General features: G+C 49.8%; 1 long non-coding RNA gene across 1 annotated transcript; it reads right to left on the bottom strand.

Annotated features, from left to right (window-relative positions):
• Positions 1–15195: 15195 nt before the first annotated feature.
• On the bottom strand, positions 15196–33330 carry LOC119464750 (uncharacterized). Its single transcript, XR_005194564.2, has 4 exons — positions 33255–33330; positions 33070–33138; positions 16020–16082; positions 15196–15358 (listed from the first exon to the last, which is right to left on the bottom strand). It is a non-coding gene; the product is annotated as an uncharacterized LOC119464750 (long non-coding RNA).
• Positions 33331–72089: the final 38759 nt, after the last annotated feature.

Here is a 72089-nt window from a genome sequence, read left to right as displayed (position 1 = left end):
GTAAACAAATATATCTTTTTTTCTACATTGGGATGAATAGATAGCTACTACTGGTCTAGCCATTTACTCATTTGTTATGTAAAAGTTATTGCTGCAATAGCCTTATTTTATTAATCCGTGAATTCTTTCTGAAATTACCAACATGTAACTTCTCAAGATACTATAGTTATTGCTTAACGTGATTTTTTTACGTAAACTAACAAGCATTCATGGCACGTGACGATGTTTGTGCTTGCATTATATTGAGTGGAAAATTGTCTTGAAAATTACTGTCTTTGACGCACTACAAATATCTCTATTGATTGCACATATCCCTAAAATAGTTACCTTCAATAGCATAAGAACATGAAAAGTTTATGTTCTGGTGATTAGTTGCCTGTTTCACTACGTAACTACAATTACGTAATTATTGACTACTAGGTATATTTGCTGTGTACGAGCCAGCGAGCATACACAATAAATATTCCTAAAGCTACTTTCATGTTAAAATTCGCTTACTGTTTGCGGTCTGGCAACCCAAGATGGCGAAAAACGAGTTGCACATCCGTAATTCTTCACGTTCGTTTTCAGACGTTCGTTCGCAATTATGAAATGAGGCACACGTACACAATGTTGCGCTCTTAGCGTTTCATTTATTTTTGTTTGTCTTGTTTTTTGCCGTGTATATTTCTCGCGTACCCTTTACCTACACGCCGTGGTAGCTTAGTGGCTTTGGTAGGTTAGACTGCTAAGCTCGAGGACGCGGGTTTGATTCTCGACCACGGTGGCTTACATTTCGATGGAGGCGAAATGCATAAAACACCTCTGTACATAGATTTAGGTGCACGTTCAAGTACCCTAGATGGTCAAAATTACCGGAGCCCTTCACTACGGCGTCTCTCATAACCATATTGTGATTTTTGGCTGTAGAACCCCAGAAATTATCATTACTATTATTAGCCTTTACCTGTGCTCTCAGTCCTTCATGATATATGGGTAAGTTCGACACGCTGAGATCGAGATTGGCATTCAACACGTTCTTATCGTCACACCCACACCATCAGAGAGATTTCTGGCCAAAAATTGCGGGTTTGCACCACACGTCATATTGTTGCCTGTAATCGCGACGTGAATGCAACTATGTCAAGTTACTAATGCCATGACCCATCAGTCATCTCAGTCACACATTTTTGCCTTTCCACGCAAAGTGAACGAGACGCGAGAGTTACGCGGTTTGTATATATCTTTAGTACCGCGGCCCGCCGACGGACACAATCCGTTTCCCAAGAGCCAGTTAAGGATTTCGCCTTAATACAGAAACAGCAGAGCACGGGGGCAGTCTTGTAAAACAAATCGAATGCATGATATTAAAGAAACGATAGGGTGTAAATGCGTTAGCATGAGCTAACCATATCTGCTACGTTCTCCTGGTTATCATCGCGATCTCCAGCTTATTTTCTTCTGCAGCACGTTCACGTTGCTCATTCCACGCATAACTAAATGAAGTAAGCGCGCGGAATGCGTTACTGAAACAGCCTCGTAAGCGTGGACCAAGCGAGCTAGAAGGATATAGACAAAATACCCCTATTCACAGCCGGCAAACGCGTTCTCTGTGCGGTGAATCTCTGCGGTATTACCTTGCGACGACGTGGTAACGAATATATCCCAAATTATGGTGATGTTGGCTAATAGCAACCAAAATATCAGACACGTAGCAGACGCCCGTCGCGTTGGCGTGGCTTCCGCAGCGGAGAAAGCCCATGGGTCCGGTACAGGAGAGGCACGGCGCGGGAGTTCCCAAGAAAAGGTCCTCGCTCCTCCCATGCATTCGCGCGGCACTTTGGACACTCCCAAGTATTCTAGGTCACTCTATCCTGACCGCTTGTTCAGAAGGACTGACGAAGAAAGACTAGTGCTGTCCAGAAAGCCATCAAGCACCCTGCACAATAGGCGGACTAGGTCAATGTTGCGCTGGTATTGCAGGGTGCGCCACTTGAGGCTTTGAGGCGATCCTCGTAGGCTGGCATGAGCTTGCGATGACCGAAAAGACGCGTGTTATGACTGATAAGCATGGCCCCACTTTTTTCGGTGCATATACAGAGTTTAATTGTGGGCCCAGTCATTAACCTTTACAAAAAGTGTTTATTTCAGGCACATTTCCTGCGTATCGGCATAATGCTGCAGTGCAAGTGTTAACTTTCTAATTAAACACATTCAGCGAAGATGCATTAGGAACTTGGTCTTGAGGTAATCTTTTTCCTGATTACAGTTTGTAGTATCACAGTGAGAAACATTTTAGTGCAAGCTGAAGAAAGTTGGGCTGTTTAAGCATACCAACTGCGCAAAGTACTGATGACACATTTTCCCTTTCCCTGCACTGCACTTACACCATGTGCTCTTTCCATAAAGAAAAAAAAAGATCGAAAGCCAATTAATTTCATTGACTCAGTACGTGCTGCTTCTCAAGCAGGCTTCGCCGCAATCCTTGTGTACGTGATTGCATGCATAGGTCTTGTACGATGCAGGTCCTCCTATACATTGCTCATAGTGCACCCTATTGCTAACAGATCATTTCTTTTTGCAGCGCTCAAGTACCAGAACACATAAAGTCAAACATGACAACGCTGTGTCACGTCTCCTTCAGTGCGTCAACATTCTTGAGTGCTGCACGAGCGACTTATCCCCAACTAGCCCTTAATACGCCTGTACTTGAAAGAAGTGAGTGAAGGAGTACTGTGAACTTGTACTGAAATAGATTTCACACGCCGAATCGAAGAGCGCACTGTCAGCTGAAACGGACGGCATGGCAGAAGATGTACTTCCCATTGTGCGGCTACTAGTGTCTTTCACTTTCGAAAGTTATCTTTGCCGCTGGAAACAGCGCAGGGCTCGCCTGTTCAACTTGAGTCACCTGAGACCACATAATTCACACACGACGCACGTCGCGGATCACCACCCGAAGTTCCTGACGGTTCATTCGCCACACCACACACCAAACGAAGTGAGGAGTGCCATATTTCAAAACGCTGAAGCGCCAAATAGAACTGAACATTCATTTCCTTCGGCAGAGTTTCTCTGCTGGGCTCGCTCACTCGCCGGTTACGAAGTGGACGGACGCGGTAGGCCTGCGCGTAATGTAAACAACATCGGCGGTAGGCGAGTGCTGATTATCCAGACTTCGGACTTGGAAAGCTTGTTTCCATTCGCATTGAGACCGCGTAATGACAGTCGGCGTCGTTCGAGCTCGGCACGAATTCACGTCCCACTGCCACAACCCAGGGTCGTCGCTCGTGCGATGTCGGTCTAGTAACACAACACTGTTTTTCAGAAACACTGTCGCGCGTGTCATGTGTCCAAAGAACTCGGACGATTGTCGATATCGGCGCTTTCGCATCGGCGGCCGCCATCAGGCGTAGCAACCAAAGGCTTCGCGGCCTCGGATTGGTGGACGCCGGTGACGATTTGCAGCCTCTGGCTGGTGGATGCCGTCGTCGCGTCGTCCTGCGTCGCCGATCATCCCGAATCGGCAGCCGCCAAAATCTACACGCGTCGGGACGCGTCACCCTGTGCGCGACTGACGCTTTTTACGTATTTCACGAATTGCGCGTACCGATGCGTGCCGAAGCCTGCCAGTGGTTGGGCCTTAAGGCGAGCGGTGACAGTGTTATCGCCCTTGCACTGTATAGGGAACCTCACAGAAATGACGACGGCTGAAATGCGCCTGGAGTGTCCATATAATTGATATTGCAATAATAATAGACTACGAGGCATGGTTAGATTACCAATAGAGTGGTAGCACAATTGACGAGAAAATGGGCTGATGATGACGATGATATGACGGACACGATTGACATGCAAAGCCAGAACGCAGTTTCGATCTTTTACCGGCTTTTGCAGAAAAAGTAAGCAGCATCAATTTTTTCAGGGAAGTCCGCCAACAAGAGTGGTGAATTTCGAGGAAACATTTGTTCCTGAGGCGACAGTGATACAACGCGAAGTTTTTATTGGGGCGTGACAGAGGAAGCAGCTCGATTTCCAAACGTTTGCCTCGCCTTTGCCACTGAGCCGGCAGTATACAAAATTTTGGCGAATGTGTGCAAAGGCAGGGCCAATAGACTAGCCGGTGCAGCCTCCAGACAACTGCGTCGTCAACATGGGCTTGTGTTTAGGATGATGCAATAATAGTGAAGTGTTTCTGCCGCCTCAATTTTTATTTATTAATCTTTCTTTTACTGTCGCAACACATATTCTGGGCAGCAAAAGTTATGCATGAAAGTTGAAACAATTTATTAGTCTTGTAAAGGCGTTTATTAGGCACCAGCCTTTTGGACCGACCGTTAGTTCAAGGCCTGAGCTCTCAGCACGAGCGGTGTTTCTCGAGGAGAGCGCAGGAGGGATCGACCCACTTAGGGTGCCTACATGCAACGCCGTTTTAGGGTGGTGACAACACCAAAATTTTGACCGCTATTAAAACGGCGTTGCATGTAGGCTCCCTAGACCCACTAGAAAGGGCTGAAGAGCATAAGCTACTATGGCGTTCGTATCCTTCGCTACAATCACCCCCGGGAGCAAAAAGGGAGCCTTCCGGTGACCTAAGAGCTGGTCACTATAAGTGGGTCATAGTAGGTCTTGAGGCGACACGTTGACAATGTCGCGTCCACGACGGCGCATGTCCGTTGAAGGTTCAACTGGTTCGATCACGTAGTTGACGGGAGATGCGCGTTCGACGATACGGTAGGGGCGTTCATACTTGGGCACTAGTTTGGACGAGAGACCAGGTGTAGCGGAAGGAACCGAGAGCCACACAAGCGCTCCAGGAAGGAAGGTGGGTGCAGAAGTGGTGCAGGGGCGGATCCAGGTTTTTTTCTGAGGGGGGGGGGGGGGAGGGGAGGTCAGCTTCTGTCAATGATGATGATGATGATAGTAGCCTTTCTTATTTACCAAAATTCACCGTTTATGCTCACGATAAACCCGCGTTTTATACGGCTAGAGCAACACCTGTAGCCCACCGTGGTGGCTCAGACAGCGTTGCGCTGCTGAGCACGAGATCGCGGGATTCGCTGCGGCCGCATTTCGATGGAGGCGAAATGCAAGAACGCCCGTGTGCTTGCGTTGTAGTGCACTTTAAAGAACCCCAGGTGGTAAAAATTAATCCGGAGCCTTCCACTACGGCGTACCTCATAATCAGAACTGGTTTTGGTACATAAAACCCCAGAAAGAGGAAGAAGCCCTATAGCGAAGCCAGGTATCGGTTTCTCCGAGCTTATAGGAAAAGGACATTACCTAATACAGCCATGTGCTTGGCGGCTGTGCCTGATAATACCGGGTGTTCAAAACTAAGCTTTATGCTTTTCTTAAAATTAGGCACTGGGAGGCACACGAAGACCACCTGTGCAAATAAGTTATGTGGCCAGGGGGGCACAAAGTGAGATGATAATTATCGCTGTGAGCAGCCCAATTAACTAAAATTGAACAATTATTTTTTGTCGACTGCAGTAAGTGGGTATGGTATGTTTGTATTGAAAACTTAGTGGCAGTCGTGTTTATTACTGCAGTCAATAAAAAGTTAATTATTCCGTTTTAGTCAATTCGGCTGCTGGCAGCGATAATTATGATCTCACTTTGCGCCCCCCTGGCCACATGACTTATTTGCGCAGGTGGTCTTCACGTGCCTCCCAGTGCCTAATTTTAAGAAAACCATAAAGCTTAATTTTGAACTCCTGGTATATCTAGCCTGTATTGTTTCTTAAAATAAAATTTGGGATGATCTGTTGCAGGTTCGTTATAAATGCGTAAGCGCGGGCCCGTCTTTGGAGTTCTGTTGGGACACCTTGTTTTCTTTAAGGAGATTCTAAGTGTTTGGCTGAGACACCTTCGTTTGCTTTGGAGCTCCAACACGGCAACCGCTATGCTGGTTGTTTACGATATGCGAATCACCGCGTATGAAGAGTCACGACGCCACCTACAAGAAGAACGATGCGGCGTAGTAGCCGAGAGCGCGAGCCAGCGTCTTCATGTTTTGTTTCCCACGGGACGCCATCCTTTTACACAAGGCGCGCATCTGCTCCCGTTTCTCTAACCACGCGACGCCATCCTAGGCCCGCGCGCTGGCGTTGGCCGTCACGCTCCCCCACTTCGCAGCCGCTGCTCGAGGCTTCGCCCCGCTCCGCAAAAACGCCCACTCAGATAAACGAATCCGGCGGCTTTGAGCCTCCTATGTACGACAATAAAACTGCGAAGTTACAATGAAAAAGTTGTCGCAGTTTCACCTGAAAGGCGAAGCATCAATTGCGATAGCAAATTTGTAGAGAGCTATACGGAGTAATTATAGTAGCTTTATCAGCTGTATAAACTTGGACATGCAGCAGCACCGGCAACACGCAGAACAGTTGACGACGCCGTCGGCGTTTTGCCCGCGTTCGCACAAAATGCGTGCGGCGTTGGTGACTGTTGCCGGAGCCTCTGATATAAATAGGCACTTGGTGCCACAGCTAAACGTCGCCCTTTTCCCTCCCCCTTCCCCCCACGGCCTTTCGTGCGTCAGAAGAAGGCGCGTTTGCTCTACATGTATGGTGATGGTAAAGGAGGAAAGAGACGCCTACTTCTGCAGCCCGGGAGCACGGCACAGAACGCGCGTTTGTTCTCCGCCGTGCGTTCACTCCCCGAGAAAGCGCTCGTCCCTCGCGCCCTTTCACTCGCACATACAGCGTTCGGCGGCGCGCGGCGACGATTTCATCTTCATTGACGTCTTACGGAACCTCACAGCGACGGCGACGGCGACGACGACGGCGACGCCGACGGCAGAAATCTTCTTTGGAGTGTCCATATAATTGCTATCGCAATAACTAAAGTTGCCCATGCGTAGTTCTTAGTTTAGCTGTTAGTTTTTATTATTTATACAGGGTTTGTCCGAAAAGTAATGTCAGTGAGTCGATTAAAAAGAAACTATTGATCAGATCGGTACAACACAATAAAATGTTCAAAATAGGCTCCTCCTGCATCGTTACATTGCTTCTAGCGAGATTTCCAACCATCGAAGGCATCACTGACGGTAGGCCTCCTTAGGAATGTCCTTTATAGCCTTGGTGCAAGCCTCTTCGGCTTTGCCAACTGTCGCGAAATGTTGTCCTTTCATGGGAATTTTCAAGCGCAGAAAGAAGAAGCCTGGGAGAGCCATGTCAGGACTGTAGGGCGGCTGGGGAACCGTTGGCATCTTTCAATCGGCCAGGAAGTGGGTCACGAGGAAGGCGGTGCAGGCTGCATGGTGCGTTGTCATGGTCAAGTTTCCAATCGCCCATCGATATCAGCCCGGGTGCGATGAATCCTTCGTTTTAGTCGCTTCAGCACTTTCACGTAGAATTTGGCGTTCACGGTTGTGCCATGGAGGACAAGGCCACGGATTCAAAGAACACAATCAGCATGGTCTTGACCTTTGACTTGCTAATTCTGGCCTTCTTGGGGCGAGGGGATGCCGAGCTGTGCCACTTGGCACTTAACCTTTTTGTTTCGGTGTCGTATTCAAACACCCAAGTCTTGTAACCTGTGATGATATTGTGCAAAACGTGGGGGTAACTTTCGCACAAGTTCCAAACCTGCTGGCACGTTTCAACTCGGTTCGATTGTTGGTCGTCCATTAACATCTTGCGCAAGATCTTCGCGCACACTTTTCGCATCTGAAAATTATTCGTCAAAATCTTGTGAACGGTACTTTTTGGAATGTTTACTGTCTGTGCCACTAAACGGACACTCAAACGAGGGTCTGAGTACAAAAGATCTCTCGCGCGCGTCACATTTTCGTCGGTGATGGTCGTTGATGGCGGTACAGGGCGGTCTTCATCGCTGACCTCTTCACAACCTTCTAAAAAGACCTTGTGCCCCCGGTAAACTTGACGTTGTGACAAACAATTATCACCAAAACTGTCTTTATAATTGAAAACGTTTCCTCTGCAGACTTGCCGAGTTTCACACAAAACTCGATGGCGGTCCTTTGTTCCAGCGCGAGCTGCATTACGGCTTGCACGGTAAATGAAAATGAGTTGACGAAAAAATGCCAGGCCGGCGCGGCACACGCAGCACAGTCACAGCGTAAGCTAGAGGAGCGTTTCGACAGTACTACCTAGTAGTTTGAGTAAATGCGTCAGGAACGCGCTTGGGACGCCGTCGCGCGTGCAAGCCGACGCGTTCCATCGCCGATGGCTAGCGCCGTTCGGCCCAGCCAAGCGGCGGACAATGCAACTACGGCTGTCACATTCGCTCCCACTGGCAACGCGCCCGACGCGGCCTGCTGGGGACTCCGTCGCGCGCGCAAGCCGACGCGTTCCATCGCCGGCGGCATCATCGCGACCTGAAACGGCTATTGGAATGAGCCCATAACAGCTTACGCTATAAAACCTTGTCCTTACTCTCCAGATGGTCGCAGACGACTGAGCGACCGTGCGTGCGTAAGCTAACTTCCCCCTACACCAATCCCAACTGGTCTTAGCGCACTGCGACGTATAGTCGCTTCACAACATAATCACTGACATTACTTTTCGGACAAACCCTGTATATGAACACTTCAGCAAGTGATCTCTTTCATCAAGCAGGTTGGTCGCGGAACCGATGACAGCCAATGAGGCAACCGATGATACCCCAAGGGGCAACTAAGTTGATCAGGCACGAAGGCACTCGCGCGGACATCGGCGTGCTTGGCAAAAGGGGCGTCCCCTCGTTCATTCGACGCCACCGACGGGACGAGTAACGCACCGCCAGCGCCAGGAGGTCGAGGTGTTCATGAGAAAAAATAACTACGGCAACTTCGCAACACCACACCCCGACGGAATACAACTAAGCTTGTGAAAGAGCTAGCTTTACTTCCACATGGCTGATATCACTGGTACTCGCGAAAAATACTTTTTAAGAATGCTGATGGCCATGTTTTTTTGCGACAGCACCGTCCCCCTGTCAGCGAGGGGGCGATGAGGAATATGAGGGGGGGGGGGGGTCAGGACATCCGGACATCCCCCCTGGATCCGCGCCTGAGTGGTGTCCCCGCGTGTGCTCTTCTGGCGCTCTTGGTCACTGGATGTAAAGACACAAGCGAGATCACGGCACTCTTCAGCATGTCTTGCCATGCCAGAAATGGGCGCACATTCAGATGCATCCGGGCGGTACGGTAGAATTGTGTCGATGATGTGCGACGGGTGCCGACCGTGCAGTAAGAAAAAAGGTGAAATGCCAGTGGTGCTCTGAGTAGCAGTGTTATAGGCGTAAGTGACGAAGGGCAGGATGGCGTCCCAATTAGTGTGGTCGGAGGTGTCGTACATAGCAAGCATGTCCCCGAGGGTACGGTTGAAGCGTTCTGTAAGGCCATTGGTTTGGGGGTGGTAGGCCGCAGTTGTGCGATGAACAACGTGGCACTCCTTGAGAATGGCTTGAACTACTTTAGACAGGAAGACACGTCCGCGATCAATGAGCAGTTCCTGGGGTGGCCTATGTCGCAGGATGAATGGTCGAAGCAAGAAGGAGGTAACATCGCGCTATGTAGCTGCCGGTAGGGTGGCAGTTTCGGCGTATTGCGTCAGGTGGTCGACTGCCACAAGGGCCCAGCGATTGCCAGCCGACGTCAGGGAAGGGGCCCATAGAAATCGATGCCGACGCGTCCTAACGGCCGGGTAGGGCAAGGTAAAGGTTGCAGACCGGCTGGTGAGAGGCGGGGCGAAGATATCCGGCGCTGGCAATCGGGACAAGAGCGAACGAACTTGAGAACCTAGCTGTACATCCCTCGCCAGTAATACCGCTGTTGAAGACGCCTGTAAGTCTTCAAAACGCCGGAGTGCGCACACTGTGGATCAGCGTGGAAAGCTGCGCAAACTTCGGAACGCAGACTGCGGGGTACCACTAACAACCACTGGCGTCCGTCGGGGTTATAATTGCGTCGGTGAAGCAGGTTGTCGCGAATGGCAAAGTGACGTGCTTGGCGACGCAACGTGCGAGTGCTTGGTTGTGCCGACGAACCAGAAAGCACGTCTAGAAGGGAGGCAATGCAATGGTCCTTGCGCTGCTCAGAAGCGATGGTGTTAAGGTCGAGCGAAGAAACAATAATCTCGGATAGGGAGGAGCAGGTATTGTCAGGCAAGGGAGAGCGCGAGAGGGCGTCGGCGGCAGAATGCTGGCGTCCGTTGCGGTACAGCACGTGGATATCGTAGTCCTGCAAGCGAAGTGCCCATCGAGCAAGACGGCCAGAAGGGTCCTTCAAGGACGACAGCCAACATAGTGCATGGTGGTCCGTGACTACGTCAAAAGGACGGCCGTATAAATAAGGCCGGAACTTAGTCAGAGTAGAGCACTGCACGGGCCAAATTTTTCAGCCCAGGCTCGGCCTGGGCACGTTTTGACGTTAGGCTGCCCGCCCGAACCCGCCCGAAAGTTTTATGACCAGACCCGGGCCCGGCTCGGGCCCGGAAATAATTTGCGTTACCCGCCCGGCCCGGCCAGCTACCCCTTCACCTTAGGCCCGAGTCGGGCCCGGCCTGACTGGAAACCAGCCCGAACCCGGCCCGAGACCGAAGACTACCGAGTGGCATTTAAAAAACTAAAATAAAGAAGAGAATGAAAATAATTTATTCTTAAGGCGTAAAGCCATGTTATATGCAATTATGAACACCATTTGAGTGGTCTGAACGCAAATACCAGCGTGCAAAGTGGTAGGAATGACCCTGCCGAGCAGTATCGCCAGCAGTTTCCAACGGCGCGTTCTTGATGCGGCCCAATACACTTCAATCACAGCGCCGCCACAGTATTTTTCCACGTCGGGCGCCTCACTGCAAAGCATGCGCCGCCCCAGCCCCTCGTCCCACCTCAACCGTATTCTAGTACACTATAGCCGAAGCGCAGCCACAACCGGTCTTGAGCTCAGCGCATGGATGGAGTAAATGAAGAAAGAAAGCTTCTCGTTCCTCCATGGTGCAGCGTAATGCGCTGCTGCTAGGCGGCCGGTTGAGAACATGCGTTACAATAATGGATGGTCGCAGTGCCATATTTCAGCCGCGCGACGAATTACGTTATCTTACCAGTCATCGTTTTTACCAATTCGCCTTCGAAGAATCAGCAAGTCTCGAACGCGCTTACACCGCGCTGAGAGCATTAATTACATTGATTTAGGTAAGGAATACAATGGCATCATTTGGGATGAGGCGACTTCGGTCTTTCTGGACTTTTACATTGTGTTCAAACAGCGCAAAATACGACGGAAGAAGAAAAGGGAAGTACACTGGAGTCGCACTGCTAGCTTCCAGCTGCGCCGGGGCAACATGTTTTTCAGAGTTGCGACGCGCGGGGATAACTCGTTGCACGTTACATGTACACCACAAGAAAGTCCGAGCTTGGCCCGGGCCCACGTCAAAATACCCGAGCCCGGCCCTGGCCCGGGTCAAAAACCACATGCCGTGCCCGAGCCCGGCCCGAGCCCGTGAAAAAACTGCTTAACCGAAAGCCCGGGCCAGGACAGGGCTTTCGGTTAAGCCCGAGCGCGTGCAGTACATGATTTAAAAGTAATCGGAATTCCTTAAGTACAAATAAAACGTAATTTGTTATTTATAGATCCCGGTTTAAGAAAGAAGTTTTGAGGAGCGTTACCGCATTAAAACAGTAAAAGTCGATCCGGTGCTCAGCTTAAGGGTAACCCTTAATAAAGCTTCATATCAACAAGCTGTGTGGTAAGTTCTCTTCCGTATACTTCGTACTGACGAAATCGCGGAGTCATTTCAGTTTCGAAACGTTGAGGACCTTCTATTTTGTCTATTTTATTATCACTTAGTGTATTGCACTGAAGCTTGAGGATTTACATAGAAACATAGTTAAAGCTTGTAGTACGGCTTCAGAAGAGAGCTTTGCGGATAATCAATTGCGCGAGATTTAGCACATCATCAAGACGTATTTTTCTTGCGAAGAAAATCATGTCATTATCCCAGGTGGGAGATTACCGCGTTGCTTCATTAGAGGGTTGGATAACCAGGTGTAACACGCCAATTACTCCCACTGTCATAAAAGGATTGACAGGGAACAGTCCTTTCACGAGAAATTTCGGGTTCGGATGTGTCACAACCAGGATACCGAGCAACGCATGCGTTTTATAAGTTTTAAAATTTGGAACTCGCTTCCTAGAATGATTAAGCACTCAGGTAACTTTAATACAACTGTAAAATAGTTATTTCATTATTATCCAAATTAAATAGGTTTGAACGGCAAATATAAGGATTTTAACAACTATAGATATACGCGGCGGCCGCATTTCGATGGGGGCGAAATGCGAAAAACAACTGTGTACTTATATTTAGGTGCACGTTAAAGAACCGCAGGTGGGCCAAATTATTGTGGAGTTCCCTACTACGGCGTGCACGTAGAATCCCATAATTTTTAAGCGAAGCTTTATAAGCTGACAATTGTCGGCGGTGGTGGTGGTGTCACGCTGAAAGGTGGGCCGATCCTGGCGACAGTGCAGAAAGGGTCCAAGCTCAATGGCACATACCAGGGACAAGAAAGAAAGAAAGAAAGAAAGAAGGAAAGGAAGGAAGGAACACAGAAAAAGCATATCCATGATCCCGCATCACGTGACACGCGCGCAGCCAATCAGGTTCATTTGCTGTATCGCGAGGGGGGACATGGAAGGAAAGCGGGTTGGCGCGCGCTCCTCCGGGCTTCCCTCGCCTCAGACCAGTTTCGGCGAACACATGGGAAGGCCACGCGTGGTGCGTTCTGCAAAGGAGCAAGCTGCGTTTGATGAACGCCGGCTTGAACTCGTTTGGGAAAGGACTCGTCGTCGACGTGCCGATTCTAGTGTGAGGGCTTCCGAAGCTGAGGCCCGCCGTCAGCAGCGATCAGAGAATCCCGAGGCGACGGCTTCCGAACGTTACCCTGACGAAGATCAGATACACACAGGACAAGCTTCGTTTAGCCCCATTTTAACCATTTAGGTCCCCGTGTTGCGGAAAGACTGGCGTCGGCATTGGCGCCCGCGGCCGAGAAAAGCATCCCCAACCACGTTTAGGTATGCCACACCATTCTATCATTAATATTGCTCATACCTTGCCTTGCATTCTTGGCAAAGCGATTCCTCAGAATTTTGAGAATGACAATCCACAAACAAATGTCATGAAACAAAACACCCACAGCGCATGCCTTTTATGTTAAATCTTCTCAGACTGAAATAATAAAAGGGTGAAACAAATACGGAAACCTGAAAATGATGTAATTTCTTTGGCGCGTTTGTGCGCATTCTCTGGGATCGGCCCACGCAAGAGGCCACGTTTCCACCAGAAAGCTCGCCTACGTGCATAGTGTTCGCTACCAGTGTTTGCCCGTAATCATTACGGTTGCATAAGCTGCAGTCGTCGGGAACCATGAGTACTGCTACAGAGATCATTGAATGCTATCGCGTTCCACTCCTAAAAGCGAAGCTTAAGCGTCCTCCCAATTTTTCCCTACGGGGGAAGGGCTGGTGATTTTTTTTACAATGCCGCCTTTAGTGTTCCTTTTCTTTATTTCTATTTGGCCATATATATATATATATATATATATATATATATATATTCATATATATATAGCAGTACTGTAATATTTTGTTGATTTTATGTATGTGTACATATCTGTATAGTGTTGGGAGTGCAAAGGCGTGTTTACCCATCTTCTTACTCGATATACTGTGAATCAAATGTACAGTGTATTACAATGTATGTAATTGTTTCAGTATACATTTTGGTTACGTTCTATTGAATATTAGGTAGGTGGTAGTCCTCTTGCAAACAGCAAGAATGGTATCTTTATCGGGTGCTTGAAACGTCACATGTGTGTACAATGAAGCTACATTGACCAGTCGTATTCATGCATTCTTACTGCCAGCATGCACGCACGCAGGTGGCCGCGGGAGGAAGGTCGTGGGTCTTCTCTCGGATGCTGGCTGCCTCACTAACTTTGGGGAGCTCTTGTCGAGGGCGTCACTTAGCAGTTTCGACAGCAACTAAGCCTTTATGATTTCGGTTGCTGATGTGTCGCCAGCGTGCGGGGACTGGCGCGCGTCCCAGTCGTGGCCTTTTCGCTAATGCGGTGCTCTCCAACACTGGTTATTGGTTTTATTGCGATAGAAATTATTTGGTCACTCTGAGTGGACTTCTGCCGTCGGCGTCGTCGCCGCCGTGAGGTTCCGTATAAAGTGCAAGGGCGATTGAATCTTCGCCGCGCGCCATAAGCCGTGTGTGCAAGTGAAAGCGCGGGTCCCGTGCGCGCTTTCACGAAGAGCGAACGCACGGTGGAGAGCAAACGCGACGTCTTCCGTCGTGCGAAAGACCGTAGGGGATGGGAGGGGGGAGGGGAGGCGACGTTTAGCTGCGGCACCAAATGCGTATCTTGCGATCGGGCGCAAGGAGAACTGGTGACTCAATCTCCCATGCAAAAGGAGGAAAGCGGGAAGGCAGCGCGGAAGGGAGGGGGTGGGGTTTCTACTCTGCCAGCAACTGCGTACTTGTACTTTGCGCGGCTTTTGGCTGTCGCGCGCTCCGTATCTTGAAAGCGATCTCCACATGGCTCCTACCTTTGTATGCGCTGTGTCACTGGGTCACTGGCTCTCATCCAGTGACCGAAGCCGGCGTCAAAAAAAGATGGCACTGACAAGCGCCACACACCCAGTATTAAATACCTAGTGATCCACGTTGGCGTGCCAGAGGATGATTGAAGAGCGGCACAAATCCAGTGAAATGGGAGTCTCCAGAGAGTTCGGTACGTGACTCGCTTTCTTCTGAAAGCATGGTCAGAGGAGACAGACCAACGCAAGATATTTGCTGCAGTGGTGTCACACATGTGAAGTACAGCGAATTAAATGTGCACCTACGGTTCACATATGACGAGACCTGTCTGTACAAATTGAAAGCGAAACTTTACGTGTCTTGTGAAGCCCACTTTCAGTTTTCTGCGTGGGGTTCCCAGCCTATTGCTGAAAAAGTTTCAGCCAAAGTATTTTTTATTTTCTTTGGTTATGGTCATTCCCGATGTTCTTTTCACATTTAGATAGAAATTGAGTATTTTTTAGGTATTTATATGTGTCACCATTAAAGGGATAAAATCATCTGATGTGAAGTCACCTACTTAGACAGCGAAGTTTGTGGCCTCGGTCACTTCGAATCTTGTATTGCGCGAAAGTCAATGGTCCTAGTAAGAAACGCCGAAGATACTCCAGGCGGGGGTGTTCAGACCATCTTTATTGTTATGTTGTTAAATATAAACGTGTTCTACATGTTCACGCAGATGCAGAATTGAAATAAACCTGATAGGCAATATCCTGAGCTGTAACCCTCGCTGTTGCAGCTCTTGATGCAGGCCTGACCGTCGGGACAACCGGTAGCACGGCCTGAAAAATGTGGTATCGTTGTCAGAATGTACATGTATTGCCGTTATTCAGCGAATTGTTAGCCATCTGTACAAGAAGCCTAGCTTCTGCTGCACGTTGCTGAGAGAGAAAGAGGTGTAGTACGAAGTAAAGCAATTTCAGGCAAATGAAAATTATCGCAGTTATTTCAAAGCATCGAGTCAATAACTTGAAGCTACTGTAACTGTAACGCCATGTAGCTCTTTACGCGACTACCAAACCACGTCATGCACAAGAAACAACTGTCTACAGAAGCGATGTTCAATGGTGTCATTTATTTAGTTAATCTAGTATTGTACATCTGCAAACAAGCAAGCTCATACATCAAAACACTGTTCAAGGTATAGGTGACATGGTCAAATTGGGTGCGCTCCTAGAAGTCAACGGCATATTCAACAATACCGTCGCAATAAAGTGCGGCGCCCTTTAGTCCAAATATGTGGGACGAATTCTCTTGTCTATGAAAAGTAATTCAGTGGCTAACTTCATTTTGACTATAGAAGTGGTCACACACCAAAGTAGCAAGCTAGCTAGAAGTAACTCTGTGATAAGATGACGTGACAGAAATTGAACTGTGTAATAGCAGCACAGACCTACTTTTATGATTGTCTTTTCGCTCAGGAAAAGAGAACGGTCAACTTACGAATTCGAACTTTCGCCGGTTCTCGTCCCGTCACCTCAGTTCCGCAGGTGATCACTGCAAACACTGCATGAAAGCAACGTACAAGATATCGGTGATCACCATGACTAAGAGGCTAGGTGGTATAACTGGCAATCAGACAATGTGCGCAGAGCGACACCGGATAAAGAAGAGAAAGGAACGGACGAAGACAAGCGCTCACTTCCGACTAATCTTTAATTTCGTGATCACAATGTTAACTGCCAACGCTTGTTGGCCAAAACAAAAAGAACATCTTTATTCTTTGAGAAGCACCAACGTAAAATAACAGAAGGCACGATCTGGTGCGCATCCCAGGTAACAAAGCTCCTTTTTAAACATGGTGACAGAAGCTTTGCTACCACAATTGCCATTATTTTAAATTATTATCCTGGCGCGAGCGCTTGCGTCTTCAGCAATTGCTGCGGCTTCTTCCGACAAAGTAGCCCAGCCACATTGACCACAAACCCCTCTATTCCTTCCTACACTTTTAGATTACGCTCCTGTAATCTAACATTAGGACCTTTACCCAGTTTGCCCCATCTACCGTAATCTACAAGAGAAGGAGATGACATCTAGCAAATCGACTGTGAAATCAGCAGACCTCTTTCTGTGCTTTGTATTACATGTGCGCGAGTCTTTATTACCAGGGAACGTTCTGGCATATAACTGAAATAAATGATTTATACGGAGCCGAAAAACTGCAGAAACATACGCCCGCTGCCCAATCTTTTACTATGGCAAAGTACCATAGATGTGCGGGATAAATGCCACATTCTTTCGAGCTGCACGAACAATGTCACCATTATTTAATTTCTTGGGCAGCGCAACTGACACAGAGACTAGCCGGTGACTCGAAGTGGAGACGAATAAAATTTAGTTCTTAGTAAGCGTTTGTCTCCGTCATGCCTTTCTGTATTTTGTACGCTGTGGCGCTGTGCACATCGTCATGACAAATAGATTTTCTTTCATGTATTCAACCCCTAATACCTGGGTACGATTTCAACGAACACCATTTCCGGTAACGACTGACTGCGCCTGCTAGCGCAGCGTGAGTAGTGAAATCCTTCAGACATCGGCGGTAGCTTCATTTGTGTCGAGTCATAGCTACAAACTGAAACCAAGTCATTCTCAGAGGAGGGGTATCTCTTGACAGGGATAGCTTTTGATTTGAGTGCCCACCACGAAATGTTTGATTTCAGCACCCGCCACAATAAGCCACTGCCCGCACGACGCAACTGCTGCCGCATAGAGTACCAAATTGCCACGTTCCTTCCTCCGTGGTCGCCAGAGGCGAATAAAATTACTCACCTCCATGGGATGGTCGTGTTCTGTGCAACTTAGGAATGGGATTCCGCTAAGTGTAACACAAAACGCGTTTTACAGGTTCCGCGACCACGGTTGAGTCTATTGAGTTTCTTATTTATGTCTCCACGATGTACACAACAAGGCGTTAGAGAAGACAGCATGCATAATAAAGCTTCCATAAAGTTACCTTAACCCACTCTCGATGCAAAGCTACGATGCAGGACCTCGTAACGCCGCAGTTCCGTCGTCCACCGCCGCCGCCGCGAGCACGCCCGCCCGTCGCCCAGCGCAGCTACCAGAGGAAGACGGACATTTGGCGCGCCCCCGACCACCGCCCGCTCTGCTATCACTACGGGGAAGCCGGCCACGTCTACCGCCAATGCCCACACCTACCGCAATGCCCACACCATCTACCGCAATGCCCACACCATCTCGAACCCTTGTAGGCCCGAGATGGGCCTACAAGGGTTCGCCGTGAACGCGCCACGTCCACAGCTTGGCGAGCGACCACGTGACATCGCCGACTACCTCGCCGGAGCTCAGTGGCAACTACGACGACCCTCACGCTCGCCGTCACCAGGCTGCTACATCTCGCCCCATCGCCGTCAGTACACCGGTCCCACTCGGTGCCGATCTCAAAGCCCTTACCCGGGAAACTGAAAGCAGCAACCGATGGAGGTGCGGTTGCTGTACGACGCAATGACGAAGATCCTCCGCCGCCACCGACAACGACGATTCGCGAATCATCATGACGAGATATCAGCACGCCGCCTAGCAACAGCCTTGACAACACTTCACCGCCGAAAGAAGACCTTCTGACGCGACGTAGCAGTAGCCGAGCAAGCCGACGCAGCCGTGATCCGACGCCACGAATTAACCGCATCGTCAGACGCTGGTCTACCGATCTAGACGAGCTAATCGATGGTCATAACGTCACCGCTCTCGTCGACACTGGTGCCGACTATTCCGTCTTCAGTGGCGAGTTCGCCGCCAAGTTGAAGAAGGTGAAGACGGCCTGGCAAGGACCCGATATCCGGACAGCGGGAGGCCACCTAATAACGCCGGCTGGAATCTGCACAGCATGAGTCACGGTCAACAACCGCACTTACCCGGCGGGCTTCGTAATCCTGCAGCACTGCTCCAAGGATGTCATCCTAGGTATGGACTTTCTAAACCAACATGGTGCAGTCATCGACTTACGGTCTAAGTCGATAACGCTTTCAGCGCACAACGCAATACCACCGGCTACGAACATCAGTTACCATGCCTTGAATGTGCTAGAAGAACAAGTCACCGTTCCGCCTCGCTCCAGGGTAATAATTTTCGTCGGTACCGAAGTGCCTGCAGACATGGAGGGCGTCAACGAGGGTGATCATCACTTACTGCTGGATCGTGAAATTTGCGTCGCTAGAGGCAGAGCTGAGCTACATGAAGGGAAAGCAAAAGTGATGCTCACGAACTTCAGCCACGAATACAAGCACATTAACAAAGGCACCACGGTCGCCTACATCGACGAAATAGTACAAGCCAGCAGTGCTTTCGCCTTCACGGATTCTAGTGCACCTGCAACGACGACTGTAGTACCTGAACCGACTTTCGACATCAATCAGAACCTTCCCAGGCATAAGAAAGGACAGCTAAAAGCTCTGCTCCTGCAATACAAGGACTGCTTCTCGTCGTCGTCCAAAGTTCGACAAACCCCTGTCGCCAAGCACCGAATCATAACCGAAGAATACGTCCGCCCACTCCGTCAGAGTCCGTACCGAGTTTCGGTGCGCGAACGCGAAGCCATAAAGCAACAAGTCGACGAAATGGTACGCGACGACATCATCCAGCCGTCAAAGAGGCCGTGGGCATCCTCCGTGGTGTTAGTGCAGAAGAAGGATGGAACCCTACGTTCCTGTGTCGATTATCGTCGCCTCAACAAAATCACGAAGAAGGACCTATACCCTCTCCCTCGGATTGACGACGCCTTGGATCGACTCTACCACGCAAACTATTTCTCGTCGATGGACCTCAAAACTGGCTACTGGCAAATCGAAGTCGACGATAGGGAACGGGAGAAGACTGCGTTTATAACACCAGATGGACTGTTCGAGTTCAAGGTTATGCCGTTTGGTCTTGGCTCGGCACCTGCGACTTTCCAACGTGTCATGGATACAGTACTGGCAGGCTTGAAGTGGCAGTCTTGCCTCGTCTATTTGGGCGACGTTGTTGTGTTTGCCTCAAGCTTCGAGGAACACCTCCGGCGCCTTGAAACAGTTCTTCAAGCAATCAAGACCTCCGGACTCACGTTAAAGCCAGAAAAATGCCGCTTCGCGTTACGAGGAGCTCTTATTTTTGGGCCACGTCATCAATAGGTCTGGAGTGTGCCCTGATCCACAGAAAACTGCGGCCATCGCTGACTTTCCTCCGCCCGCCGAGAAGAAGGCAGTCCGTAGATTTCTTGGACTGTGCGCCTATTACAGGCGCTTTGTCAAGACTTTTCGCGGATCGCTAAGCCACTGACATACCTCACGAAGGCCGACGTCGAGTTCAAGTGGGATACGCGGCAAGTCGAAGCTTTTGAAGAACTTAAGCGACGCCTGCAATCACTGCCAATACTTGCACATTTCGACGAAAACGTCGATACCGAAGTGCACACCGCCGCAAGCAGTGTAAGACTCGGCGCCGTGCTTGTGCAGAGGACTGACGGACTGGAAAGGGTTGTAAGTTACGCTAGCCGGTCGCTGTCGAAGGCGAAAACCAATTATTCCACAACCGAAAAGGAGTGTCTCGCCATCATCTGGGCTAGATCAAAGTTTCGCCCCTACCTCTATTGCAGGCCCTTCAATGTTGCGAGCGACCACCACGCCTTGTGTTGGCTAGCTAACTTGAAGGATACTTCAGGTCGTCTCACACGATGGAGTCTAAGACTTCAAGCATTCGATATTACCGTCGTTTACAAGTCCGGAGAAAAGCACTCTGACTCCGACTGCTTGTCTCGCGCCCCCGTCGAACCGCCACCATAGGACGACCAGGTTGACGACACTTTCTTGGGACCCATAAGTGCCGATCATTTCGCCGAACAACAGCGAGCCGACCCGGAACTAAGGAGCCTTGTAGACTACCTGGAAGGCAAGACCGTCGTTGTGCATAAAGTGTTCAGGCGAGGATTGGCGTCGTTTTTCTTGCAAAACGACATTCTCCTAAAGAAGAACTTTTCGCCTCTCCGAGCCAACTACCTCCTCGTGGTACCCTCAGCATTGCATCCAGAGGTTCTGCAAGCTCTCCATGACGATCCAACGGCAGGACATCTCGGTTTTTCCCGCACGCTCGCGAGGATACAAGAAAAATACTACTGGCCTCGCCTCTCTGCCGACGTCGCCCATTACGTAAGGACATGCCGAGAGTGTCAGCGACGCAAAACACCGCCGACACGACCAGCCGGACTTCCACAGCCAATCGAACCACCTCGCCGACCGTTCCAGCAGATCGGGATGGACTTACTAGGGCCTTTTCCGACGTCGACGTCCGGGAATAAATGAATCGTCGTAGCTACGGACTACCTCACCCGCTACGCCGAAACAAAAGCCTTGCCCAAAGGCAGTGCCGCCGAGGTAGCCGGATTATTCGTTGAGAACATCCTCCTGCGTCACGGTGCCCTTGAAGTCCTCATCACCGACAGAGGTACAGCCTTTACGGCAGAACTAACTCAAGCCATCCTGCGATACAGCCAGACAAGCCATCACCGAACCACCGCCTACCACCCGCAGACGAATGGCCTCACCGAGCGCCTAAATAAGGCCATCGCTGACATGCTGGCAATGTACGTCGACGTCGAACACAAGACGTGGGATGCCATCCTTCCGTAGGTGACCTTCGCATACAACACGGCCATGCAAGAAACGACGCACATGGCGCCGTTCAACCTGGTCTACGGAAGGAATCCGACAACGACGCTTGACGCCATGCTACCGGATGTCACCGACGAAGAAAATCTCGACGTTGCCCCCTATTTGCAGCGTGCCGAAGAAGGTCGACAGCTCGCCCTCATGCGCATCAAGAACCAGCAGAGGACCGACAGCCGACACTACAATCTTCGACGACGCTACGTCGAGCACCAGCCCGGCGACCGTGTTTGGGTCTGGACTCCGATACGCCGGCGAGGACTTAGCGAGAAACTGCTACGACGCTATTTCGGACCCTACAAGATTATCCGACGGATTGGCGCACTGGACTATGAGGTCGTGCCAGACGGCATTTCGCAATCACAGTGGCGCTGCGCACGACCCGAAGTCATCCACGTGGTGCGTCTTAAGCCTTTCCACGCCCGCTGACGAACTTAGGTACTTCGTTGCTTTGTTATTTTTATTGTCTTTATTACACCTGGTTTATGTTTTCAGATTCATGTTCGTTAGTAGCATCGGGACGATGTTTTTTTTAAGGGGAGGGTATTACCACGTGTACTTGTTTGTCTTTCACCGGTGACCGCTCTTCACCGGCTCACAAATTTTAACCGTTATCGCTCCGCGCAGGACGCGCCTGCATGTATCGGAAGTTTCTCGAACGTTATCGATGCTTCTTTCCATTGCCTGTTTTCAGCGACGCTTATGTTATCTGATTATATGACCGACGCGAATTGTCTAGAACTTTCTGGAAGACACGCGGGCACCAGGAAATAATCCAAAACATTCGATGACTCATGAATAAAAGCCGACGAGTTTCGCTGATGATCAGATTTTCGACGATCGCCGACTGTGTTCACCGCTGTCGTTTACCTTGGAGTGCAACTTTCTTTTGTGGGCATAGGTTCGTCCCATAAAGTCCGTTTCGTCATTGACAGTTTTGCGACTGTTTTCTTCACCGTCACTACTACGTGACAATATATAATGACGTTTATTTTTTATTAGACATCGAATCTTTCTGAAAAAAAAAAATTAGGTGCAGCTTCAAACTAAGTGGTGCGAAGACTGGGCAAACAACGAAGCTAGTAGCCCTTCCCTAGCTTTAACTTTGCTTTCCTTTGCTTAACTTGGTTTGGCTTGGCTGGTTCTAAGCCAAACTTAGCCGACCCCGAGTATCGGGTCGACACTCGGGGTCGGCGCTCAGTCTTCTTAAAGGCCACTTTATAGCCCGACGTAGCGTTGACGCGTGAGCGCGCTGGGCACGGCGACGCCACGCCAGCGAAAGCGCAGCACTCTATAGTCCGGCGCAGGGTGGGACGCTTCTTCTTCGGGTGTCCGGATCTGTGGTCGTCCCACGTCAAGGGAACAAGGGCACGGCACAGAGTCGACGAGAGTTCTGCCGCCATCGCGGCGGCTCCGAGCTTTATCTCCTCGGTGACGTTACGAACAAGCTGCGCCTCCGCACTTGCCGGGGCGTGGCTGGTCGAAACCTGCCGTGTCGCAGCCAGAGGTACCGGCTCCAGTCACTGAAACCGCGCGCGTCCGACACGAACGCGGGGAAACGCGGACAGCGTCGGCAGCAGTTCTGCGTGTTGCCTTGTTGGTGCTGCTACAATTTTTTTCTCATCCTCTCTCTCTCACACTCTCATTTTCTCTTACTCTCTCCCGAGAATAGCGCGCGCCGCGCGTATGCTCTCCTTCCCTCTCCTTAACGTCTCAGTGCAACATGTGCCCGGCACAGAGTCTACGCAGCTGCGTACGTGTTTTAAAGACGATAGTCTTTCTTGGCGAACTTAAACGCTGAAAATTTGGTCTGTCTGTCTGTCTGTCTGTCTGTCTGTCCGTCTGTTTGTCTGTCTGTCACCCGATTCAGCCACCCGGCCAAAGTTGGACCACTTGCTTACCGCCCACACTACTTAAACTGGTACGGCTGTTCATACTTGTGAACGTTATCGATCACAAAGTAAACAAATTTTCAGCGTTTACGTTCGCCAAGAAAGACTATCGTCTTTAATATTACGCAGATCTGAGGCGCAACATCACTAGGTCAGTATTAGGAGGTGTGTTCCTTTAATAGAAAATACATAGATACGTAACTCTAAAGACCCTAGTTTCTTAAGCTGCGCTGAAAATGCCATGCTATGCGCACCGACGAACGACGTTCCCCGACTGCGCGCCGACGAGCGCCCTCTGCCATGGAGGAAGGAAACCCTCTGCACAAGCTCATGTTTCCCGATGTATTGCCAGATGGCGTCCATATCTCACGCAGCGCCTCCTCAATTTTATCAATGCCAGCCAGATGCGGCCGATTCAACATAAAGGAAGCGCTGTCAGAGGCAGGGCAAAACATAAATGGTCGCTTGATGAAATAATGCGGTAAAATCAAATCTGTTCAAACAAACCTCCATTGCATTTATCATGCCAGGACGGAAATGGTACGAGAACAGCATCACGGGTGGCCGCGGATCAGACCAGCACTCATGTAGTACGGCCGGCAGAAGACTATCGTCTTTCGACGACATTTGCAGCGAAGCACGCAGATACGCGGTAATTTTTTGTTTCGCGACGATCACCGCACCGACTGGCAGAGCCGCGACAAGCGGCACGATATATAGACCGGCCACACAGTTGCCGCTCCCCTGCAACTGCAGCTTATGCAGCCGTAATCTTTACCGGGAAAGCCTTGCCGCCAACGCTATGCGCAAAGACGAGCTTTCTGGTTGCGTTTTTACAGCGTAAGCTATTATGGGCTTATTCCAATAGCCGTTCCGGGTCGCGATTATGCCGCCATCGGCGGCTCCCGCCACGTAACCGCTATAGGGAGCCTGCATGCAAGCGCTGTTTTAAACAGCGCTTAAACAGCGCTTGCATGTAGGCTCCCTTAACCGCTATCGCCGGAAATGTGAAAAAAGTACCGGATTCCCGCCGAGATCGAGCCCGCGCCCGCTGCGGGGGAGCCGGATACTTTACCACTGAGCCACGCAAGCGCTTGCTATCGGGCCGCGAAAATACGTTTAATGCAAGCACGCAGGAGGAGATGACTCGAGCCTCCGCCAGTATGGTGGCGCCATCTAGGTAAGATGCCCGCAAATGCAGTGTCTGCAGGTGCAGACGATGATATGCGATTCAGACGAGGCACGCGATCAACGTGCTCCCGAGCTACCGAGCTTCCGCCAGTGTGGTGGCGCCATCTAGTTAGGGTGCCTGCAAACGGCGGGCGGACAGTTCAGATCGCTCGCGTGAAAACGGGGCGAACAGATTCCCGTGAAGCCGCGGCTTCACGGCAATTTGGGCGCCACGCTTTGTGCGTGGTGCCCCAATTTGGAGCTATTTTTGAGCCGCTCCACCAGCTTACGCTGTGAATGTGCTGCGCGTGCCGCGCAGGCCTGTGATTTTCTTTTCCCCGAATGGCCGGTGCCGCGATATTTGAGCGCAGCTGGTTAAGTGTTTTGAATTCCAGTTATATTGAGGCACATAATTAGAATCTCAACGGTAGGGTGCTCTCGGCGGCGGCGCTGAGCCTATGCTCGTGCAGATTGTGTAGCAGCAGTGGCAGGCGAAGCGCTTGCAACGGTTGCGTCGTTGATTGTTCAGAAAGAAAGAAAATGGGTGCGCGTGGCTCACGCGGAGCGCATTTTATAGCGGCGGAGGTGCAGGTGAAGTAGCGCATGCGCAGTGGGTCGCCGCCGTGGAACATGTGTCGTGCGGCTCTCCTCCTCGGCTACGTGAGGTCACCACCCAGTTCCGCCTGGCCATGAAAACTAATACGCATGTATGACAGTATTCTATAGACAACGTTGTCAACTAGTTGACGTACGGGGAGCACCAGAATTCCCGTAAACAATTATCTGCTGCCCTATTTCTCGAGGTTAGAGGAGCTTATATAGCGCCACTCACGGAGCGATCTTCAGCACGGCCGAGACAGTACAGCTTGGCCACAATATCAATCTCTGGATATATAGCTGCTTACCATAGAGATAATTTATCAAACTCACCGAGGATGGCCCGAACCGCAAGCATTACTGTAACCACGTGGTACCTCAGGTTGGAGTACTGAGCCTAACATTCATAAATCTAACTCTCATTGTACTCACCGACACCCTTCCAAGCACCGTTTGGTTTTCCAGATACGCAGACGAAATTTGTAACTGAACGTCGGTCGTGACGTGGCTTCCGAAGGCAGCCGCTTCAACATCACCCTACTTCGCGAACAAGGGCTGCCTTATATCAAGAGAAAAGTGCGCGCGGTGGTTGCATTTACCAGAGAACCATTGCCTCCATACTTTATATCTATCAACGGGCAGGTGGTATCGTACAGCACGTCATATTTTTTCGCGGATAGTTATTGAAACAATTTTCTCGTGGACTCTCATGTGAAATACTACAAAAATGTCTGATGGCAATTTCCATAGGTTTAGATTCCCAGCGGAAAACGCTGGGAAGTGTCAATACAATCTATGCTGCAACTGTACAAGGGTCATTTTATGGGAAACCTGCGGAGCAGCCTACCAGTCATCTCCACCACCTATAGAACTAACCATAGTACAATCCAAAATACCCAAGCACAATGCCTTAGGTCTACAGCGCGGCGGGTCAACAACCACAACTATTGCAATCGCTCTAGATTGCCCAATCAGAAGGCACATTACCATTGAGAAAATACGTGTGCACCGAAGACACATCGTCCAGAACCCTATACACCACCTCATCAGTCTCCAAGCAGAAAGGCCCTGCACAACAATCAGTGCAACTGTCTTCGCGCATCGTGCTTCACTTACATCAGGGTACGCACCTTCGGCCAGGCCTCCGATTCCTCCATGAGGTATGAGCCTTCCTCAAGTAAAATTCCAAATCACAGGGCATCAGAAACAAATTGGCACTTGCCGTCATCTGCACTCCAACAGCTCAGTTTACTCCTCTTGCGTGAGGAATACGGAATGCACACACGCAGGCGCGGATCTAGGGGGGATGTCCGGATGTCCTGACCCCCCCCCCTCAGATTTCCGCATCGGCCCCTCGCTGACAGGGGGACGGCCCTGTCGCGAAAAACTGTGGCCACCAGCATTCTTCAAAAGTATTTTTCGCGAGTACCAGTGATATCACCAATGTGGTAGTAAAGCTAGCTCGCTCACAAGCTTAGTTGTATTCCGTCGGGGTGTGGTGTTGCGAAGTTGCCGTCGTTATTTTTTCTCATGAACACCTCGACCTCTTGGCGCCGGCGGTGCCTTACTCGTCCCGTCGGTGGCGTCGAATGAACGAGGAGACGTCCCTTAACTCCCTTTTGCCAAGCACGCCGATGTCCGCGCGAGTGCCTTCGCGCCTGATCAACTTAGTTGCCCCTTGGGGTGTCATCGGTTGCCTCATTGGTTGTCATCGGTTCCGCGACCAACCTGCTTGATGAAAGAGATCACTTGCTGAAGTGTTCATATACAGGGTTTGTCCGAAAAGTAATGCCAGTGAAGCGACTATATTGTGAAGCGACTATAAGTCGCAGCGCGCTAAGACCAGTTGCGATTGGTGTAGGGGGAAGTTAGCTTACGCACGCGCGGTCGCTCAGTCGTCTGCGACCATCTGGAGAGTAAGGACAAGGTTTTACAGCGTAAGCTGTTATGGGCTCATTCCAATAGCTGTTTCGGGTCGCGATGATGCCGCCGGCGATGGAACGCGTCGGCTTGCACGCGCGACGTAGTCCCAAGCAGGCCGCGTCGGGCGCGTTGCAGTGGGAGCGAATGTGACAGCCGTAGTTGCATTGTCCGCCGCTTGGCTGGGCCGAACGGCGCTAGCCATCGGCGATGGAACGCGTCGGCTTGCACGCGCGACGGCGTCCCAAGCGCGTTCCTGACGCATTCACTCAAATTACTAGGCAGTAACGCTCCTCTAGCTTATGCTGTGACTGTGCTGCAGTCGACAAAAAATAATTGTTCAATTTTAGTTAATTGGGCTGCTCACAGCGATAATTATCATCTCATTTTGTGCCCCCCTGACCACATAACTTATTTGCACAGGTGGTCTTCGTGTGCCTCCCAGTGCCTAATTTTAAGAAAAGCATAAAGCTTAGTTTTGAACACCCGGTATTATCAGGCGCAGCCGCCAAGCACATGGCTGTATTGGGTAACGTCCTTTTCCTATAAGCTCGAGAAACCGATACCTGGTTTCGCTACAGGTCTTCTTCCTCTTTCTGGGGTTTTATGTGCCAAAACCAGTTCTGATTATGAGGCACGCCGTAGCGGAAGGCTCCGGATTAATTTTGACCATCTGTGCCGCGCAGGCCTGGCATTTTTTCGTCAACTCATTTTCATTGACCGTGCAAGCCGTAATGTAGCGCTCCTTGGAACAAAGGACCGCCATCGAGTTTTGTGTGAAACTCAGCAAAGTCTGCAGAGGAAACTATTCCTATTATAAAGACAGCTTTTGATGATAATTGTTTGTCACAACATCAAGTTTACCGGGGGCACGGTCTTTTTAGAAGGCTTTGAAGAGGTCAGCGATGAAGCCCGCGCTGTACCGCCATCAACGACCATCACCGACGAAAATGTGACGCCCGCGAGAGATCTTTTGTACTCAGACCCTCGTTTGAGTGTCCGTTTAGTGGCACAGACAGTAAACATTCTAAAAAGTGCCGTTCACAAGATTTTGACGAATAATTTTCAGATGCGAAAGTGTGCACGAAGATCTCGCGCAAAATGTTAATGGACGACCAACAATCGAACCGAGTTGAAACGCGCCAGGAGGTTTGGAACTTGTGCGAATGTGACCCCCACGTTTTGCACAATGTCATCACAGGTGACAAAAGTTGGGTGTTTGAATACGACCGCGAAACAAAAAGGCTAAGTGCCAAGTGGCACAGCTCGGCGCCCCCTCGCCCCAAGAAGACCAGAATTATCAAGTCAAAGGTCAAAAGTGCTCAAGCGACTGAAACGAAGGATTCATCGCACCTGGCCTGATATCGGGGGTGATTCGAAACTTCACCATGACACTGCACCATGCAGCCTGCACCGCCTTCCTCGTGACCCGCTTCCTGGCCAATTGAAAGATGCCAATGGTTCCCCAGCCGCCCTACTGTCCTGACGTGGCTCTCCCATGCTTCTTCTTCTTTCTGCGTTTGAAAATTCCCATGAAAGGACAACATTTCGCGACAGTTGGCAAAGTCGAAGAGGCTTGCAACAAGGCTATAAAGGACATTCCTAAGGAGGCCTACCGTGAATGACGCCTTCGATGGTTGGAAATCTCGCTAGCAGCCATGTAACGACGCAGGAGGAGCCTATTTTGAAACATTTTATTGTGTTGTACCAATCTGATCAATAGTTTCTTTTTAATCGAAATTACTGACATTACTTTTCGGACAAACCCTGTATAAATAATAACAACTAACAGCTAAACTAACAACTACGCATGGGCAACTTTTTTTAACTGTAGCACTCTTGCGATCACAGTTAGACGTTGACAATATCCAGTACGAGCGCAGTACGCTACAAGTTTTTTATTGTAACTTCGCAGTTTTATTGTCATACATTAAGCATAGGAGGCTCAAAGCAGCCGGATCCGTTTATCTGAGTGGGCGTTCTTGCGGAGCGGGGCGAAGCCTCGAGCAGCGGCTGCGAAGTGGCGGAGCGTGACGGCCAACGCCAGCGCGCGGGCCTAGGGTGGCGTCGCGTGGTTAGAGAAACGGGAGCAGATGCGCGCCTTGTGTAAAAGGATGGCGTCGCGTGGGAAGCAAAACATGAAGACGCTGGCTCGAGCTCTCGGCTACTACGCCGCATCTTTCACTTGTAGGTGGCGTCGTGAGTCTTCATACGCGGTGATTCGCATATCGTGAACAACCAGCGTAGTGGTTGCCGCGTTGTAGCTCCAAAGCAAACGAAGGTGTCTCAGCCGAACACATAGCATCTCCTTCAAGAAAACAAGGTGTCCCAACAGAACTCCAAAGACGGACCCGTGCTTACGCATTTATAACGAACCTGCAACAGATCATCCCAAATTTTATTTTAAGAAACATTACAGGCTAGATATACCAGGTGTTCAAAATTAAGCTTTATGGTTTTCTTAAAATTAGGCACTGGGAGGCACGTGAAGACCACCTGCGCAAATAAGTCATGTGGCCAAGGGGGGCACAAAGTGAGATCATAATTATCGCTGTCAGCAGCCGAACTGACTAAAATTGAATAATTAGCTTTTTATTGAGTGCAGTAATAAACACGACTGCCTCTAAGTTTTCAATACAAACATACCCACTTACTGCAGTCGACAAAAAATAATTGTTCAATTTTAGTTAATTGGGCTGCTCACAGCGATAATTATCATCTCACTTTGTGCCCCCCTGGCCACATAACTTATTTGCACAGGTGGTCTTCGTGTGCCTCCCAGTGCCTAATTTTAAGAAAAGCATAAAGCTTAGTTTTGAACACCCGGTATTATCAGGCGCAGCCGCCAAGCACATGGCTGTATTGGGTAACGTCCTTTTCCTATAAGCTCGAGAAACCGATACCTGGTTTCGCTACAGGTCTTCTTCCTCTTTCTGGGGTTTTATGTGCCAAAACCAGTTATGATTATGAGGCACGCCGTAGCGGAAGGCTCCGGATTAATTTTGACCATCTGGGGTTCTTTAACGTGCACTACAACGCAAGCACACGGGCATTTTTGCATTTCGCCTCCATCGAAATGCGGCCGCCACGAATCCCGCGATCTCGTGCTCAGCAGCGCAACGCTGTCTGAGCCATCACGGTGGGCTACAGGTGTTGCTCTAGCCGTACAAAACGCGGTTTTATCGTGAGCAGAAACGGTGAATTTCGGTAAATAAGAAAGGCTACTATGATCATCATCATCATTGACAGAAGCTGACCCCCCCCCCCTCAGAAAAAACCTGGATCCGCCCCTGCACACACGTCTACGCTGATGGCTCAACAATATAGACAAGTTCCGGAGGCGCTGTAGTTATACCTTCACGAGGAAATACCTTACTGTTCAAGACTCCCCACGTCGCTACGTATAAAGCTGTAAGGTCGCACCTCTCCGTGGTGCATTTGATGTGATCAATGCCGAGAGCCTTGCAAAATGAACAGTTTTCTGTCTTATATTGCCGTCATTGCAATTTATGCAGTCGCTGTTTCGGCAGGGAACTTACGACCAATTTGACGTCGGAAATCGTGCAACTTAAGCCCTACTTGAGAGAAAAAGGACACGACATTTCTTTTGAATGGAGACTCGACCATTGCGATATCACTGGAAATGATGACGCCGACAAGGCTGCGTGGATATCCCATGAGGAAGAGCGCTGGTTCCCAATTACACTATCCAGGACAGACGTTGTCAGACACCTTCGCCTTCTCTAGTTACCGGAGTGCTATAACGCACAAATAAGGCTCACCAGACAACATAAACCCTTCAGTGCAACTTGGACATCTGCCCGGGCGTCACCGACTGGAATTGTTTCTCTGTATCAGGGGTGGTTGGACGCTCCCTTTGCGAAAACCTGTTTTACTCATTAATCATACTGGCTGACAGTCTTGTATGTGATAACTGCGGCTGCGAGGAGAACATTTACCACATATTGTGCCACTGTCCTTAACTTGAAATACAATAACAATCTATGTCCAATGCATTAGGGCGACTAGATGAGTTTCCACTAAGCGAACAGACACTACTGGAACATCGCTCCACCGATTATCGATAGATAGATAGATAAACTTTAATTCAAATATAGTTTTGTCTTGCCCCAATGGGGCATCGCTAATGGTCGGGGCCCCTAGTCCAGGGCTCCGCTGGCTCTTGCCATCGTCTCTGCTCTCTGGATCAGCTTGAGCTGGTCGTCGAGGGCCGAGCTGGACAGCAGTGCCTCCCATTGCTCCCTCGTGGTGTTCGTGTCATGGTGTTCTATGTTGTGTAGCGTGCACTCCCACGTAATGTGGTATAGGGTTGGTGTGGCCCCACACCACGGGCATTCGTCCCTGTAGGCTGTGGGGTGCAGGCGATGTAATATGTGTAGGTTCGTGTAAGTGCCTGTCTGGAGCCTACGCCAGGCAGCGGCATCCTCCGTCTTTAGTATTCGATGGGGTGGGGGATATCGCAAGCGACTCCCTCTGTGGTAGTTCAGGATTGCTGAATACTCGGGGTCAACTGGGTCAGGGTCATCTGCAGTCGGCGTGATGAGTGCTCGGTTATATGCAAATTCTCGAGCTGCTCTGTCGGCATACAGGTTACCCGTGATGGCAGCGTGACCCGGTATCCAAATGATGGTTATGATGGTGTTGTCGTCAGTGTCCTCCTTAGGTATTTGGGCTAGGACTTGTGCCGCAGGTCTTGCGATTCTTCCCTGTAGGAAGTTGCGGCAGGCCTGCTGGGAGTCCGTGAGGATCGTCAGTGGTTTTTTTGCGTGTTGACCTTCGCGGATGGCTAACGCGATGGCCAGTTCTTCCGCTTCCGTGATCGTGCAGGGGCGGGTCGATGCACTGGAGGTGACGTGGCCTCGGCGGTCGCATACCACTGCCACTGCGCCCTTTTTATTCGTTCCGTACATAGCGGCGACCGATTATCGACGCTGAAGGCAGTGAAGACACTTCTGTACTTTCTGAAAACGACTGGCTTGTGCTAGTGTTGTGCACTGAGATGTGCTGTCTGCGCACGTCCACACATTCACTGCGTTCCTCTCTCGCTCTCTCCCTCAATCTTCTTTATATTCCGCTGTTCGCTTAACCCATTGCAGTGGAGGCAACCATACACATTTATGGTATCATCCCTACCTTATTTCTCTCTCTCCGGTGAATAATTTGTTGTTTTTTTGCGTAGAGCTTACGGCTTTATTATTCCTTGGTGAATATCTGGTTCACAAATTTAGTTCGCGGTGAAATGTGTCGTATAACTGTAGATCTAGGTTCTGCCCCGCAATGCTGTACTGACATCCAATACACAGAATAACTGACCATCTTCGCCTAAAGCAAAATTAAAAACAATAGTGGGATACTTTAGAACAGAAACGCTCAATCGTAAATGTAGTGCAAATACGCTGAAATTGTTTATAATCCATATTACGCCCAGTAGAGCTACATATTCAAACTTATGCCCTAAGTTAACCAGGCAAAATAAATAAAATATTTCATTTCCGAAGGTGATACATATAAACAGCAGAAAAACGAGTCGTTGGCTTCCCAATGTAAGTTAATTACTCATTCAGAAACTGCACTATCAAATCCGTGAGTTCCTGAATAAGTACGATGGAATAGTGAACTCAGTCAATTTACAAGTAAAATACGACAAACTTAAAGGAGTTTCGGAGGAAATACTGAAGTTAGGACTATGGCTATCTCTAAGTTGTTTTTAGTCGCTTGGGTGCCTCTTTCAGAACTATAAGAACTGGCACAATATTCAGGTATATATTAGAACACAAATATTGTGTTTGAGTTTTTATGCTATTGTAAAACGCTGTTCGATGACTTTACTTCGGTTTTAGGCAGCTATTCGGAGTGGTATGCACTACGTTTACTCTGAATTGGTTTAGAACGTTTCATTTTCATTACTTCGATGAAAGTAACGTTTCATCACTTCTGGTGCACAATAACGCGAGAGTTTTTTTGCGTGTTCCTGTATTGACTAGTTTAAATTAGGCAGTGCACGGACCGTTGTAGGTACCTCTAGCTTTTAGTTTTCTTAGGCAGGACATAGAATAAGGTGAAATAGAATGGAGGAATCGATAAGTTGTTTAAAAAACAAGTCCTACAGGCATTAATCCTACTTTGCTAACACTGCCATAAAGAGTAGCAACATGACACTCGCGTGACGCTTTGCTTAGCAGACAGCTTTGCGCAGCGTTTTCTACAGTGAAAACTTTGAATTTGAGTGTTGCTTACCGGCAAGCATTGCTAGGAATCTGATGACTGAGGTCTTCATTGTGCCGGCAAACAAATGAAACTTGGAACCTGCGTTGATACCAAAGCCGTGAGAATAAATTTCGCTTCATCAGACCAAGGCTGAAAGTTTCCCTACTTTTTAGACTTAGATGAACAGCCGCTCAAAATGAAGAGAGTTCACTTACCAGGCCCTGTGCACCTACTTGGCTGTTCTTCACTATGTGCGGTCGTGGACGCTAATAAGCAGGGCTCCTTTTATGCTATGCCATGTCTATAAATGATATTTTCCAAAAACTACTGCATGGGACTTTAATTACCGCAGGTGGACGTCAGACGTTCTAATTTCCTAAGAATTTATACCAGTCCATCTGCAATGGGGTTGTCAGTTCAAAAGAGATTCGAGATTAAAGTGGATGACATAGATTAGTCAAACGCCGGGAAGCAAGAACGGTGCTATTTCGCCGGAATAAAAACAACTACTTATAAATAATAAGCTGTTTCCAATTACAACTTCTTCATTGGATTTAGTGCGTTGTACTTGAGTGACGGACGGCTCGAGGATAAATTATCCGGAGGCATGTGTTTGTACCACACTGAAAGGACGCTGTAGCACTTTGAGCTTGTATAGAGTGGATATTACATTTTAGTGAGTGCATAAATACTGCGCTTCATTTCAAGACAATTTGGGAACATAACAGAACACAATGTAATACAATAGTAGTTGATTCGGACATTTACAAAAATGACCAGGAGCACCAACTCTAGAGGCACTCAGCTTTGCCTGACGAGGCTCCGAGCCCCCGAGATGCTCTACTACAGACAAAATAAATAGTACAAATTTCACGCACTGGAACGCGTGGCCACTGCCTATCTTTGCAACACTAGCGCCGAAGAATTGTACTGTCAGAAGAATGAATAATGTGACAAGCAGTTCTAGAGTGTAGCTTAATTAAACGTTTGACTTGCTTAATGATTTCCATATCGTTAGACACAAGGCATGCAAAAACAAAACGATTAAAAATTCAGCAGATCGACAGTTTTAGTATAGCGTACGCTGTACGCTTTAGTACAGCGTACGCTAAACAGCGCACGTTTATTACAGTTTTAGTTGGCCGGCGAGATCTTCCGATCTCAGAGGCGATATGCCATCGTCGCGCCTATCTCTCGACTTCACTGACAGGTGGCGCTCACATATCTTGAAGGTTTCCCTCGTTAGGCTTCGTGTTGTTCGAAACAAGAAGCGATCTCGAAAACTCCACAAGGTTATCCATAATACACTGTTGTCGAAGCGTCCTGAGACTAAGCGAAAGCCGTTTACGCAGTCATTTGCTACGAACGAAGCGAATTCTACAAAAGCCACGCCAAATTCAATTCGAAGCGGGCAGCGGGGACCGCCGCCATGTTTTACGTAAACTACGCAAACCACGCAAAGAGTGTAACGCTATATCTGAGAAATAGCGTGCGTACGCTATACGCTATCGGTCAGATAGCGTTCTGCGCATGCGCAGTGATGACCCGCTATTTTATAGCGTACACAATGGCATAGCGTACGGTAAACTAAAACTGTCTACACTCAAGACTGCTCACGTGTGGGAATGGGAAAGCATTGCAATCGCTTAGGTGGAATGTTTTAGATTTATGTTATCAACATGCTTTATAGTTCTTTCTCCTGAATCGGTGTGTTTGTGTGTTTGCGTATACATTGTCTACAGACCGGAAACATTCGGACCATTTTGCTGCAGAACGATGGATTTTTTTTTGTGTGTCCCCTTGCTTCATTTTCTGAGGCGTGCTTCCGTGGGCGACCACGTTTCACAGCTGTCGCTGAGGTAGACGCTTCGCTGAGCATCCCAGTCGACACAGCATTGATGAATGCTGAAGAGCAATTGACGCGCGGGAGGCAGCGACGTGACGTTTGCAATGACGCACGCACTAGTAAACACCTCACTTTGTACACTCGTGATTTGATGTCGAGAGTGCTTCGCAGTAGACACAGCACCGATTAAATTCAAAGAGCAAGTGACACTTGGGAGGCAGTGACGGAAGTAGTGAGGTGGCGTGTGCAATGACGCACGCACTAGGCATAACCTTAGTCAACTATAGCCGATGCCACAGTGGCACCGGGCAAGCGTGCTCGTCTCGCCCCACGGAGGTCCGGGTTTGATTCGCACCCATACCTATATATACCAAATGTTCTCTTCAATTGAATTAATTGACTTTGTTTACGAAAACCTTCCTGAGAAATGTGACGTCAAATGGAGAATTTTTGACGTGTTCTCACTCTTCGCACCGTCGGCCATTTTTGGTACCATCTTTCGGTCACGCTACCGACGACAACACCAGATTTTCGCGTAATGGCGCATATGATACTTTTGCATTAATAAATGCTGCTATCGCTAGTTCAGTTATCTGACAACCATAGTTAGTTCCACAGCGTGGTACAACAGACCTCGTCTCCCTGAATGCAATAACGCCAGCGCGCCGTGCGTTGGGCGCGCGTTACAGATCCCCTGGTGGTTTCTGGTTTCTACTCGTAAAACTACAGAATTCCGTTCCTTCAATCGTCTGTCTGAAGTTGTAGTTACTACACTCCCCGTATTCCTACATAAATGAATGAGGGCGTCCATGAATTTGAGCAATGAACAAGCACAGAAATATTAAGCTGTATTAGGTGTCGAAAAGTAAGCACGTTCGGTCGAATAAATGATGGCGTAGAATGTTCGTATATATGTAAGTGATAAATAGCACGTATTGAGCTTTTTGTAGTATGTGAAGAGCAGGAATAGTTCGCTGTGCTTTAGACAATTCCAGCTAAACGAGTCGCTCGAGTGATGTTGACGTTACTGCGTTTTAGCATTGAAGCGATGTATTGACACACACCATGTTGTAACCCTTGAAACGGGTCATCTATCAGACGTGTATACAGCTAGGCTGCTATCTTGTGCTTCCCTTTCGACATCCTGCTACATCTAGCGTCAGCGCACTGAAATCGCTGCTTGACCAATATGTGAATATATATCCAGACAAGATTGCCTGAATATACCGGGTCGGCTAACAATCATGCAGTGAGATTTAAAAATATGCAAATGACACGCAGCTGCACAGAACCAAAATGATATTGTTTGTAGTCACTTGGAGATACTCAGAATATTTTTTTGCATTCCGCTTAAATGCATAATTAGTCTCAATAATTATTCAACTTCTCAAATATTATAATTAGTTAAAAGTGTCAAGGGGAAAAATTTAGAGCAACTTAAAAACTCCCTATAAAGTTTTCTGTAGCTGAATACCTGCTCCATAAAATTATTTTTCCGAGCGTGAAAGAAGCCTGTGAATACACGCAAAATTTTCGCGCGACTGGCCACTCGAGGCACTTTGAGGCGGTTGTGTTGCAGTTTGTTGTTGTTTTGCTTGTAGTCCCCATTTTGAGCGCCATTTTGAGCCCCATTTTGAGCGACACAACATTATTAAGAAGGCGCTTTCGACATTCCTAAAGATTCCACGGCATCGTTCTTACAACGCGATCATACATTTTAATATTTCGGAATTTGTTAATTAAGCGAGCAATAATACAAATTATATGAACTTCCCAATCCAGCCAGAGCACGGCTTGATAATAACACGTCATTCATGCTCGCCGGACCGTGAGGCATACTGTGTCAATCATGGCCATCTGCTCAGGGCGTGACAGTATGGCTTTTTTCAGTTCAGTTGCATTCTTCTCGGTGCTGTTGGCCTGTACTCATTAAACTGCAGAATTTGAAAACTTTTCCATTAGAGTCAATCGTCTGGCTCTCTCGGTTAAAAGCTTATTAGGTCTAATTCAAATATTTTTTTAATTACAGGCTGATGCCATTTTAAAAACATACCTTTGCGATAAAACGACCCCGGGGAAATGGCTTTCTAATTGCATGTTGCCTGTGTTTAGGAAATTTCCGAACGCGTCTTTTGAAACACTCTGCAGATAATGTTTTTGCTGGAGTTGGGAACTCTAAGCCAAATCACTATATTGTGGTGCATAACCACCTCTTTTGGCTCTTATTCCAGGTAGAACGAATCCATCCCCAGCATTTCAGTACTGTATTCGTCCATCCGATTTGTATTCCCAGCTAATAGGTGGCATAGTTAAGCCCAACGTATGAGAAACATTTGCGATGTGGGTCTCAGATTCAGTTTTTGTTCGCGCAAAAAACTAAATAAAAACACCTTTTATCAAACCTGTAAAAACACGTGTTGTCCTACTGATTCCCACTATTTTCTGGATGTTGACAAGGACTTTTGCAGTGTTCTTTGACGCGTGAACAATTGTTAAAATGTTGTGTTGTCTCAGTTGAACGTGGTTTGCGGGGTTTTTGCGTAGCATTAACGAACAAATAACATTTTGGCAGTGATCAAGTTTTGTTGACACTCGTATGAAAGTATTCTTTTGTCTTTTATATCTAACCATTTTAAGCGTATAGCTTCTAGAAAACGTACATTTTTGACATTATTAGGAGCAAATTAGAGATATAAATGGTGTTTGAACTGCTTCGAATTAAAAAAAAACATGTATGTCAATCGTAATAATGTAAGTTTTTGACAATGAACAAAGCACTCGATATGATCTTTTTCTGCCGCTTGGTTGCACCATTTGAGAAGATTCAAATGTCTGTACATTGCACAAAAGTATTTTTCACCTAATGCATTAGGGGAAGTTATCAATTCAATGGCGGCGCACTTGATGAGATAAAAAATAACATATTAGCACATATGCACACTAGGACAGCTTTTTCCTCTCATAATACTTCTATTTTTTTATACAGTTAGAGATGGTCGAGTGTCAACCCGTGCTACTCTCTATTTTTTTATACAGTTAGAGATGGTCGAGTGCAACCGTCAGGACAGTTGGCTTGAAATAACCAAATTTTTAACCATCAACCATTGAAGACAGCGAATTTTCAATCATTGTACTACATTGCTCAAATATCCTTAAGTTACTGGCGGCAATTAACGGGAATATTTATTGATTTCAAAACTGGAAAGTTAGAAAGTAATTTTTTTGTGGCATACATGGTAACTTCCGAATTGAAGCCAGACAGTTCTCGATGGGCATCAACAATATAAACAAACTTTGATACTAGATAGGAGTTCCAAACATGTGGTAGAAGTCACTCCAGTACGACTTAGTTTCTTTTGACAAAACGCTTTCCTGTTGCTTTGCAAGACAAATTTAAATGAGACTTATTGTATTTATTTGTATTATGTGGGACAGGTATTGCAAAACTGCTGTCATCTTAAGCAATAATCACAAGTTCATTGACTTTGCCAATTCTACGGCTACATTTCATAAATTCCTATATATTTTATGAAGTAGTCTATATAAACGAATCGTAACAAAGAAATTGCGGTCTTTGACCAAGTCAAGGACAAAAACACACAGAGGCGTTTCGGGACCCGTACGGTTTCCTTGATCACACTCAGTAGGCATAGAAATGCTCACGCATTTAAAATTTATACCGCATACTTTATATTGGTGTCGTGAAGAAACGCATTGCTACATATTCTGTAATCCCGTGTAGTCCGGTGCCATTTTACTTACCATTCAAATAAGGCTACGTGTCAATCTGGGATATTTGCTGTTCAAGTTTGTTTGGCATGTGGAGTGAGCATAAACGCACTGACCTCTGGTTTTCTGAATATAGTTTCAAGCAGGAGGCTGTGTTTAAGTGTGATTAAAGAAATAGAACGGGTCCCGAAACGTCTCTGCGCGTTTTTCACTTTGACTTGGTCAGTGACTGCAATTTCGTTGTTATCATGTTACCTGACCAGCCGAATTTTCGTCTAACTCCTGGCTATAAATGAATCGTACTTTGGGGATCAAATAAGCCTACTGCCCGCGTGTTAGAGTATTCCAGCTAAAGATATAAAGTTGGACTATCTCAGACATGCAAGTATTTGAAATTGTGTGAATAATAAATTAAAACGCTTTTTACCTGTAGTTATTCCAATTGTAGTGGAGAAGAGGACGAATAAGCGCTCTTGCATCTGTCACTGTGCGCGCTATCAGCGTTCGTGGACTACCAGCTCGACTTTAGTGCCTTGTAATAAATCGTCGTATCGCATTTAGTGGAAGGTGCTGTAATCCCCGACCTCACCCTGGATTCTACGCAGCCAAACGTTGCCAACTGCTCGAGCCGCTACCATGCTCGCGGATACCGACACTCAGCCTAGCGCATCCGTCGCTCCGATCATTTGCGGCGCCATGAAGTGGCAGCGCGATCCTCCTGTCTTTTTCGGAACAGGTGATACTGACGTGCAAGATGAGCTCGCTACCTACGAGTGGGTCAGTGATCACAAGTAGGATGACCCGACGAAGCTACGTACCGTCATCTTCTACCTTGCTGACGTTGCGAACCTCTGGTTCCACAATCATGAGCGGGAACTACATACCTGGTCCGCTTTCAAGAAAGCATTCGTGGGAGTCGTCGGCCGCTCGGCTTTGCCAAAACTCCGTGCTGAACAGCGTCTACGCCAGCGTACTGAACAGCCCAGCGAGACTTACACTAGTTCCTTAGAGGACGTCGTGGACTATTTGCGCCCGCGTCGGTTCTACCACGAGTGAAGAGGACAAGGTGAAGGACATCCTCAAGCGCATCGAGAACGACGCATTCCAAATGCTTCTAGCACGAAACCCTTCATCTGTGGCTGCTGTTTGCCAGAGCTTCGACGACCTGCGTCGACAAAGGGTAATTGCGCGCAGCGCTGTTGCACCTGGCCACTCTCTCTCGGGCCTTGCGCTTCCCTCCAACTCCCCGCCAGAATCATCGCTCTCCGCTCAAATGAAGGATTTTATTCGTAAGGAGGTGGCGTGCCAACAGTTTATCCTGCCTCTCAGCGATCTACCTCTACAGCCTGACAGCCTTACCGCTAGCAACGGCATCTCCGCGTGGTCAACTTCGTGCGATGAAGCCTTCAAGCACCTACCTCACCTACTTCGCCACCGATTCTTCGACACTACGATCCGATAGCGCTCACAGAGGTATACACGGAGGCCAGCGGCATCGGACTTGATGCAGTCCTAGGGCAACTGAAAGACGGCTACGACGAGTACGTCGTCGCATATGCGAGCCACGCTTTAAAGGCCGAAGCCAACTACTCTGTGACAGAAAAGGAGTGCTTGGCCATTACTTGGGCTCTCGTCAAATTTCGTCTATACCTTTATGGGCGCCCTTTTTACATTGTTACCGACCACCACGCCCTTTGCTGGCTGTCCTCGTTGAAAGATCCGTCAGGTCGCCTCGGCCGATGGGCACTTTGCTTAAAAGAATATGACATTCGCGTTGTCTACAGATCAGGCAGAAAGGCGCGAAGACTAAAGTTCACAACACAAATTCCATTACAGGTTCAGTAATTACACACAGATCATTTGCGGCTTCCTTCAGGGGCAGACGGGAGCATTTGGGTTGGTGCTTGCTGCTAAGTTAGGTGAAAGAATATTGCTATGAGCAGGAACCCCTCATGCGCAATGACGAGCAATATAAACACATCCTTTCTTCATAAGCTTGCGTTAAGCACGGGTAGCGCGAGGGTCTCTGCGTTCACATGACGACTTCGCTGCAGCCGAATTAAGAATAATGCTTATGTGATGACCGCAGCTATATGGGCTTGTTGATATGTCCACGTGTAATTTGTTGCATCGCAGCAAGAAGGACACGGCCATAAAAGGCACACGAGATAGCACACAGCGCTGAACGACCAGCTGCGAACAGCTGTTTACGTCCGCCATGTCTCCTCGTATTGAACTTCATAAACCGCTGTTGCGCACTCCAAGCGTTTTTAAAACACAAACCACGCGTAATATTTTCTCCTATTAAATACTGGTGAATAATTTTGTAAAGCACAGGTGTTTCCATTACATTTGAAAAATGACACGAGTTATGCCACAAAATTTGGCAGCAAGCAACCGTGGGCGTGGCATCCGTCGCATTGTTGCAATCGCGCTCATGTGAACTGAGCCCTCAAAAATCGCATTGCGACGCGTGCGATCGCACCGATTTTTTTTCTCTCCAGTCGCAGCAAGTGATTTTTCTTGGCTTTCGGTGGCTGGGCGAAAACCGCGGCGGCATGCAACGGAAGGATAAGAATGCCGCTAAAACGGATCCTCAGCAAGGAAGAGTTGGCAGAGTGATGTATGCATGCCGAAAGGGTTCGATAATGCTTTCATCATCATCATCATCAGCCTATATTTATGTCCACTGCAGGACGAAGGCCTCTCCCTGCGTTCTCCAATTACCCCTGTCTTGCGCTAGCGTATTCCAACTTGCGCCTGCGAATTTCCTAACCTCATCATCCCACCTGACTTTCTGCCGTCCTCGACTGCGCTTCCCTTCTCTTGGTATCCATTCTGTAACCCTAATGGTCCATCGGTTATCCATCCTACGCGTTACATGGCCTGCCCAGCTCCATTTCTTCCGCTTAATGTCAACTAGAATATCGTTTACCCCCGTTTGTTCTCTGATCCACACCGCTCTCTTCCTGTCTCTTAACGTTACTCCTAAGATCTTTCGTTCCATTGCTCTTTGTGCGGTCCTTAACTTGTTCTCGAGCTTCTTTGTTAACCTCCAAGTTTCTGCCCCGTATGTTAGCACCGGTAGAATGCAATGATTGTACACTTTTCTTTTCAACGACAGTGGTAGGCTCCCAGTCAGGATTTGGCAATGCCTGCCGTATGCACTCCAACCTAATTTTATTCTTCTGTAAATTTCTTTCTCATGATCAGGGTCCCCTGTGAGTAATTGACCTAGATACACATATTCCTTTACAGATTCTAGAGGCTGACTGGCGATCCTGAATTCTTGTTCGCTTGCCAGGCTATTGAACATTATCTTTGTCTTCTGCATATTCATCTTCAACCCAATTCTTGCACTTTCTCGATGAAGGTCCTCAATCATTTGTTGTAATTCCTCTCCATTGTTGCTTAATAGGACAATGTCATCTGCAAACCGAAGGTTGCTGAGATATTCGCCATCGATCCTCACTCCTAATTCTTCCCAGTCTAAGAGCTTGAATACTTCTTCTAAGCATGCAGTGAATAGCATTGGAGAGATTGTGTCTCCTTGCCTGACCCCTTTCCTGATAGGTATCTTTCTACTTTTCTTGTGGAGAACCAAGGTAGCTGTGGAATCCTTGTAGATATTTGCCAAGATATTCACGTATGCCTCCTCCACTCCTTGATTACGCAATGCCTCTATGACTGCTGATATCTCTACTGAATCGAATGCCTTTTCATAATCTATGAAAGCCATATAGAGAGGTTGATTGTACTCCGCAGATTTCTCGATTACCTGATTGATGGCATGGATATGGTCCATCGTAGAATATCCCTTCCTGAAGCCAGCCTGTTCTCTTGGTTGACTGAAGTCAAGTGTTGTCCTGATTCTATTGGAAATTATCTTGGTGAATATTTTATACAATACTGAAAGCAAGCTAATGGGTCTGTAATTCTTCAATTCTTTAACGTCTCCCTTCTTATGGATAAGTATAATGTTGGCGTTCCTCCAGCTCTCTGGTACACTTGAAGTTATGAGGCATTTCGTATAAAGGGCCGCAAGCTTTTCAAGCATGATATCTCCTCCATCTTTGATTAAATCTACTGTTATTCCATCTTCTCCAGGCGCTTTTCCCCTGGTCATGTCTTTCAAGGCCCTTCTAACTTCATCGCTAGTTATAGAAGGAGCTTCTGTATCCGGTTCTGTATCCGATAATGCTTTACTGCCACGCAAAAAGGTTTATCATGCGCAAATAAATACATGCTCACCCGCAGGTGCGAGTATCGCGAGGGCCTGAGTGATCGGCGGGCACTTAGAGCACTGCACGGGCCGACTTTTGCAGCCCGGGCCCGGCCCGGGCCCGTTTTTACGTTGGGCTGCCCGCCCGAGCCCGATCAAAACTTTTATGGCGAGACCCGGGCTCGGCCCGGGCCCCGGAAATATTCTACGTTACCCGCCCGGCCCGGCCCGCCACCCCCTTACCTTAGGCCCGAACCCGGCCGGAGCCCGGCTCGAAACCGGCCCGAAACCGGCCCGAACCCGGCCCGAGACCGAAAAATACATGTTTTTCAGAGTTGAGATGCCCGAGAATAACTCTCTTCACGTTACATGCACACCACCCGAAAGCCCGAGCCCGGCCCGGGCCCGCGTCAAAAAACCCGAGCCCGGACCGGGCCCGGGTCAAAAAGCAGACGCCGTGCCCGAGCCCAGCCCGAGCCCGTGAAAAAACTGCTCTACACGGCCCGGCCCGGGCTTTCGGGTAAGCCCGAGCACGTGCAGTGCTCTAGCGGGCAGCCATCTTCTATTCCTTTTGGAACGGGGCAGTCTGTGGCTATTAAGAAAAATTTTCAGTTTTGTTCGGCATATTAAAACATTTTTTCGCATACACGTCACTTTGAAGTGGTGAGTTTTCGCGGTTTTGTGAGGTCGCGTGACAGACAGGCGAAGTGGGCGTAGCCAGAAAACATTAGACCAATAGCAGAGGGCTAATGGTGAAAAGGCGTCGAGTCAGGAATGATTATTTTTCTTTTGTGTGGTTTAATCATGCATAATCAGTGTGTACACGTTATATCAGATGGGCAGCTGGCCTATCACGGTTTTTGTGACGTCGCGTGACAGACAGGCGAAGTTATGAGTGGCCGGAAAATGTTTTGAACAATCGTGGAGGCCGATTGCACAAATTGAAATCAAAGCAGTTTGGAATCATTTTATGTTATAGCGGCCTTATCTGACTCGGAAATGACTGTGCTTTCTCGAGGATTAAAGTTTTGTTAAAGCCCTGCTACTAGCGGCTTTAAGAAATTTCATCCAGGTAAATATTTAGATGACTTCGCGAGAAATATGAGGCTGAGGGAGTTCTTTCATGAGCGAGCCGCCTCCACTACCATATCTTCTCGCCAGCACTGGACCCCGCCGACTCAACGGGATAAATTTCTCGATTTGTATATTTCTGCCGTGCAACGTGGCATTCTGCAGGCCTATGGCAGACGCATTTCATTCGTACAAAACCTTCTCCTCCCCGAACGAAAAGCAATTGAAGGATTGCAGAAACGCTCAGACATTGTTATAAAGCCCACCGATAAAGCAGGAGATATAGTAGTAAATAACATGACTGACTACGTCAAGGAAGCTCAGAGGCAATTAACTGATGACACATTCTACAAGCGGCTTGATGACGGCCCAACTGACAATTTTAAGTGTATTGTCTCTAACACCATCACGGATCTAATAAGAGATGGTAAACTCGCCGACAAAGCAAAGCACTTGTTAGTGCCTCCCAGTCCAGTACCAGGAAGGTTCTATTTACTAGCCAATATACACAAGACTAATAACCCTGGTCGCCCTATTGTGTCACGTGTTGTAACTGTCACCGAGCCACTTTCAAGCTATTTCGATAGCCTAACTAATGGGATTCCTTGCCTTGTTGAAGAAGCATGAAGGTTCATTTGACGCCCATTCTTCGACATTGGGACAGACGACCGTAACAGCGCATCGGATTCAGACAGACGGCAGATCCATCGCGCGTCGCCGGCCGTATCGCGTGTCTCTAGCTGAACACAAAATATTGAGGAAAACGTCGCGGACATGCTGCAACGTGAGATAATTCGCCCCTCTGCTAGCCCTTGGTCGTCTCCCATTGTTTTGGTGCGAAAACAAGATCGCTCCGTGCGTTTCTGTGTCGATTACCGAGCGCTCAACAAGATCACGCACAAGGATGTCTACCCCCTGCCTCGCTTTGACGATGCCCTCGATTCCCTGCAAGGTGCCGAGTACTTCTCCAGTCTTGATCTGCGTTCAGGTTACTGGCAAATTCCGATGCACGAAGCCGACAAAGAAAAAAAAAACAGCCTTTGCAAGCCCAGATGGTCTTTACGAATTCAACGTCATGCCCTTCGGCCTCTGCAATGCTCCCGCAGGTTTTAAGCACATGATTGACACCATTATGCGTGGACTGAAGTGGAAGACCTGTTTTTGCTGTCACGATGATACAGTTATTTTCTCGTCGACATTTGCCCAGCAGTTGCAACGTCTCCACGAGGTTCTCACGTGCATAGCCAGCGCTGGTCGTCAGATCAACACCAAAAAGTGTCATTTTGCAAGCAAGATGATTAAGGTCTTAGGTAATATTGTTAGCAAGGATGATATCCGACCTTATCCTGAGAAGATCTCGGCGGTGCTTCAATTCCCTTGTCCAAAAAAGACCAAGGACCTACACAGTTTCCTCGGCATCGCTTCCTATTTTCGCCAGTTTATTCGCGATTTCGCCTCTATAGGCGCACCTTTGCACCACTTACTTCGTTCTGGTGCTCCCTTCGTGTGGTCACCTGAATGTGAATCTGCCTTTGACCAGCTAAAGGGCGTCCTCACATCTGAAGCTGTCCTGTGTCATTTTGATGAGACTGCACCCACACACTTGCACACGGATGCTAGCGGCCATGGCATTGGTGCTGTGCTCCTGCAGTGAGACAACTATTCGAGTGAGAGAGTCGTTGCGTATGCCAGCCGCGTGCTCACACCTGCCGAGAAAATCTATACCATCAGCGAGCAGGAGTGCCTAGCTGACGTTTTGTCCGTCAGAAATTTCTCCCTTATCTCCACGGCCACCATTTTACCATCGTTACGGACCATCACGTCTTATGTTGGCTTTCCACACTCAAGAACTTATCAGGACGTCTTGGTCACTGGATTCTTCGTCTGCAAGAATATGACTTTGAAATCATCTACAAGTCTGGTAAGAAGCACCAAGACACAGACGTTCTTTCTTGCTGCCCACTTCTTGGTTCCGCCACCACCTCCAGTGACGCACTTATTGACCTTTCTTCTACGGCGGTTTTGTCCTTCGCCGCTCTTGATTATCTCAATTCGCACGACCATGAATAATTTTCGTCTCAACAACTCGCCGACTCGTACTGTCGATGTATTGTAGACCACCTTCGTGGAGCTTCGCGCTGGCTTGATGCCCGGCTTCGTCGACAGCTGACACAATTTAAGCTGGAAAACTCCGTGCTGTGCCGGCATATCCACCATCCTGATGGACGACGCTGGTTGCCCGTGCTACCTCATTACCTTCATGTAGGTGTCCTTGAGGCTTTCATGACAATTTGACTGCTGGCCACCTTGGCATCCAGAAAACTTACAACCGCATAAGAAGTCGCTTCTACTGGCCTGGCCTGTGTACCAGTGTGGCGAGATACGTCGCTTCCTTCGCCAATTGTCAGCGTCGAAAACGGCCAACATCAGCTCCTGCCGGGCAACTACTACCAATCTCACGTCCTGCGGAACCATTCGAGGTTGTTGGCATCCATCTCTATGAGCCACTTCCCATGACTCCCGCCGGTAGTCGATGGATAGTGACAGCCATCGACCACCTGACGCGCTATGCAAAACAGCTTGTGTAAGTTCCACATTCGCTTCCGAAGTCGCTGCCTTCATCCTTCAATCCACAATCCGGCGCCATGGCGCCCTTGTATCCTTCTCAGCGAGCGCGGAAAGACATTCCTTTCCCAACTGGTAGGCGAAGTGCTCAAAGCCTCTGGCACCACTCACAAGATATCATCCTCAAACCAATAGCCTGCCTGAGCGGTTTCATCGTACGCTATCTGACATAATGCCGCCTGTATTCGACCAGGGGTGCTATGCAGGATGCCTCGAGTTTGGCGAAACTCGGTATCTTAACGAGCTCTGGCGACGCCCCAAGATGAAAGAACTAATGGTAACAAGACAAAGTTTGTCCCTCGGCCCTCCTCCAGTTTCATTGGTTTATCTAGATTCGCTCTGGATGGCTATCAACCCTTGGGCGTTGCCATATGGGCGGTCGACCAACTGGGGCTCACGTTATCATACGGTCGGTGCATGGTTGTGCCTTCTTTCACTTGTTTGTCGTTCCCCCGAGTGCGGTACAGGCAAGTTATAAAATAAATTCATTTAGTACAATAATATCAGCCACTTTAATGTGGGGGAGAGGCATTTTAAAGTTTACAAGACGCACACTGAATGTGTATTAGACTAATTTGTAGTATAATAGGTTTCGCGTTATACCACGAGGGGACGCTCATCCTCCTCTTTTTTTTTCTGGATTGGATTGGCGCGGCTCGCTACGTGCTTGCGCTGCCATTTCCGAGCACAAATTGGTGTGCGTCTGGTTTTCACACTGGGCTTTTAACAGATCGCTCGTTGCTCGCGCTAAAGGCTGCGAGACGAAGTGAGCGTCGGCTAGCGCTGAAGTGGTTTGCAGCGCGCTTACCGTGCAAGCACTCACGTATGCCGGAAAGCACTCATACAAGGGTCAGAAAACTACGCTTTATTTTTTTTTACATTGCGATGCACCTTCATACTGGCTAGCGCCGCGCGATGGCTTCTAACAACCGCAGGAAAGAGTCTTTATACTGGGTAGCCCGAGCGATCCGTGGTTTCGAACTAATGCAAGATAGGGTTTTTGCAGCGCACGTGGCCATTGAGTGCCACCACATCCATCCCAGGTGGCACTCCAACATCGGTGCAGTTGCCCTGTACCCATCAATGACGAGGTGGCGCTTCACTTTTTGACAATAACTTTCTATTTTTTTGCGTGTGAACGCCCGTGATGGGGTCCGCAAAGTTCACGCTCTGGTTGACTATCTCCCAATGCAGATTGAGGCATAGCCCCGTTAGCATCCACTAAATTTGTGATATATTTGTATGCGGCCAATTCGTCACTATGAATAATGGTCCCCGGTTGAACAATGGCTGTAAAAATGGCGCCTAGCATCACCGCCTTTCGTCGGTCGACCTTGAAAGTCGCAGCACCCCTCTGGTCGTGCAGAACATGCCGAAGACCCATGGGCCAGCATCTTTAACACCGCCGTAATTTTGGCGGCTCAGCGGAAAGTTGTCGCCCGACATTAGGTGACCTCGATTGTACTTTTGCTCGCCGTGAAGAAGGCACTCGTCAATTTGCGCTATCTCCCCGGGGACACCGAGTGGAGGTTGCGCCAGCAGCTCGTCCCTCGCAAACTTACGGGGGTCGTTCCTCCAGTCGGCGATGGCGTGCTCCGATAGAGGAATCAAGTCACCGGTCATCTCCTTCAACAGCCATATATCTACGCTTTGGCTCAAGCAGTACGTGAGCCAAATCATTTGCCGCCTGGAGAGGTGGTCGTTCGGACGGCCGAGGTGGTCCGGGTTGGCGAAGTAACTTCCTTCGCCTGTCTGCCCGTGCAGTGCAGCGGTACCGTGTAACGGCGAAAACTGATTTCGGCAGCTGTTGCACCGGAAGGTAGCCCGGCGTCTATTCTGAGCCTTCCAATATAATGTGACCACTTCGCCTGCGCAGGTTGGTTGGTCCGGGTGGAACCCCAGGTGCTCGAAGGTGTCCCAGTACTCCGATGACGACTCCGAACTTGGCCTGGGGCTGGGGCGCGGTGTACGAGCAGTGCTTGAAACAGGAGAGAGCTGAAGCGATCGCACGAACTTTTACTCCGCAGCCTAGTCACACCACTTGGCGTTCGGAAAGCACAATTTGCCCACCACGCTGTCTCCGCAGGCGACGGCCTCGCCTAACTCGTCACACAGCCAGCGCACTGACGTTTTGGAAAGGCAAAAATGACGCGAAACTACGTCGGTAATGTAGGTGAACGGGTCCAGACGGTCATATTGACGCTTATTGCCGCTGGATGCGATGACACAGGCTGCTGCTGCCGCCGCCATGTTCACGAGTTCAACTCGAGGGGGGTTTCGCGACGTACGAGTTTGGCACGAGTTCGCCTGTCAATAAAAACCATAGGTCACGCCCCGCGCGAGCCATGTAACTTGTGCGCACTCACCACGGTTGGGCCACGCCCAACTTATTTTTCGGCGACAGCGACGTGGTGCGGAACTGAGAGGCATTAACAATCTTGACCGGCGAAATAAAACACACACAACGCACTGTCGTCGGTGATTTACTGAGCACCACTATCAAAAAAAAAGCGTCGATATTCGCGGGCTTACGCATATATCTTCTTGGGCTGTGATGGCCCCACAACACGGTTCATGCCTGCATTGTGGCGATGTACGCACAGCAAATAATAATCGGCAGGTCACTGTAGCTGCTTGCAAGGCGTCGATGCGCCGCGGTGGACGACGATCCTGAGCAGTGCGTAGTGTTTTCCAACGACAACGTATCGCAGCTGTCATTTGAAATGGCTGCTCTGTCATCAGTGTTGTATCAGCCCCGCAGTGCCGCAAACACGGTCAGCGGTCAGCGCAAACGCACCCAGTGCGATGGCATTTCTTCATCACAAGCACGGCATACTAAACAATTGCAACAGCTTCCTGTGTTCGAAGTCTAATTTCTTACCTGCACACAAGAGCCCTCACCCGCCAAAATGGGATAACTGCGCTGTCGTTACGATATCAATCTGCGATCGCTGTTAGCTCAGCAGCAGAGGCAATCGGCAAGCACATTGGAGTTAACAACACACTCAAATTCTGCGTACATGCGCACAGAGCCACCTTCACTGGGCAAGCGGTGACAAGCGATGAATTGTGTCGCTGGGCAGTATGCTCTTCGCAATGCATCGCAGAGACTTCGCTCACGCAGAATAACTGGTGCATTTTCACTGTGCTGCGTCACTACGGACGCTAGAATACCGCACAGCAATTTCTCAGCGACCGCCGTCGCCCCGTCTCTATAGCTACAGTGTCGTTTCAGTTGGTAAAGCGGCGGCCTTATTTGCCGCCTCAGTGAAAGCACCTGCGGTAAACAGCCATGCCGCAGGGCTGCGTTGCCATTCCCCTAATAGACAGGGAATGGACAGATCATTGTCATGACTGACTTTATGCGTCATTAGGATAGGATAGGAATAAACTTTATTTGTCCAACGGTTACGGCTGTTGGTGCCCGGGGCTAGGCTGCCAGGGGTCCATCGCCGGAGAAAAATCGTGCCGAGATCGTCGGCAATGGCCCTGGCCCGCTGGACGGCCCACTCCTGGTCCTCGGGTGCCTCGCTGAGGAGGGCGGCTTGCCATCTTGCCGTCGCCCGGCTGCCCGTGGTGCTCGCACCACGGGCAGCCGGGCGACGGGTGCAGCGCGGGCCACAGGCGGTGCAGGTGGTAGGGGTTGGTGAAAGTGCCCGTCTACAACCGCCTCAGGTCGACTGCCTGAGACCTGTCGAGCTGCCCGTGGGTGTGTGGATATTTCATACGTTTTTTCCTGTAGTGTTCAAGAACTCTCGGTACGAGGCTGGAAACTCTTCGATATCGCGATCGGCGTCCCCGTGGTCCCCAGCTCCGTCCGCCGCGATTTCGGTTGTGTTGGTAATTCCTCCGATGGGGTCCCGCACAACAACGGCGGCTGCCATCTGGGTGATCGCGTCGCGGCGGGTAAGCTGCCTCACGACAAGATGGGCACGGCACGCTCGTTGTGGTTGGGTGGGATGCCGGAGTGTTTTCGGCTGTTAGTATTGCTGTTGTTGTCGCGGCTGTTGTCTTTTTTAATGCCAAGCTCCCCGACGAGCGCGGGTTACCATTTGAGGGACTTGTTCGTAATCGTGCCGGACCCGAAGTCCCCGGCCCTGGCGTTGAGCATTGCGCGCCACATCCGCGGACACCGAACCTTTGGTGTAGTTCTGGATCGCATGATTTGGAGTCGCTTATATATGATCAGGCTATCCTCCGTACCTCTGTGGAGTACCGCGAGGGCTATGGCCATCTCCTCCGCTGCTTCGGCTGACGGCAGCCTCGCTGATGCCGTGATTCGGATCCTTCCCTTCGTATCTACGACCACCATGGAGAAGGCGGGCTCCGCCGCCATCGGCCGGCCGTGTCGTTGATGTTGCCGCTGTTGCTGCTGCCGTTTTTGCCATAGTAGTAGTAGTAGTAGTAGTGGTGGTGTTGGCATTCCCGGCTCGTCTCGCACATTTCGTTGTAAAGCCGATGGTGGTCGTCGTCCCTCGTCGCCATCAACGTTACCGGCGGGCCGCGGGTACCTTGGCTGCATCGACGAAGAGGACGCCTTCTCGTCTTCCGTGCTCCTCGAGGATTGCTACCGCCCTTCGTTTACGTCTTTGCCAGTCATGCGCCGGGTGCATGTTCTTTGGCATGTTTTCCGTCTGTATGGCGTCCCTGACTTCAGGTAGCAGTGTTTCCTTCAGTCCCCGCGCCTCAAGATATCGAATCCCGAGCAGGTCGAGGATTCGCCTTCCCGTTTTGGTGCCCGACAGCCTCTCCAGCTGCGCTATTATCTGCGCCTCAGCGACCTCCTCGAGCGTGTTGTGTACGCCCAGCTCGAGGAGCCTGTGGGTTGGCGTGTACTGGGGTACCCCCAGGGAGGTCTTGAACGCCCTGCTGATCGCCACGTTCAGCTTGTCGGTTTCGCTCCTGTTCCAGTCGGCATACGCGGCGACGTACGATATATGGCTCAGCGCGTACGCCTGTATCAGCCTCGTCACGTTGTGTTCCTTCATTCCGTTTCTCTTGTTCGCGACCCGCCGCACGAGGTGCGTGGCGGCGGCTACTTTCTTCTGCAGTCGGGTTGGCACCGTTCTCTTCGAGCCACAGGCCGAGCACTCGCAACTTGGACACCGTCGGTATTCGGGTCCCCTCCCCTCGTCGTGACGTGGACGCCCAAACCACGGGCGTCGAGCACGCCCTGTGGCAGGGGTCCTTTCTTGCGCGGTCTGTGGAGTAGGATCTCTGACTTGTCGGGTGAGCAGACGAGTCCCGTGTCTTCAAGGTGCCGCTCCACCTCCCGGACGGCCCGCTGCAGCCAGTCTTGCATTTCGCCGACGCTCGTGTTCTCCGTGGTCCACAGTGTCACGTCATCTGCGTAGATCGTGTGATTGATGCCCTCTATCGCGTCGAGACGCTCCGGCAGGCCGATCATGACGAGGTTGAAAAGCATGGGGGAGAGTACGGAGCCCTGCGGCGTTCCCGCACCGCCCATTCGGACCGTTCGCGGCGTGGCCCCGTCGATCTTGACCGTCGCCTCGCGTTCATTCAGGAAGCTGCTGACATATCGGTGGAACCTCGCCCCGAGATCGAGTCGGCTGTTCTTGTCCTAAATGGCCATGTGCTTTACAGTGTCGAAGGCGCTCTTGAGGTCTAGCCCGAGCAAGGCGCGCACGTGAGTGCGCGGAGCTTTCACGACCTGCTCCTTGATCTGCAGCATGGCGTCCTGCGTGGAAAGTCCCTTCCGGAAACTGATGATGTGGGTGCCGAAGGCGTCCTGCTTCTCAAGGAACGTCGTCACCCTGTTGAGGCAGGCATGCGACATTATCGCATCGATTTTATCGCGAATAGCACTGCAGCACCCCTGATGACTGCTACCCGTATGAACTCCCTCGTGCGTGCGGCCCTCTAGAATGTATCCGCTTGTAAACTTTCGCCTCACTGTCGCCACTCGCGGCAAAAAAGTGAAAAATTTAATAATTCACTCGATGTCCATTTGTCATCACAAATTTATATCATTCAAAACGAAAAACCGATAATTTAAGGAATAAAATGTTTGTTATTTTCTTTGCTGTATTTCAATGTATTCGATTGAGGGAAAGTTTAAGTGTAAGAATGCACCGCATGTGCCCTGTTCGCATTCGACGGAGGATAGAAAGATAATGCTCGAAAGAGGAGGCACGCCCTTGACGCGCCCGAGAAAGGAGTGGCAGGCGGCTCACGGCAAGTGTACAGATAGACAGCGGGACAGTGACGGTATTGCTAAATTGCGATAATACGCTGATAACAATACGCGGCGCTGGTGCGTTTTGTTGCGCAGTCCTCTGTGCTTGAAGTGCGGAGGCACTGTGCAGCGCAGGGTGCGCTCATGTTGTCATACGCGGCTTTATCTCGACATTTTTTTTTGCCTGCTGTTATTGCAAGTTCCTTGATATCTCCGTTCACTGATTGCCATCGAGCAAACTCGGGTAAAACTCGTGCGAACGAGAAACTCGGCGCATCGTGCATAGCACCCCAGATCAAAGAAACTAGGATACAATTTTGCCATTCGTCACCTGCAAACCTGCTTCTGCAAACCAGGCGTCAGACACGCCACTTGGCAGCGCCGGCGGGGGCGGCCGGGACAGCCAGCCTTCAGCACAAGGAAGTAGGGGACGCTCCCGTTCCAGGGGGCGTTCGCATTCTAGGGGACGCTCCCGTTCCAGAGGGCGCTCCCGTTCCAGAACCGGATCCAGATCCCGGTCTAGGGGGCGCTCCAGCTCCCGGCGCCGAGGAGGACGAGGACGTGTCCGGTTCGAGAGGTCCCGGTCTCGGGATCGCCATCCTGTGGGCCAGCCAACCTGGGCCGATCGAGTTCTCAATGGCACTACAGAACAGGTAACCCGGGGTTCGCCGCCAGAGCACAGCAAAGAAAGCGAGAGGCTTGCACAACTCGAGCGTGAGAATAGGATTATGAGAGACACGATAGCTAGTCTCATGGCTGAGATAGCGGAAATTAAGAAGGTAGGAGGTACACAACTTGCCGCGGAAGATAGGCAGACGCCACAGCCGGCGGATACACCTATGGCTGAGGAATGCGAGACGGAGAGGCCCGCCAAAAAGAGGGCCATAGTTAGAGAGCAAGACACGCCTACGGGTAGGGCTAAATCGGAAATTCGCGAGATGCTCTCTTCCCTTAGCGAGAGCATGAAGCAGCTAAGCGAGACGGTCTCGCACATTCAGGGCAGTATGTTGGCCATGGAGGAGAGATACAACCAGCGATTTTGCAAGATTGAGGCGTTCTTAGAGAATGTGGTAGCTCCAACCGTGGGGCCGAGGGCGCTGCCACTCCCGTCGACGGCTTCGGCGGCACAGAACGTGAGTGTTCCTCACCGGACCAATTCAGCAACGCAGCTGCAACAGCCACAGGATGGCTGTGCAAACTAATTCATTCAGAATATGGCAGTGGAACTGCAGGGGGTTTCTGCACAAAAGGGCCCCCTTGCAGCAATTTATTCGCTCGCACTCGGAAAAGCCTCACGTAGTACTCCTGCAGGAAACACTAACTAACAGCGTCGTGCTGCCCGGCTACCGGTCTGTCGCAAAACACGACGAAGGAAGAGGAGTGGGTGTACTGATCAGCAAAAAGCTTACCCACGTCGTTCATGACCTCAGGCTGGCGTCGAGCAAGGTCGAACACGTCATGGTAGAAATCATTCCCGGCCGGGCGAACAGAGAGAGCATCTTTGTTTTGAATGTGTACAGCAGTCCCAGGGATCTGAGGCAACGCTTCAGAGCCATTGTCTCCAAAGCTGCACATCTCGCCAGAGGCGCTCCCCTGGTCGTGGCGGGTGACTTCAACGCTCCGTATCATACGTGGGGCTACCCGTATGACACCCGTAAAGGGGAGGACCTATGGAGAGAGGCAATAAATCTGGACCTGATGTTGGTCACGGACCCTGCCTTCCCAACCAGGTGCGGTACATCATCCAGCCGGGACACGACTCCGGACCTCACTTTCGTCAGGGGAGTGGCAGAGGTGAACTGGACAAACCTTAACATGGACTTTGGCAGCGACCACTACGTCTTGGCCACCGTCCTTCGGATCGAGCAGAACAGACAACGCAAGTTCCGATTCACCGACTGGGACAAGTTCCGCAAGCTGAGAGAGGAGCGGACCGGGGAAGAGAGGCCCGACCTGGAGCGATGGATTGCAGAGATTCGTGAGGACATTGAGGGCGCGACCAAAGAGGTTAGCACAGACCTCCCGGTACAGAAGATGGACAGCAGGCTGGCGCACCTACTCGAGGCCAAGCAGTCCCTTCTGGCCAGATGGAAGGGTCAGCGGCTCAATCGAAGGCTCCGCAAGAAGATTGCCGAGGTCAACAGAAGCATCGAAGAGCACTGCAAAGTCCTTTCCAGACAGCAATGGGATGAAGTTTGCAACTCGATTGACGGCCAGATGCGGAGCGGGGGGTCCTGGAACCTCCTAAAGCACCTGCTGGACGAGACCAACACCAAGTCGAACCAGCGGAGCACGCTGGGAAGAGCGCTGCACGGGGCCAGGCAAGAATCCTCGGACGAGGAGGTTATGGAAAGGTTGATCGCGAAGTACTTGCCGGAAGCCTCCGGTCCGGCGTCCCCCATCCCAGAATATGGGGGCGTCGCGAACCCGGAGCTGGATGCGGAGTTTGGTGTCGAGGAGAACCGGCGGGCCCTGCACGATTTAAACGGCAGGTCGGCCCCGGGTCCGGATAGAGTTACAAACAAGGCACTGAGGAACTTGGACGACAAGTCGGTGGAGTACCTGACGGACGTTATCAACAAGATGTGGAACGACGGAAAAGTACCGGAGATGTGGAGGGGGGCTGCCACCATTCTCATCCCCAAACCGGGCAAGCCCCCTAGTCTCGATAACCTCCGACCGATTTCACTCACTTCGTGCGTTGGCAAGGTCGCCGAACATGCTATCTTAAACAGGGTCTCGCGATACTTGGAAGACCGGGATATTTACCCACACAATATGATAGGCTTCAGGGCAGGACTGTCAACGCAGGATGCCATGAAGCTCATCAAATATCAAGTCATTGACCGTAACACGAGGGACACGAGAGCCATACTTGGATTAGACCTGGAGAAGGCCTTTGACAGCGTCTTGCATTCCTTTGTCTTGAGCCAGATATCTAGCCTCGGGTTGGGCAAGCACTTCCACGACTACACACGATCATTCCTTGCGGACAGAGAAGCCACTCTCAGGGCGGGAGACCTCGTTTCGGACTCGGTTAGGCTGGGTTTCAGAGGGACACCACAGGGGTCTGTCATATCCCCGACCCTGTTTAACCTAACCATGATCGGTCTGTCGAGGAGACTCTCCGAAGTCGAGGGTATCAACCACACAATATATGCAGACGACGTCACCATTTGGTGTACCGGAGGCAGTGATGGACGGGTGGAGGCTGCGTTGCAGGAAGCCATCGAGATAACGGAGGAACATCTTAAGCCGACCGGCCTTCGGTGTTCCCCTCGGAAATCAGAACTGCTAATTTACAGGCCCAGGCGAAGGGGGCCCAAACCGAAGGGTTGGAAGCCTGTAGAGGACGTCGACATCACTCTACGGACAAGTGAGGACGGCGTCATCCCCAGGGTGGACTCCCTCCGGGTCCTAGGTATGACGATCGAATCAAACGGCTGCAATAACCTGACGGTGTCAAAACTAACCAAGAAAACGGATAATGCCATCAGACTCATACGGAGAGTTGCCAACCGGCAGCAGGGTCTTGGAGAGGACAATCTTGTGAGACTGGTGCACGCCTTTGTAATGTGTCACTTTACCTACGTGGCGGCCATGCACAATTGGCAAAGGTCGGAGAGGGACAAGCTCAACACGTTGATCAGGAAGACTATCAAGAGGGCCCTCGGCCTGCCCATGTACACAAGCTCGGAGAAACTGATGTGTCTCGGCATGCACAACACGCTGGAAGAGATCGCGGAAGCGCAGGAGAGGGCGCAGTACGCCAGGTTCTCCACCACCCAAGCGGGTAGGAGCATCCTGCGGGAGCTGGGGGTTCCTCCGGCGGAAATCGAGTCCCGCTTCTGCGGTCTCCCTCGAGAACAGCGGGAACGCATTGTCGTGGCTCCAATTCCACGCAACGTTCATCCCGAACACAACGTGGGTCGGAGACGAGCTAGGGCCAAGGCTCTCCGGGGCAAAGCTCGGGAAGAGGCTCCGGATTGCTGTTTTGTTGATGCTGCCCGGTACCCAGACGGGACGGCGTTCGTAGTAGTGGGCATCGATCACGATGGAAAAATCACGAACTGTGGGACTGTTCGAACGAAGTCGGCCGAGGTGGCGGAGCAGGTGGCCATAGCCCTGACCCTGCTGGACGACAAAAGGACCACGATCTACAGCGAATCGCGGACGGCTGTACGAGCTTTCGCCAAGGGCACCGTTTCGGAGCAGGTCGTGCGCATTCTACGGGACAAGGACATCAAGTTGCACACGATCATCTGGTTCCCTGCACACATGGGGCAGATCAAGGGCGCCCCGCCCAACCTCAACGAGTCGGCCCACAGAGCTGCGCGAGGAGTCGTTGACCGCGTAGCTACCGGGTGGCGCGACGCTGAGGTTATGGACAATCGGGACCCTCCCTCCTCATATAACGAACTTACGAAACATTTTTACATGGGACGGAGACGATATCCTCCGCCACATAGGAAACTAAACAGACCACAGGCGTTGCCACTTAGATTACTCCAGGTCGGGGCATACCCTAACCCCGCACTGTTACACAGAATATACCCAGATATACAATCGACCGATGCTTGCGAGCTATGCTCAGACCTAGCTGACTTGAAACATATGCTCTGGCGGTGCCCCGCGTTACACGACGGCGACGATGTCACGTCGACCAAATGGGAGGCTGTCCTAAGCAGCCCCGATCTTGAAGCACAGCTATGGGCTGTCCATCGGGCCCGCGACGCAGCAGAGAGGCTCGGCCTTTCTGTGCCGACGTGGGAGCGGCCCGCTGCGTGCTGACGCGCGTTCCGACGGACAATAATAAAGTTTTACCATACCATACCATACCATTCGTCACCTTCGCGTATAACACCGCCGTTCAACGCAAAACCGGTTACTCGCCATTCTACCTTGTTTATGGCCGTTCACCCACTTCCTTTCTCGATGTTTTCTTTCTTCTGTGCCCCTGTCAGTCCATTTCGATCTTACTGCGAAGAATAGGTTCCTGCCCCGTCCATTGTCGCCAGCCTGCCCGCGTCAACACCGCAGCCAGACAACGGGACCACAAGGATCATTATTACGCATATGATCGCGTAGTATTCTACCAGCCTGGCGATGAAGTGCTGCTCTGGGCACCAGTTCGCACTCCTGGGTTGTGCGAAAAGTTTCAGCTTCAGTTTATTGGCACCTGCACGGTCCTGGAAAGACTTCACCACTTAATTTTTGAGTGATCCCTGTTCTTTCGTCAACTCACCACCGTTGCCGCTCAACCGAAGTGGTCCACGTTTCTCGTATGAATCCCTTCACGCGCCGTTCCCCGTACCTTTGGGCAGCGGCCAGGATGGCCGCTTTCGCGCGAGCGAAATTAGTGTGGGCATTTATTGAGCACTTCTTCATCATCTGTACATTATCATCATCATGCGGGTGCCCTTCATCTTCATCGCGCGTGAGGGCGCATCATCAGCGTGGACTGTGCCGAAAGCTGTTCCTGCCGGTTGTGGACGCCGCCCTGCTTCGCCGTCTCGGCTTTCGGGCTCAATAGTGGTCCGCCCTTACTGTGACGTCACAATATATATTGTGCACCTGAATAAATCAAGCTAATTAGGTGATTATGTCACCGCTGCGTTTCAAAGGGGATGCTAAAAATAATCATCATCACCATCGTTAGCATCGCATCGTGCCACTCGCCTTGCGATGTGAGATGCGCGCCGCATAGCATGGACGATTGCACACTTTGCATTGTGGTTGCATATCATTACACCTAGTGGCACGCCATGTAGCAGTTGCATATGTAGCGGTTATATCCGTTGCCGGCAACCAGTCGTTTTCGTGTTAAAAACAAAGATACCATAATTGATTAATTAAAGCAGGCTAGGTGACTGTTTGTCACCGTCCCGTTTCAAAGGGAATGCAATGAAATCATCATCATCATCATTATTAGCGTCGTATCGTGATATTTAGCACGCGATGTACAACGTCGATACGCATAAAATTTGCATTGCAGTTCCGTTATATTCCACCAGGTGCCCCGACATCTGGCAATTGCATATGGCATTTGCATGCTGCATGGAGCTAGACATGGTTAACTCAAGCAGGCTAGATGACTATTGGTCACCACCCCGTTTCGAAGGGGATGGAAATAAACCATCAATATCATCATCATCCATAGCAACGTACCGTGTCACGGGTCAAGGGATGCGACTTGTGCACGACGTATTCTTGATATCTGTGTTCACTCTTCGGTACACGTTATGGCGCCTCCTCGCTAGGTAGGAACCGCTGCTGAAGAAGCGACTCGTAGAGCTACGAGCGCGGCTGCAACCAGGCAACATCGGGCTCAGCACACCGCGGTGCAGAGAGCAGCACAAACCGCAGATCGCCGTCAACGCCGGGCGGACAGTTCAGGTCGGTCTCGTGAAAACGATACGAAAAGACTTCGCCGCGAGGACAGTGAAGTGCATGGTGCCAAAAACGTAGCACGTACGGGGCCGTACGTGCTCCGCTCCTCCAGCCTACGCTGTGACTGTGCTGTGTCTGCCGCCCCGGTTTGGGCCTTTTTTGTCATAGCCGGCGATACCTGCTACGGACTGCGGACACCACTGGCGGCGGCGGACACCATCGCCAAGCAAAACCGCTATTGGAGTGAGCGCCATAACAGTTTACGCTGTAAAATAGGTTCAATTGGCGACAACGTTTAGAAGGTAGCGAAGAATGGGGTAGCGCCAAACGACTAAGAAATATGCATACAAGAACGAAATTGTCATAGTATCTGTGTCACCATTTTGCAGCCGCACTAGTTAATTATATTGTGACAGAGTGATGAAGACGGTTTGACATGACTTGAAGAAGACGACGCTCTGGACTTCGTGAGCTAACTGTGGTCTTGTCAGTTGCCATTTTTGTAAATACAGTCTAAATATATTTCTTACTTTTTAATTTTCCCAGTAACATTTTTTGTGGAGTTTGCGTGTTCAAGCGCAAGACGAAGTTACGCAGCGGGCGCTCCTTGGCTGCATCTACCATGCCAGCTCAAGGCGAGGATGCTTCGGGCTCGTCGGCCCCCCCTCCGCCAACCATCATTATGGCACAACCGCGCGACCCCGGCACCTTTTCCGGCACCGTACAACACTGATGCTGATGATTGGCTTCAACTTTATGAGCGGGTGAGCGCGAGCAACCACTGGAACGAGACCGTTATGCTGGCTAATTTGATATTCTATCTCGCGGGAACGGCACGCGCCTGGTTTCAGACTAATGATGTGGAACTTACCACCTGGGACATTTGTAAACAGAAGCTCACGGATTTGTTTGGCAAGCCTGTTGGACGTCAGCGCGCCGCTCAAAAGATTTCGCTTCGCGTGTCCAGACGTGCACTGAGTCCTACCTCACATACATCCAGGACATGCTCGCTCTGTGTCGCGAAGTGGATCCGAGAATGTCCGAAGCTGATAAAGTCGCACATGTCATTAATGGCATAGCAGATGATGCCTTTCACCTCCTTTTGTTTAAGAATTCTACTGTAAAATCGAAGCCGCATCTCCTATCCCAACCCCAACCATTGCCTCCGACAATTGCCAGGCCACCGTTTCTCTGATCCAGAGCTTCGTACGCCAGGAATTGGCCAACGTTGGCTTGACCAATGTCTGCTGCATTAATCGGCCAGACTACGCTCCGTCCACCTGTGCCATGCGCCCCCGAAACGTGAATGCCCCTCCGCGGTATCGCAACCCGGCTGAATGGCGTACTCCTGACGACAGGCCAATATGCTTCACTTGTGGCCGTATAGGCCATATTTCACGTCACTGCCGCTCTTAGTAGAATTCGACCCCTTAGTCCTATCTCCCATCCGACCGTCCGCCTCATACTGCTTCCCGCCGCACACGCAACCAGCAACTCCTGGCGACACTTCTCGGCCCACCCGCTATAGCCGCCCTCCTTCGCCACATCGCCGCTCGCCCCCATCGCATCGGTCACCGTCCCCCAGCTCCTTCCGGCGCACGCTTTCGGAAAAGTAAAGGGTGCAGCACCTAGAGGTGATGCTGCTCAACCGACCCGACGCCAAAATCCTCTTCTGACCCTGCCCATACATCGGAACCTTATCAAAATGAGCGTGGATGGTGTACCTGTTACGGCTCTGATTGACACTGACGCGCACGTATCAGTGATGAATGCTCAGCTTCGCCATCGTCTCAAGAAAGTCCTCACTCCTGCCCCGTCGCCTGTGCTCCGAGTCGCAGATGGGGAACGCCGGCCGTTATTGGCATGTGTCCAGCTCATGTGAGTGTCGCCGGTCATAATAGTTTTGTTTTATTCTACGTACTAGGACACTGCCCTCACGACCTAATCCTGGGACTTGACTTTCTCTCAGTGCATTCCGCCTTGATAGACTGTTCTGCTGGTGTTGTGCAACTCGCTCTACCTGTTGCTATTGATGCCCCCGTTAGTGCGAGACATCATCCAACACGAAGTTGATAAGATGCTTTCTCGTAACATCATTGAACCTTCTTGCAGCCCATGGGCGTCCCCTGTTGTACTAGTTAAGAAAAAGGACAACAATTGGCGATTTTGCGTAGATTATCGGCACCTAAACAAGGTAACCAAGAAGGACGTCTATCCGCTACCACGCATTGACGATGCCCTGGATTGCCTCCATGGAGCACAACATTTTTCGTCCATACAGCTTCGCTCCGGGTACTGACAAAATGCCGTCGATGACATAGACCGTGAGAAAACAGCTTTTATTACTCCCGATGGCCTTTATCAGTTCAAAGTGATGCCTTTCGGGTTATGTAATGCACCGGCCACATTTGAACGAATGATGGACGCCCTCCTACACGGTTTCAAGTGGTCCATCTGCCTGTGTTACTTGGACGATGTGATCGTTTTTTCTCCAACTGTTGCGTCGCACCTCGAACACCTATCGACGGTCCTATCTGTTTTTCGTCGGGCGGGGCTCCAACTCAATTCGTCCAAATGCCACTTCGGTCGTCGTGAAATTTCTGTGCTCAGACATCTCGTCGATTCTTCTGTTGTCCGTTCTGATCAAGATAATATCCGGGCAGTGAAAGACTTTCCCGTGCCAACGTGCGCCAAGGACGTTCACAGCTGCTTGGGCCTCTGCTCCTACTTTCGTCGGTTTGTACGCAATTTTGCGGACGTTGCACGCCTTCTTACTCAGCTCCTCAAGAAAGACGCTCCCTTCATTTGGGGCCTTGAGCAAGCCGGTGCTTTCACTGAGCTGATCCGGCTGCTTACTTCCTCTCCCATTCTCGCTCACTTTGACGCATCAGCTCCAACAGAAGTCCGTACCGATGCCAGCGGCCACGGTATTGGAGCTATCCTGGCCCAGAAACAACCAGGACAAGAACGTGTTATTGCTTACGCAGCCGCCTTCTTTCCCGTGCTGAGCGCAAATATTCTATCACTGAGCGCGAGTGTCTGGCTCTCGTTTGGGCAGTGGGAAAATTCCGTCCCTATTTGTACGGCCGGCAATTCACGGTCATCATTGATCACCACGCTCTGTGCTGGCTTTCTTCCTTGAAAGATTCTTCTGGGCGCCTTGGCCGCTATGCTCGGCGTCTTCAAGAATACAACTACTCAGTTTTATACAAGACCGGCCGGTTGCTCCACGATGCGGACTGCTTGTCGCGCCATCCTGTCGACCCACGTGACGTTTCTATGGCCGGCATGCATACCTGCCATCGTTCTCTCTTTGAGTGCTTTTCACGATATCGGAGCGGAACAACGCCGGGATGACTTCTTAAAAGACCTTATTCAAAGACTTCAACGACACCCGACCCTTCGCTTCGAATGTTTGAACTCCACGATGGCATATTGTACCGCTGTAACATGCGCCTTGACCGACTCTTAGTTGTCCCTTCGCATCTGCGCCGGACTGTTCTCGCCTAGCTTCATGATGTGCCGACTGCCGGTCACCTTGGCGTGTCACGGACATATGACCGCGTTCGTCGGCGCGTTTTTTGGCCTGGTCTTTACCGTGACGTCAGCCGTTATATCGTTGCGTGTGACCTTTGTCAAGGACGAAAAAAAGCCGACCACACTCCCTTCTGGCCGCCTTCAACCACTTGACGTGCCATCAGAACCATTCTTCCGTGTAGGCATTGTCCTTTTAGGCCCTTTTCCTACGTCGGTTTTGGGAAATAAGTGGATTGCTGTAGTAACAGACTACGCCACCCGATACGCAATCAAAGGGGCTTTTCCGACAAGCTGTGCAACCGATGTCGCCGATTTCCTACTAGAAAACGTCAACCTTCACCACGGTGCCCCTCGATAGCTTCTCACCAACCGAGGCCGCTACTTTGTTTCTAAAGTTGTTAATAACATTCTAAACTCATGCAAGACTAAACACAAACTTGCTAATGCTTACCATCCACAAACTAATGTTCTAACCGAGCGTCTCAACCGAACCCTCACTGACATGCTGTCCATGTATGTCTCCACTGACCATTGCGATTGGGACGTTGCATTACCGTTTGTTACCTTTGCCTGTAATTCTTCTCGCCACGATACCGCAGGCTTCCTTCTTGTTTGGCCGCGACCCTACGCTACCTTTCGACACCCTTCTGCCTGATAGCCTGAATTTCACATCAAAGTACGCCCGGGAACCCATACTCATGGTACAAGAGCTAGGCACGCCATATTGCCCGACGTCGACTTGTGGACTCGCAGGAAAATCAGCGGCGCTTATATAATACCCGCCATCGTGACGCCCACTACACACCGGGCGCCCTGGTTCTCCTTTGGTCACCGTCGTGACGCGTTGGCCTCTGGTAGAAGTTGCTTTCACGCTACTCTGGCCCTTACCGCGTCTTGCGTCAAGTAACCGACGTCACCTACAAAATCGCCCTTCTTAACCCCACCGCGGCTCAGCCTCGTTCCGACGTAGTCCACGTCGCGCGTCTTAAGCCGTATCATTCGACCGGCTCCTAACCAGCACCGGGTCGGTGCTTCAGCAGCCGGGATTCATGTGACAGAGCGATGAAGAAGGCGTTTTGAGATGACTTGAAGAAAACGACGCTCTAGACTTCCTGAGCTATGATCTTGTCAGCTGCTGCCATTCTTGTAAATACAGTGTAAATATATTTCTCACTTCTTTTCCCCGGAACAATACCATATACTAGTGGCATATTTACCTCAAGCAATTTCATTCCGAGATGATCCTGAATCATCTGAGATCAGCGAAAGAAATATCACTCAGAAAGTCAGTGTGATATAAAAATTATTTCTATGTCAGTCTCAAGGTAAGCGATCGTTAATAAAGGGCCTTATTTGTTCCATAGAAATAATAAACATGTGCGCTCCATGCAATTTTTATTTTAAAAAACACCTCCCTTCCACTCCGAGATGGTCGAACAGCGAAGCTGTGTGAGTTACACCGAGTGTTGCATGTGCATATGTTGCACGTGATGCAATTGCGTAAACACAAGCAAACAGATCTACACCACGAAAGTACGCTATATTGAAACGCTGCGAGGCGAGAAGAGGCAGCGACTTCCGACGCTACTCGACGAGTGTCTACTTCTCTGGTCGAAACCTGCCGGGCCGCCCCCAGGCTGCAGTCAAGGACACCGCGCGCGTTCGGCGTGGACGCGGGGAAACGCGGACGGCGTCGACAGCAGCACTGCACGTAGCGCGATATCCGAAAGGGCGCGCCGTACAGAAACACCTCTCTTAAGCCCATCGCCTCTCCTACTCGTGCCTAGTGCGGCCTCTTATTGGTCGCCTCCTCCACGCAGTGCGCGCCCTCTCATTGGTCGCCTCATCGCCCACCGCGCCTCTCTACCTTTGCTGGTCACACGACCTGCGTGACACCGCAGGTAATGTGACGGCCTCGATCTACAACAGCTCCGCAGTTAACAATTTAAGAGCCCTTGCAACTCTCTGTGAAGAGGGAACACCAGCGAACCTGTTTGTGGAACTCTATTGGGACTATACATATGCGTGTATTTATAGGAAAGAGACTAGTTTTTGATATTACAGTCCGGCTGCCCAATCACAACTCGCGCACTTGCGCGACAAACGCCTACAACACGTCACGTAATGGCGAAGCAAACGTAATATCCGGCGAAAACCGCGGTATAATGCACACTTTTTTTACAATCATAAGTTTGAAAACGCCGCCAACCCGGCGCTTTCATATGAATGTACAATATCAGACACGTTGCGCCACCTCGTGTAGTCGTATGAAAGCGCCGCCAACCCGGCGCTTTCATATCAGTGTACAATATGAGACACGTTGCGCCACCTCGTATAGTCGTATGAAAACGCCGCCAACCCGTCGCCTTCATACGACTACACGAGGTGGCGCAACGTGTCTGATATTGTACACTACTCTTCCGGACGCTTTGAAGCGATGCAACTTTCCACGGGCGCCGCAATGAAGAAGCAAGCGTATGATCCGGCGAGAACCGCGGTATAATGCACAGTTTTTACAACCTTAAGCTTGAAAACGCCGCCAACCCCACGTTTTCATACGCCTCCACGAGGTGGCGGAGTGGTGTCTAAAATTGTTGTACACTATACTTCCGGTTCTCTACGGACGCAATCTCCTGGAACCTAGCATATAGCAGTTTCGCTGTAAAAGTCTTTGCTTTCACCTTCCATTCCCCCTTCTACATCAGGTCTGCGAAATGTTTACGCGTTTTAAAGCCCAAAAGATGGCAGGTAAGGTTTACGGTAAAGGTCTCCGGGGCAGGTAGAATATGTAGGGGTGTTCGGTAGAGCCGAATGCATGAGTCTAAGGTTAAAATTCCTCTCACTGTCCATGTATTGGCCGTCGTGCGAAAGTGCAGTTTTTTACACACAAATACATAGTTCTGAACAAAGCACGGACTACGCAAAAAGGAACACATCACAGCATACTCCGTAGTAGTGCCCTAAATGCAACAATTGTTGACGTCATACCTACGAGATTAAACAATGTGAGTAGTAGCGACAGCTATGAAAGGCAGTTAGAATTCAATATATACATGATAAAACATTATTCGTTTAAGCTAAAACCCCAAATTATCACTGAATTGCATTATATGCAACATACATTTCATTGATTATTATCCAATGAATATATCTAAGTTTGTGAAAAGTGCGCTTAACTATAGAATAAGTAAACCGAGACGTTAGACCTCAAAAAGCACAAAAAGGCAGGAGCAAGACGTATAATCTTAACCTAACAAAGAATAATGACATCTCACTTCACGTGCCTAAAAAATGCACAAGGTAGCACAAACGAATAAATTATTCAAGTTTTGCTCGTTGAACAGCACGCAACTATTGAGCAAACATTCTTAATTTTGACGTGCGTCGAGAGAACACTGTTTATGCCTTGCCATCGGCGCATCAGATGGACAGGAAAAGGCTTTCGCAAAGTCCATGACATACATTAATGGTCCATTGATGCCACAGACCTCTTCGGGCGATGACTCCTTCGGGCAACGCGCATAGGTTGACAAAATATAGAAGAGCTGCCCGTGTGACAGGCGCAGCAAGCTCCACGCCGGCTTTACGCTCAACCAACCTGGCCTCTTGAATGCCTTGAGGACGGATGAGAGGCCCAGCGCCATGATGAAATTAGGGCCATCGTGGCTGCTGTCTTCAACTTTAATGTTGTAGAATGTATCGTAGCACTCACTCAGTCGCAACAGATTAGTCAGGGTCCCCGAAGTCCACGGAATACCATAGAACATCATGAACCACAGGGCCTCTGCAAGTGTGCGACCGAACGCTGCCATGTTTAGTAGGTGTACGTTTTCTGTGCCTGCGCGGATATACTTGTAGATTTTGGGGGTTAGATAAACTCCGCTTCGGCCAATGAAAGCTATTTCCATGTAGTAACGCGTCGCCTCGTTTCTTAAGAACGCTAAGCGATGTTTTTCAGCCTGGAAGTCGTACTCGCGTCCTCGAAGGAGATTTTCAAAGAAATCACGTGATGGTTTGGGAACCATGGTTGTACTGGGACGCGCTTCGGCAGGAGTGTACAGGGTCAGGCCTTGGAAGAAGTTGTCGAGAGGTTTGATGTCGTCTTCATGAAAGAGGCCGCTCGCAATGCACTCTGCTCTCATTGCGTCTTGTACGGCGGCGAAGATGGCCCGAGCGTTGGCGTCTTTTTCGGTGCTCGTGAGTGTGTCCACTTCAAAGGAGTACGAGAGGTGCCATAGATTCCCCAGGCTGTCTTTGCAGGCCTTGAGCACGAATTGCGGTGTCGAATCGTCTGAATCGTAAAATTCACCGGTGATGCTCAGGACGCTGTGCCATAGGAAGTACGCAGCTATGACACCTTCTTCGATGGCGCTGTTCTCCACAGTGGACAGGATGTGATGCATTCTTCCAAGGCGGTCTGCGCCGTAAGCTCTGATATACTGAGCATTGCTTAGCGAGTAACCGATCGAGTCCAGACCTGCCTCTACGTCTTCAATCCGCCAGACTTGATTATAGAAGTTGCTGAGGTTGGCCGCTGTGTAATTTGTAATTTGCGTTTCGGTGGAATAAGTCTGGCCGCATATGGTGGCAGTGAATTCAAGCGCCCTTTCAATGCTCGTGCTTACGTTTAAGCCGACGTTGAGAGCAGCTACAGAAGCGGCTATTATATAACTCACATCCTCGTCGACGGTACAACGTCCACTGTAGGCAATGATAAGTCGAGCAGACAAGGTGTTATAAGACACATAAAATGCTGTGAAGACTTGATACTTGGATGCCGCTGTTGTTGCGTAAACAAAGGCTTTCTTTCTGTCCATCCTGTTTAGTAAGCTCCTCTCCTTCCGAACCAGGTTTTCAGCGATGTCGGAGACGAAGTCATCGAAGCTCGCCATCTCTTTAACGCAAGACCTGAAGTACGCAATGAGGAAATCTCCTGCTGGGCTGCGCTCGACGCCTGGCGGCATGGCTCCGGTAAAAACAATGGTGTCGAGCTCGCTTTGCGTGCTGGTATCCTGCCAGGTTCGAAATTTGATGACGTTGGAGCAAACGTACTCGAAGAAATTGTAGCACGGGTCCACGCTGGTATTTACGTACCGCATTGCCTGCTGCGCTTCTTTCGGGCAACAAAATGGCTTTTCCTGCTCGTCGATGGCTTCGCCTCGTCGGCGCCGCCATGTGCCTAGGTAGATGCTCACCAATATCACCACTGCGACGAAGACGATCGCCGCAGCGGCAAATGCGCAGAAGGGGGAGCATTGCCATTTGCCGGCGTCCCTGGACGCGTAGTTCCTGGCGAGGGCACTGTGAAGTCTGGGGGCATCCGAGCTCTTGGAGGCTGGTAGGCGGAACTCTTCAGATGAGGCCATATTCCACTTCTTCTTCTACTTCATTCTCGCTTTGTCGGAAAGGCCTTTCGAAGACTAGTGCGCACCTGTCAGACACTTTTTACGTGCATGAATTAAAAGAAGAGGTTGGCAGAGGTATTGGCGGTGGCTATCCTTTTGACAAGGCAAACGAAATTAAAGCGCAAGACAGTCCCCGCAGAGCCAACTTGTGATGGTATCTTTGTCAGCTATAGCTAGTGCTTGTCTTGTCCAAAACGACGCCCCAGTAGTGGCGCCCTCTGCATAACAAATGCAGATTATAAAGGCAATGCCTTTGTGGGTAGCATTCAGCGGAAGCAATTGCGGAAACGGATAACAGGTCGAATAAGTCGGGTTTCGTGCGCCACTTTTACAACACTAGGTACGCTGCAAATTTCAGTAACGAGTGTGTCACTCACGCCCCCTGACGGACCATGTAAATGAATACGTACATTAATTCATGATTCAAGCATGTGGACGTACAAGACATGACGCCGTTGGCCTGTACATCAACAAGGCTAGACCTTGTTGAAACGCACCACGGCGCCGCAATGCGATAGAAAGGCGCCGCAAATTTCCGCGACAAACGCTTTCCGTATGCTCTGTCTTCGTCGTCAACTCAAAGAAGCCGCGCGAAATTTTAAAAACGATGTGTTTCTTAGGGAATTATCGCCGCGATGCCGTATTTAATCTACGTCTAGCCTCTTTCCTGGGCTCATTCCTGGAGATTGTGCAGCCCGAAATAGTGAGCCAACATTGTGATACTGCGATTGTGGCCCGGAGACCACTGGTCGCCATGATGTTCATATATATATATATACTGATAATATATATATATATATATATATATATATATCATCAGCCTATATTTTATGTCCACTGCAGTACGAAGGCCTCTCCCTGCGATCTCCAATTACCCTGTCTTGCGCTAGCGTATTCCAACTTGCGCCTGCAAATTTCCTCACTTCATCATACCATCTGGTTTTCTGCCGACCTCGACTGCGCTTCCCTTCTCTTGGTATCCATTCTGTAAGCCTAATGGTGCACCGGTTATCCATCCTTACGCATTACATGGCCTGGCCAGCTCCATTTCTTCCGCTTAACGTCAACTAGAATATCGGCTATCCCCGTTTGTTCTCTGATCCACACCGCTCTCTTCCTGTCTCTTAACGTTAGCACTAAGATTTTCCGTTACATCTCTCTTTGTGCGGTCCTTAACTTGTTCTCGAGCTTCTTTGTTAACCTCCAAGTTTCTGCCCCATATGTTAGCACCGGTAGAATGTAATGATTGTACACTTTTCTTTTCAGCGACAGTGGTAAGCTCCCAGTCATGACTTGGTAATGCCTGCCGTATGCACTCCAACCCAATTTTATTCTTCTGTAAATTTCTTTGACGTGATCAGGGTCCCCTGTGAGTAATTGACCTAGATAAACGTACTCATTTACAGACTCTAGAGGCTGACTGGCGATCCTGAATTCTTGTTCCCTAGCCAGGCTATTGAACATTATCTTTGTCTTCTGCATATTCATCTTCAACCCAATTCTTACACTTTCTCGATTAAGGTCCTCAATCATTTGTTGTAATTCGTCTCCATTGTTGCTGAATAGGACAATGTCATCTGCAAACCGAAGGTTGCTGAGATATTCGCCGTTGAGCCTTCCCAGTCTGTCACAGCTGTCCCCGATTCGTCGTCGGCGCGAAGTCGATCGACGGGGTAGACAAGCTGGTTGGTCGTTCCATACGCAAGCGAGCACAGTGAAAAGAGTCAGAGTCGGGAGTAAACAAAAAAACAAGATATTTATCGGCTGATAAATACACACAAGTTAATAAAATACAATAATAAAAAAAGACACAATACAGACTAACACACCTGAACTTAATATAACACAATGATGAAGAAAAATAAATACGAGCAATGAACAGTCGATATAAAAATGGAACAGTGCGAGGATCAAATACACAAGAATACACTTAACAGTTTTCACTAAAACAAAGTTCAAAAGCAATCAAAGTTCAAAAGAAAACAAATGGTGTCATACGCATTGCCGGGCAGCAGCAGCAAGTCCATAAACCGTGGAAGTCGGTGCACAAAGCTTTCCCGAAGAAGGCTGGCGGTCCGATCTTGTCGAGGTGGATGCGAATTGCTGAGCTGGGTTTCCCGGGAGTCTAGATCTGACGACTTCCCTCAAGCAGGTTGAGCTAACTTGAGGTGAACTACCGTGAGCTTCGTTGCAGACGCTGGTTTGACGTCTCGTACGTCAACAAGTTCCTCGGAGTTCCGACGTGGCCAGGCGGCCCAGGCGATACTGGACGGCACTAGCCCCCCAATGGCCTTCTCAGCAGCGCATAGGTTCAGCTTCTAGACTCCTCAGCAGGGCCCAAAACATGCGCTTAAATAGCCTCTCCTTTCCCTAGTTCCCTAGGTAGGGAAACTGCCGCTACGTAGCATTCTCCGAATTCAGCTCTCTTATCTCCCAACAATCTTGGCCGCGCCCTTTCACTATGGACGAAGAACCGCAGATTAGCCTCTCTCCCAATGTCAAGGGCCAAGGTTGAGCCCGGCACTACCACGTGGCCGTACGTGCACACTTCGGGGTCCGTAATCGGCGTGACGCGTCTGGAATCGAGATGGCAGCCCGAGCGGCCACGACGCTTGTGACGCCCGTAATTCGGCGTGTCGATGTCGAATGCATTATACGCTGCACAGTCAGGAGCCCACGTTTTTGACACTCGTAATTCGGCGTGTCGATGTCGAATGCATTATACGCTGCACAGTCAGGAGCCCACGTGTTTGACGCTCGTAATTCGGCGTGTCGATGTCGAATGCATTATACGCTGCACAGTCAGGAGCCCACGTGTTTGACGCTCGTAATTCGGCGTGTCGTTAATCAGCGTCCAAACCATTCGAAAATATGCCGCTCCGTGACACAGTCTAAGAGCTTGAAAACTTCTTCTAAGCAAGCAGTGAATAGCATTGGAGAGATTGTGTCTCCTTGCCTTTCTTGCCCTTTCTTGATAGGCAACTTTCTACTTTTCTTGTGGAGAACCAATGTAGCTGTGGAATCCTTGGAGATGTTTGCTAAGATATTCACGTATGCCTCCTGTACTCCGTGATTACGCAATGCCTCTATGACTGCTGGTATCTCTACTGAATCAAATGCCTTTTCATAATCTATGAAAGCTATGTAGAGAGGTTGATTGTACTCCGCAGATTTCTCGATTACCTGATTTATGACATGGATATGATCCATCGTAGAATATCCCTTCCTGAAGCCAGCCTGTTCTCTTGGTTGGCTGAAGTCAAGTGTTGCCCTGATTCTATTGGAAATTATCTTGGTGAATATTTTATACAGTACTGAAAGCAAGCTAATGGGTCTATAATTCTTGAGTTCTTTAACGTCTCCCTTCTTATGGATTATTATAATGTTGGCGTTCTTCCAGCTCTCTGGTACACATGAAGTTGTGAGGCATTGCGTATAAAGGGCCGCAAGCTTTTCAAGCATGATATCTCCTCCATCTTTGATTAAATCTACTGTTATTCCATCTTCTCCAGCAGCTTTTCCCCTGGTCATGTCTTTCAAGGCCCTTCTAACTTACGCTAGCTATAGAAGGATCCTTTGTATCCAGTTCATCACTATGTTGAATGAAAGTAGCTTGGCTGTTTTGGGCACTGTACAGGTCAGTATAGAATTCTTCCGCTGCTTTTACTATGTCATCGAAATTGCTGATGATATTACCATGCTTATCTTTCAGTGGATACGTCTTGCCTTGTCCTATGCCAAGCTTTCTTCTTACTGATTTAATGCTGCGTCCATATTTTACGGCTTCCTCAATCTTTCCCACGTTATAATTTCGAATATCCCTTACTTTTTTCTTATTGATTAGTTTTGACAGTTCAGCGAATTCTATCTGATCTCTTGAGTTGGACATTTTCATGTTCCGTCGTTTCTTTATTAGGTCCTTTGTTTCTTGGGAGAGCTTACCTACTGGTTGCCTTGGTGCCCTACCTCCCACTTCAATTGCTGCTTCTGATATCAACCTAGTTACGGTTTCATTCATTACCTCTATGT

Source organism: Dermacentor silvarum, chromosome 9 (assembly GCF_013339745.2).
Source record: "Dermacentor silvarum isolate Dsil-2018 chromosome 9, BIME_Dsil_1.4, whole genome shotgun sequence".
NCBI classification, from domain to species: domain Eukaryota; kingdom Metazoa; phylum Arthropoda; class Arachnida; order Ixodida; family Ixodidae; genus Dermacentor; species Dermacentor silvarum.
This window is presented reverse-complemented; position numbering and strand designations above follow the sequence as displayed.